Raw genomic sequence first — 72,089 nt, forward strand, 5'->3', positions numbered from 1 at the left:
ACACAGGGGACAGTGGCTTATTAAGCCAGCATCAGGACTGCACGAAGTCTGCGGCTTCTGCACAGTGGGAGACAAAGACTTAGAAATCACAGTAAACTAAGGCATCTGAAAGGCACTAAATTTCCAACATAAGCCTGTATGAATTTCCAGAAAATAATGACCAAGAGAAATCTTGTCATGTCAACAGAATAATAAAAGCTTCCATCAGCGACAGTCATGAGAACAAGAAAAAAGACATAAAATGGAGTAAATGGAAAAGTACTTTATAAAGTTCATGTGTGAGATGTTTCAGAAACTACAAGGCGGATTTTTAAACATGACAGGGGGACCATGGATCATGGTTTTTATGATTTTTAAAATAGACCTATATGAAAAAACAATAAAATAAATGTGTGTGTGGGAACAGAAGAGATTAAATTACAACCTCCAAGGGTCGTGACTGCATCCTCCCAAGGGGACGGCACACAAAAGAGCAGGAGCCGGAGGAGAGCTGCGAACAAAGGACGTTGGCACCAGATCAGCGCTCCAACGACAAGACCTTACAGACCACGCAGCCTGGGTACAGGGTTGACGTTGCCCCCACCGGAAGTGTCCGCCATACCTGCCCGGAAAAGGGAGTAGGAACACACAAAAACAGGAAGCAGAGAGCGGGGCGGAAGGAAATAGAGATGCACACCTCCCAGGGAGGAGCCCCGTGCCGGCTCCTGCCCTCCAGGCCTCGAGCCCGAAAGGAAGAGACACGGCCAAAGTTCCGGTACCATTTTGGGGAAGAAAAGCTGCCATGGAAGAGCCTGCAGCTCCCAAAGAACCCCACGAGGCAGCCGGTGCCTCTACAGGTGCCCAGGCAGCAGGTGAGGGTGCAAGCGGGCCCAGCCGCCCGGTGCGCCCGGTTTCCCGGCAGCCTGCGGCTCCAGGCCCGGCCCACTTCCGCACGTCACGTCTGAGGCCTGCACAGGCCTCAGGGGGAGGGGCCGGGCCCAGCTGGCTGCTGGGCAGCCGGCGCTGCGGCAGCTGGACAAAGCAAGTCGTCTGCAGGTATTATCTGCATGGGCTGTGCAAGGAGGGGGAGAACTGTCGCTACTCCCACGACCTCTCGGGCCAGCAGGTGGCCGGGGAGGGGCGCGGGGCGCCGCCTCGGGCCTCTGCAGAGCTAGGCCCCAGCACGGCTGCGCACAGCGAGCCCCTGCCTCAGGAAGTGGCGGAAGCCCCCCCTGCTGCGTCCTCACGCTCCTCGCCTGTGATTGGCTTGGCTGCTGAAAGGGGTTTCTTTGAAGCCGAGACAGACAATGCGGGCCTTGAAGCGGCGGGAGGAGCGGGGGCAGAAGGCTGGGAAAATGCCATTGAGTTTGTTCCCGGGCAACCCTACCAGGGCCGCAGGGCCCCTTTTGTCCCCGAGGCTTCTCTGCAGAGCCCGGAGACTGAGAGGGAGCACGTGGCTGTGGGCATGGGGGAGCCGCTTTGCCGCGATGCTGCCATGGGCCAGTGCTTCCGTGGGGAGAGCTGTGCGTATCTCCACGGAGAGATATGCGATATGTGTGGGCTGCAGGTCTTGCACCCGGTGGATGCTGCCCAGAGGGCAGACCATATCAAGGCCTGCATGGAAGCACATGAGAAGGACATGGAGCTCTCGTTTGCCGTGCAGCGCAGTCTGGACAAAGTGTGTGGCATCTGCATGGAGGTGGTCTATGAGAAAGCCAACCCCAGCGACCGCCGCTTTGGCATCCTGTCCAACTGCAGCCACGCCTACTGTCTTAAGTGTATCCGCAGGTGGAGGAGTGCCAAGCAGTTTAGGAACAGGCTTATCAAATCCTGCCCGCAGTGCAGGGTCACCTCCACCTTGGTCATTCCCAGTGAGTTCTGGGTAGAGGAGGACAAAGAGAAGGAGAGACTTATTCAGGAGTACAAGGAGGCGATGAGCAACAAGACCTGCAGGTACTTTGCTCAAGGCAGGGGTCGCTGCCCATTTGGAGCGAACTGTTTTTACAAGCATGCAGACCCTGAGGGCCAGGCAGAGGAGCCTCAGAGGCGGGGTTCGGGGGCAGCCAGCGGTCCCTGCGGTGAACATGTGGAGCCCGAGCAGGTGGGAGAGGACCGCATGCACTTTCAGAGCAGTAAAAAGAGCTTGTCACGCTTTGGCTGGCCAATATGTTGTTTCAGTGTTTTCTTTCACTGGGAGAGGATGAGCTCCCCTTCTCAGAGACCCAGTGGGACTTGCTTCATTTGGGGCTGGAAAGCTATTTCAAGTTGTATCCGTCGCATTATGTTGTGGCATGTGGTGTGGTGTGCTGAGGCTCTGTCATCGCTATTGCCTGTTTCTGTGTCTAGACACATCTGTCATGTACAGCAGCTGTCGAAGCCATTTTTATAGATCATTCATCTGTTTTCTTGCCCATCCCCATTTCTTTCCCCAGGATTATGGTGTTTCACAAAAAGTCCGTAAAGTTAATTGTTGCGTGGAATGACTATTACTGTCAGTTTATGGTTTATCTTGTCATCTCTGTTTTCAACAGGATTGACTCAGTTCTAGTCTAGTGTTTACAGGATTGCCACACTCATTTTGAAGTCCCTCAAGAATAAATGTGACAGGGTGAAGGGAGAAGGCTTACAAGGAACTTTTTGCTGCTACAGCCTTTAAGAATGGACCCTCGTGGGGCCTGTGCAGCTGCTCATCTCTGCTGTTTACATGTCTTTTTCTTCCCTGATTCCCCCTCAAGTGCACTTTTTAACTTGTGGTTACCGTGTGGTTTTGTGTTGTACTTGACCAGAACCAGGTGTGTATGTTTACATGCTTTTATCCTGCTTAAGTTGATGTGGAATTGTTGCTATTTGGAAGTATATATTTAAGAATTATATAGAAATACATATGCATATAAATGTGCACAAAAGTTAACGTATTTGAAAACATATATAAAGGCTATATACCGTAATACAGTGTTTATGTAATAAAACGTACAGAGCTGGAAGCTAAAGATCAAAGGCTAACAAAATTCACTGTTGTGTGAGTGTGAGGTTTGTGAGTAATTTTTCTGTACCTTTCATAGGCTTCAGTGATTAGCATCTAATGAAAACAGCTATTCAAGAGGCTCTGGCCAAATACAGCAGACACAGATCTTAAAGGACTTGCTAAATATGACATCGATAATTTCTCTGATGGCCTTCATAGCTCTCTCTGCGATTACAAGTACAGAAAGGTGTGCCTCCATCTCATATTCCTCAGAGCAGCCCAATCCTGGGCTCAGTTCTTTGTATTCAATACTATGTGTTATCTCTAGACATTCCAAACAACGGGCTTTTCACAAAAGTTTTCAACAGACAAGTGACAATGTTATAAAAGAGAAAATAGGATAACAAAGATTTTGAAACCAGTCAGAATACAAGAATGGAAAGATTTTTAAAAAAATGAAATTTAAAAAGGAACAAATCTAAAAAGGAACTAAATACAGTAGTAATGCAGAAGATTTATAACACAAATACACCATAGTTAGATTAGTGAAAATGGTTCAAAAACTAAAAATCTAAAAAAGATTTCCAGACTTGAGTAAATTAAAATGAAACTGATATTTAAGACGCACACCTAAAACATAAGAATGTGGAAACATGCAAAGCAATAAGACGAAAAAAATAGCCACACCGAGGTGCTGTGACTTTTTTATCAAAGTTCACAAGAACTTTGCACCAAGTAGAAGTGCATTACTGTAGATAAATAAGGGTGGTATATGAACATTATAATTTACCAGAAAGATAAAGCTATCAAAATTTTGTATTCATTTAATAACATAGCCTCAGATATACAAGTAAATAATTGAGAAGTATAGAAATATAAAATCTTAGCGAACAATTTTAATACACCTTTCCAGTAACTGAGCAAGCAAAAAAAGAATGAATGTGAGTTGAATGGCAGAATTTTAGCAATTTACCTAGCTGACCTGCATAAAATGTATGCAGCCACAGAAGGACACTCCTCTTGGCTAAAATAACAGAATATGCGGGGGGCCTCCGTCCCAGGAGAGTCAGAATCCCTGCCTGTCCGGTAAAGACTGGGCTTACTTGCTGAGCTGGACATGTACTCAGCACTCTGAAGCATGAGTTTAATTCTCAGAAACCACCTTACGTGGTACTTCCTGTAATTCCCCCATCATCCGGACGAGGTAACTAAGATAGAGAGTTTTAAATTGCTTGCTGATACAGCTGTGACCCACAGGTCTAAATTAGTGGAACAGCGAATTTCCAGATCACTGTGCTGCCTCTTCCCCGACATGTGACAGGAGCAGGTGGAGTAGCTGAATATAGCTACCGGAAATACAGGTGCAAACTTTGTGGATGGTTCAGCCAGGGGGAAGGGGCCGAGATGGGCATCTGTAATCTACAGAATCTGACAGCTTGGGGACTTGAGCTGTAGGCTGCCACACTCAGTATTTCTTAGTCCACTTCTCAGAACGTGCGTCAGCCTCCGTGTTTTTGTACTGCCTCTCCCCTCCTACACGCTTCCTGATCCTAGGGGTAAGTACCTCAGCCTGTTCCACTGGGGTCGTTGCCATATTCCCTCTCTCTTGATTCCACTTATCCAAAGAATTCACTGATCAGGAGGCCCTGGATGCCTGGCTGTTGCTGGCAAGCAGGGTGAGTGATTCTACATGAAATCCAAACACATTCCCACCCCCGGGGCTCCCCCGTCGTGCAGGAGAAAGAAGGCATCGGTGGACCAAACAACCAAAGAATGGGACCAGATGGGGCACTCCCTCAAGCTGTAATGACACCAAAGGCTCAGAAAATGAGCTTCCAGTTTAGTCACTGTCAAAAGGTTTTTGAAGCTGAACCTCGAAGGCTTTGAAAACTTTGTCCTAATATACACCATCTAACATTGTGAAATACCACATTTTTATTTAAATAGTATCGAACCAAACAATCATATGACTTCAGGAGATACAGTAGGACAAGGGTTAGTAGATTAAATGGTGTGGACGACAAACGGGGTAATTAGAATCCTGACTTGCCTTGTTACCAGCCATGCACTCTGGAGCAATTTACTTAAATGTTCTACACCTCAGTTTCTTTATACGAGAAATGGGTACCCCACCACCTATTTTGCATGATGGTTGTGAAGATCAAATATAATTGGACAAGGAGCTTGAAACGGGTGGTATTTTTAAAGTGGCAGTTATAAAAGTGGGGTTTACGTGTGTTTGTGGACCTGAGCAGGTCGTAAACAAGAATTAATCGTCCACCAAGTTTTTTCTTTATGGGAATCTTTGGGACTTCTATCAGAGTAACATTATTATTTTATGATTACTTTCATAGAAAGGGGGCACATTACCTTTATGTCCCTAATTTCAAAAAGACCAAGTAATTTTTGCAGCAAAAGCCATTCGGTTGAAACTAAAAATGTGCTGTTCTATTTCTGAAAATACAGTAAACAACCACAAAGGAAATGTATTTGTGACGGATGCCTACCTGAGGAAAATAAGATGATATTTAAAAATATGAAATATTCTGTCCCTCCTCAGCTCATTCAGAAATAGGTCAAATAACAGGGATGTCCCAGCCACCAAGGCTGGGCGACGCATTCCAGGAGCCTGTCCACGAAGGCACTGGGCTGCCCTGTTGCAGTCGGGAACAAAGGAGCCCTTGACACAAAGGTTTGCTCTGTGAGGGATTCAAAGTGCGTGCCGGACCCCTCCTCCTCGAGGACTGCTGGATTTTGCCTGGGGTCTGGGCAGAAGGTTTTATTCCAACCACATGGAAAATGCCTGGGTGAAGCAAGTCCAATTTGGTTATGCTCCATGTGTGTCTAAATTTGGTGGATGGACAAAGGTGCTGAAACTTTCCCTGGTACTCCTTCCCCTCTAAGATGTGGAAACCATTTTGTCTCCTGTCACTAAATCCATTTACTGAATTTCAGTGACTTAAAGGGAAGCGTTTCCAGTTCATAATTGATGCCCATATGATCTTCCGTTTTGCACGTTTTGTATACCTGTCGGGCCATGGGATCTGTTTCCACAGCACACAATACACGACAGCCACAGTGTGGGGTTGACGGAGGGGTTGTGCATGGAAAAGGGGTGTTTGGAAATGACCAGAACTAGTACAAAAAAGTAAATTAATGGATGTCAGAGGTTTGGCCACGAGAATGTGTTGCATGTCACATTTTCCAGTGTTTGACACTAACAAAAAATGATTGACTGTATTAGATCACAATTAAATTGGGAAACTAATACAGGCAACAATCTCTGATGTTTATACAGTAATCCATTGCTACATGAAATTCTTTTAAACATCTCTCAAAAATCATTTGATGAAAGAAGTCAAAATCATTTAGTAGGATAGAATAGATAATGAAAATTACACATAACGTCACCTGTAAGATAGTCCTGAGTCTGTGCTCAGAGGAAAACTAATTCTAAATACTATTGTAATATCCATTGTCTAGAAAGACCAATTGCATAATTAAATAGGTATTCACATCTAAATTTTAAAGAAACAACATGCACATACACACACATACACACGTAATCAGAAATAAGATGAAAGCAAAATTTAGTGAATTAGGAAATGGAAATAAAAGTTGCTTTGAAGTTATTAAGAGCCTTGTGCATTGACCTATAAATTGTTTAAAATATTAAAAAAAAGAATAAATGTTTCTCAATTTGTTTAAAAAAAGGTTGCTTTGAAAAAAATCAATAAGAGATAAACTATTAATCAAAAATTATCGGAGAAAGTCGACAGTCTGTCAGGAAGAAATCGGTACCATTTTTGGTGGGTTGGGGCAACTGTCCTGAAAGTTCATGCACAGGCAGGGTGGGTGGTGTCTGGAGGCTCCTTCTCTAGAGAGCTGCCTGGAAGTTGATTCTAGGCTCCCACAGACACTCGGGAATGTGAGCAGTCTGGTGTTAGCTGGCCCCAGCTATTAACTGCTCGATTACTCTTGTCTCAACCTCCCACTCGACCAATTGAGAACATCTCAGAATGTTTCTCTTGTCACTCATAACAAAGTTTGTACGCTTTTGTCCCCCTTCATCCATTTCCCCCATCTCCCAATCCCTACTCCCGGAAACCACCATTCTGTGTCTGTGTCTGTGAGTTGGGTGTTTTGATGCCACATGAAAATGAGATCATACAGTATTTGTCTTTCTCACTATTTCACTTAATATAATGCCTCAGGCATCATCTGTGGTTTCACAAATGGAAGGATTTCCCCTCATTTTTTATGCTGAAATAATATATTCTGTTTTATGACATATTGTATGCCAAAGTATAACAAAGGCAGTACACACACACACACACACACACACACAATCAACTTATGAAAAATGCACAAATGTAAAAACAAATGTTAGTAAAAATTAGAATAAAATATTTCAGCATTTTCATCCCTTTTTAATAAGTCAAAGGAAAATAATTGTATCTCATTGAATCAGTCAAAAACAAATAGATCCCTTTTCCCTTTACTGACAGCTAACATTTGCATAATCACAGCATTGCATACAGAACAAAAATGAGACATACACATTTCAAGTAAGGATCTGAACTCATCTCTTATTGTATGTTGAAAATCCAAAACTTATCTGTAAAACTTCAAAAAAAAAATCAGTAAGGTGTAGGGAAATTAATATAATAATATGTTTTATATATAAAACAACAACCATATAAAAAAATCATAAAATGGAGTCCTACTTTTTGGAAACAATAATTGAAAGTGAAACAATAATAAACCTGAAAAGCTACAAAAAACACAAATCTTATTAAAGTATAATTGAGATACGGTATTATATTGGTTTCAAGTATACAAAATCAGGATCTAACATTTGTATACATTGCCCAGTAACCACCACAATAAGTCCAGTTACCCTCTGTCAGCATACAAAGTTAATACGATATCAGCTGTCGTCCCCATGCTGTACATTGCATCCCCATGACTTATTTGCTTTAGAATTGGACGTTTGTACCTCTTGATCTCCTTGTCCCATTTGCTGACCTCCCAACCCTGTTTCCTCCTGGCAACCACCGATCTCTTTTCTGGTTTGGCTTTGTTCATTTGCTGTGTTTTTTAGATTCCACATACAAGTAAAATACAATAGTTGTCTTTCTGTGTCTGGTTTATTTTATTAGCAAAATACACTCAAGTTTCATCCATATTGTCACAAAATGACAAGATTTCATTCTTTTTCATGACTGAGTAGTATTCCATTGTATATTTGTACTGTCTCTTCTTTATCCATTCGTGTATTGGTGGACATTTATGTTGTTTCCATCTTGGTCATTGTAAATAATGCTGCAGTGAACATGGGGGTGCAGGGAGCCCCCTTGAAAAATATGGGGGTTAGAAGTGCCGAAACCCTGTGCAATTGAAAATACATGTATAACTTTTGACTCCCCCAAAACTTCGGTCATCCATAGTCCCTACTGGGGATTGGTTCCAGGACCCCTAGAGGATCCCAAATCCACAGATGCTCAAGTTCCTTATAAAAAATGGTGTAGAACAGTGCATCCAGTCGACACTCCACATCTGTGGACTCCCAACAGCAGATGAAAATACTGTTTTTGATCCATACATGCAAACCCCGGGGATATGGAGGACCAACTGTATATTTACTGAAAAAAATTCATGTATAAGCGGATCTGCACAGTTAAAAGCCATGCTGTTCAAGGGTCAGTTGCATGTTTTTGGGTTAATGTTTTCATTCTCCTCAGGTAGATGCCCAGAAGTGGAATTGTTGGATCATATGATATTTTAACTTTAAGTTTTGTAAGAACCTCCGCACCGATTTTCCATAGCGGCTGCACCAATTTGCAGTCCTACCAGCAGTGCACGAGGGCTCCCTTCTTTCCACATCCTTGCTAGCATTTGTTACTTCTTGTCTTTTTGATAATGGCCATTCCGACAGGTATCTCCTTGTGGTTTTTGATTTGCATCTTCCTGTTTCATTAGTGACATTGAGCATCTTTTTATGTGCCCGTTGGCCATCTGTATGTCTTCTTTGGAGGAATTTTTATTCAGAGCCTCTGCCGGTTTTTTGGATGTTATCTTTATTTTCAATTGAAAAATACAAAGACCAGAAGGAAGGAAACAACTTGATTAGCTTCACACAGTTACATTGGCAGAGGACATTGCTTACTCAGATCACTTTCTACTGTTAGAAAGCCGAATTTAAAGTTCACTATATATTTACATTTGTTCATTTACTCTTTCAACCGAATTCTTTAAGCATTGCTAAGTAAAATATGGCGTCTTAGTAAGTTAGGGCTGCTTTAACAATTTGCTATAGCCTCGGTGGCTTAAATAAGAAATATTTGTTTCTCACAGTTCTGGAGACTGGGAAGTCCAAGATCAAGGTGACAGCAGATGTGGTGTTTAGTGAAGGCCTACTTCCTGGTTTGCAGACAGCCTTCTTCTCATTGTACCCTCATGTGGTGGAAGGCAACGGGTGCTAGCTCTCTTCTTGTAATAACACTAATCCCATCATGAAGGTTCCAACCTCAAGACCTAATTAACTCCCAGAGGCCCCACCTCCAAATACCTTCACATTGGGGTTTTACCATATACATCTGGGAAAACAGAAACATTCATTTCATGTCATATAGTATAAGCAGTGGTGTACCTGTAAATGTTTTAAAACTGACTAAAAAATAAGTAGGTATTATACATGTATATAAGTTTATTTTTAAATTTTACTGATAAAAAGTGTAGCACACAAATATGAGGATAAAATATAAAATACCCTTTATGATAAATTTTGTGTAGTCAATTGATTCTTACAGAATATTAAATTTTATCAAAATTTTATATTCATAGCCAACCTATGGTTTCAGTTGACCCACAAGTATAGTCTAACATGAATGTTGATTGATATTTTCAGACTTCAAGCCACCGACATACTGTCACTTAACATGGAGGTGGGACAAGATGCTCACTAGCACACCGTTACGTAGTATTTCCACCATGCACACAGGGCAGGCATAGAAATCTCAAGAGCAGGGGTAATAGTAAAATGTGGCAAAATAATTAGGAAATGATACGATGATTTCTGAGCATTTGTTTTTGACATAACTTATTACAGGTTTGTGTTATTTATTTATCTATTTATTTATTTATTTTACCAGCTGACAACTTCCCCCATATGCCCGACATGGTTTGCAGATGGCCTTCTTCTAAATTATAGCTTTGATGGGTAGAGTAATCTTGATTGTAGGTCCTTACTTTTCATCACTTTCATATTTCATGCCAGTCTCTTCTAGCCTGCAAAGTTTCTTACTAGGTGTTTTTTGTTGCCTTATCTCCCAAACGCTGATTGATCCTCTGCTTCAATCTACTCTACTGTTGACTCCCTCTTCTATAGTCTTCATTCAGTTATTGTAGTCTTCGTTTCTGACTGGTTCTTTTTATGTTTCTATTTCCATTATTATGATTCCTGTCTATTTCTTTGGTGAAGTTCTTGCTGAGATCATTGAGCATCCTTACAACCAGTGTTTTGAACTTTGCAGCTGCTAGGTTACTTGTTTCCGTTTTTTTTTGTTTTTGTTTTTGTTTTTTTTAAGTTCTTTTTCTGGAGTTTTGTTCTGATCTTTAATTTGGGACATATTTTTTGTGTGTCTTCATTTTGGCTGCCTCCCTGTATTTCTGTTTATTAGGTAGAGCTTCTATGTCTCCTGGTCTTGGTAGAGTGGCCCTACGTAGTAGATGTCCTGTGGGGCCCAGTGGCACAATCCACCTGGTCACCTGAGCTGGGTGCTCCAGGTGTGTCCCTTGTGTGGGTTGTGTGCCCTCCTCTTGTAGTTGATCCTTGGTTGCTGTTTGCACATCAGTGGGAGGAATTGACCCTCAGGCTGCTGGCTGTGAGATCTGGCCGTGACTGCAGTGGAGGAGCCATTGTGCAGGGGCTGAGCTTACAGAGCAGGATTTGCTTTATCTGGGCTCTGGTGTCTGCCCAGTCTGCCCTTTGGGTGTGTCATTTGTGCAGGTAGTTTGATGGTGATCTGGTTTGGTCTGAAGCTGGCCAAGTTGGTTCTGGTGTTTCTCTGGTGCAGGCCAAGTTCAGCCTCTGCCTTTGCCCTGCCCTGGGCTACTTGGTATGAGCTACAAAGTGATCTACAGATGGTGGCCACTTGTGCTGGGCTTGGAGGCCCCTGGGAGAGGCTAAGGTGTGAACTGAGGCAAGCTGCCACCCGCAGCTGCCGCTAGTGTGGGGATTATGGCTGTTTAGCCAGAATACAGGATTCACCGAGGCCAGATGCTGTTTGTTTGGGGTTTGTGAACCTTTGAGAGATTTTAGGAAAGTCCGCAGCATGAGCCAAGACATGACATTTATACAAAAAGCCACTGGAAGAGGCTTGGGTGGGCCTGCCAGTTGGGTAGGGTGGGGTCTCATAGAATCACCAGGGTGGATCTAATGGTGTTAGCCAGGTTGAAAACTCAGATATAGCACTTACCTGTATCTGTGTACTGGGTGGGGAAGGGCTCAACAAAAGAACAGTGAATTCTGCCAGCTCCTCCTTCCAAAAGAAAGCTGCCCCTCCAGCCCTCTTCTTGAAGCCAGACAATTCAGGTCCTGCCCGAGTGTCCCTGGTGCCTTTCAAGCTGCTGCCCCAGTGCTGGAGCTCAGAGTGAGTGAGTTCATCAATGAGTAAATCTGTGTGCGGGCCCTTTAAGAGAAGTGCCTGATACTCTGCAGCCACCCTTGTCTCTCACTCAGCCACCATCTCTGCTGGTTTTCTCAGCCAGAGTTGTGGGGACTTCTCTTCCTGGCACTGTAAGATCCCTAAGCTGGGGACCCCATTGTGGGGCTGGGACCCCTCACCTTAGGTGAGACCTCCACAGCTGAAATATCCCTCCTGATTCTCAACCACCACACATGGGTGTGGGACCAGCCCATTCTATGTCTCCACCCCTCCTGTCAGTCTCAAGGTGGCTTCTTCTGTATGTCTGTAGTTGTAGGACTTCTGTTAAGGTAGACTTCAGGTGGTTCTCAATGATAACTGTAGTTTGGTTGCAATTTTGAGGTGGTCGTAGGAGACAAGCATAGTGTTTGCCTTCTCTGCCATCTTTACCGGAAGCCTTCTCTGCCCATTTTTTTAAATTGAATTGCTTGGTTTTGTGTTGTTGAGTTGTAGAATCTTCATATATTTGGAATTAACCCCTTAGTGTATATATGATTTGCAAATATCTTCTCCCTTTCAGTAGCTTGCCTTTTCATTTTGATGATTTTTATTTGCATTTTTTTTCTTTTTTCTGTGGTATTCTTGTCCAGTTTTGGTATCAGGTAATGTTGGCTCTCTAAAATGAGGTGGGTTTTGTTTGTTTGTTTATTTTGTCTGTCTGTGTGTGTGTGTGTGTTTGTGTGTGTGTGTGTGTTTAGTAGAAATCACCATTGAAGCTGCCTGGTCCTGGACTTTTGGTTGTTGGGAGTTTTTTGATTTCTGATTCAGTCTCCTTACTAATAATCAGTCAATTCATATTTACTATTACTTTATGATTCAGACTTGGAAGTTTATATGTTTCTAGGGATTTATCCATTTCTTCTAGGTTATACAGTTTGTGGACATATAGTTTATAGAAGTCTTATGATTCTTTGTATTTATTTTGTATCTATTGTAACTTCTTTTTAATTTCTAATTTTATTTATTTGAGCTTCTCTCTTTATTCTTTGTGAGTCTAGTTAAAGGCTTGCAATTTTGTTATCATTTCACAAGAACCTTTTTTAGTTTCATTAATGTTTTCTATTGTCTTTTAGTCTCTAGTTCATTTATTTCCCCTCTGATCTTTATTACTTTTTTCTTTCTACTAACTTTAGGCTTTGTTTGTTCTTTTCCTGGTTCCTTTTAGTGTAAAGTTAGATTATTTATTTGAGACGTTTCTTTTTTCTTGACATAGGCCTATATCTATAAATTTTATTCTTGTAACTGATTTTGCTACATCCCATAGATTTTGATATGTTGTATTTCCATTTTTATTTGTCTCAAGTTTTTTTTTTTTAATTTCTCCTTTCATTTCCTCTTTTACCCACTAGTTGTTCAATAGCATGTTGTTTAATATCCACATATTTGTGGACGAGGTTTCCAGTTTTTTCCTTGTAATTGATTGCTAGTGTCACACTACGTGGTTGGAAAATATGCTTGATAAGATTTTAATCTTAAATTTATCGAACTTTTTTTGTGGCCTAACATGTCTATCCTGGGGAATATTCCATGAGCACTTGAGACTAATGTGTATTCTGCTGCTTTTGTATAGAATGTTGTAGATACAGCTATTAAACCTATGTGCTCTAATGTGTCATTTGAGGCCAATGTTTTCATATTGATTTTCTGTGTGGATGATGTATCCATTGATGTAAGTGGTGGTATCAAAGTCCCCTACTATTATTGATTATTGCTGTCAATGTCTTCCTTTACATTTGTTAATAATATCATCTATATTTAGGTGCTCACATGTTGGGTGCTTACATATTTACCAGTGTTGTATCTTATTGCTAGATTGACCCCTTTATTATCATGTAATTCCCAGTTTTGCCTTTTATTATAGCATTTGTTTTAAAGTTTGAAATAAATATAGTGTCCCAAGATTTCTTTTGGTTTCTGTTTGCATGATATATTTCCATTCCTTTGCTTTCAGTCTGTGTGTGTGCTTACATCTGAAATGAGTCTCTTGTAGACAGCATATAGATGGGTCTTATTTTATATCCATTACCTAGTCTGTGTCTTTTGATTAGATAACTTACATTTAAAGTAATTATTGATGCATACGTACTTTTTGCTATTTTGTTAATTGTCTTCTGGCTGTTTTGTAGTTTTCCTTTCTGTTCCTTTCATCTTCTCTTGCTTTTTTCCCTGTGGTTTCATGACTTTCTATAGGGTTATGCTGAGGTTCTGTTCTCATTGTTTGATGTGCATCTACTATAGGTTTTTGCTTTGTGGTTACCATAAAGCTAACATATAAATGTTTTAAGTTGATATTGTGTTAAGTTTGAATGAATCTAAAATTCTGCATTTTTACTCCCCCCCCATGTTTTGTATTTTTGATGTGAGATTTTACATATTTTTATTTTGTGTATCCCTTAACTAATTATTGTAGTTATGATTGTTTTTTTTTACTACTTTGTCCTTTAACCCTCATACTGGCATTATAAGTGATTAATCTACTACCTTTAGCTTTTGTTTGTCTGGAAAGCTCTTCAGCTCTCCAATTCTAAATAGCCATGCCAGATAGAATTTTCTTGTTGGAATATTTTTTTTCCTTTCAGCACTTATCGTGCCACTCCATTCTGGTCTGCAATGTTTCTGCTGAGAAATCTGCTGATAATCTTATGAGGGTTTTCTTGGATATAACAAGTTGTTTTTCTCTTGATGCCCTTCAGATTCTCTAATTTTTGACAGTTTAATTATAGTATGTCTTTGTATGGGTCTCTGATTTATCTTGTTTGGTACTCTCTGGGCTTCCTGGATCTGGATGTCATAGTCCTTCCCCAAGCTAGGGAAATTTTGGCCATTATCTCTTCAAATAATTTTTCTGCTCCTTTCTCTCTTCTCCTAGGACCCCTATAATGCAAATATTATTATGCTTGATGTTGTCCCATCGGCCAACGTCTTCAGTTTTTAAAATTATTTTCTTTTTTTGTTGCTCTTTTTGAGTGAGTTTCACTACCCTGTCTTCCAGATCACTGATCCTTTCTTATTTTTTAATCTAGTCTATTGAAACTTTCTACTGTATTTTTCAGTTTTGTTGCATTTTTCAGCTCTGCGACTTCTGTTGGGTGAATTTTTATACTTCATATCTTTCTTCAAGTTCTTGCTGTAGTTGTCTATTCTTCAACGTAATTCAGCTATCATTTTTATGACTATTGCTTTGAATTCTGTATCAGGTAAACTAATTATATCCCTTTTATTGAGGTTTCTTTCTGCGGTTTTGTCTTGTTTTTTGTTGTTGTTGTTTGGAACATGTTCCATTAGCTCCTCATTTTCTTTGACTCTCTGCGTTTGTTTCTATGTGTTTCTCTTTTATTGTGTCAGACCCATAGGGCTGAGAAGCACAATGCCCTCTAGCCTCCAGAGCCATGTGTTCAAGAGGAGTCCCTTATGTTGGTTGCACATGTGGGGGATGGGCAGGGCACACCCATTGCAGGTTAAAGGGAGAGTGTGAAAATGGTCACTGCCATTGCTGGTGCTAACAAGGTAGGGGGATAGAGCAAAAATGTCACCCGCCAGCATCTCTGTCTCTGGAGTGAGTCACAACAGGCTTCTGCCCCTCTGGTAGACACTTTAAGATAGGCAAGTGAATCTCCTTCACATATAGCTTAGGCCATTTTCAAACTGCTGCTTTTGCTCTGGGTCTTGGGGTGAGTGGGGGTGTGTGTAATCACTTTAAGAGCAGAATCTGCATTCACCACAGCCCTGTGTTCCAGCTGGGTGTAAGCCCCATTGGTTTTGAAAGCCAGACATTTGGGAGCGCCTCTCTCCAGTGCAAGTCCCAGGGTTGGGGTGCCTGATGTTGGGCATGAACCCCTCATTCTCAGGGAGAAGCTTCCTATTTATAAGATCCTTCCTGACTATAAGTTGCAGTGCTGGGGGTGTGGTTTTTGGTGAGACCGTGTCTGTGCCTCTCCATTTTGATGTGTCACTTTTATCCTTTGCTGTGGCATTTTCAGCTAGTTTCCAGGTCTTTTTCAGAGGGAATTGTTCCATATGTGGTTGTAGATTTCTTCCGTCTGTGGTAGGAGGTGAGTTTAGGACCTCCCTGTGCCACCATCCGAATCTTCCACTTCAAATATTCGTTAAGAATTAACACTACTTGAAGAAATGAAAATGTGTACCATGGAGTTTGACAAGAGAACACCACCAGTGTGTCAGTTCTTTAAGTTCATTTGCGTGCTTGGCAAAACCTAATAAATTACTGCTTTGGACTAAATATTTGTGTCCATCCCCCAATTTTATTTTGAAGCCCTAATCCCCAAACAAGCTGGTGTTTGGAGGTGTGGCCTTTGTTGGTCATGAGGGAGGAGCTCTCATAAGTGGGATTGGTGCCCTTATAAGAAAAGGCACAAGAGAGATGATCTGTTGCTCTCTCCTCAATATGAAGACACAACTAGAAAATGGCCATCTGGAAACCAGGGAAAGGGGCCTCACTAAGAAACCAGTCATGTGGGCACCCCTGATCTTGGATTCCCAGCTTCCAGAACTGTGAGAAATCAATGTTTGTTGTTTATGCTCCCAGTCTGTGGCATTCTGCTACAGTAGCCTGAACTGTGTAAGACAGAAATTTGTCCTGAGAAGTGGAGTGCTCCCGTGACAACTACCTAAAGATGTGGAAGTGGTTTTGGAACTGCCCATAGGTAGAGGATGGAAGAGTTTTGGGGTGCATACTAGAAAAATTGATATTGCTGTGAAGAGACTTTTAAAAGGAACTCTGATGAAAGTTCAGAAAGGAAAGAGGAGAGCTGTGGAGAAAGCTTCTATCTTCTGAGATAATAAAAAATCATATACAGAATGTTGGTAGAAATAAGACCATTCTGATGAGGTCTGAGCCAAAAGGAAGGAATATGTTATTGGATATCAGAGAAAATGTGATCCTTGTTTTAAAGTGGCAAATACCTTGGCTGAATTGTGTTCAGTATTAGTATTTTGTGGAAAGTAGAACTCGGGAACAACTAAATGGATATTAACTGAGGATATTTGTAATCATAGTGTTGAAGGAGCAGCTTGGTCCCTCCTGACTGCTTGTAGTAAAATGTGAGAAGAGAGAAATACATGAAGACAGAATTGTTAAGAAATAAGGAACCAGAATATGAAGATTTGGAAAATTCTTTACCTATGTATAATATAAAAAATAAGGAAGTATTTCAGAAAACTAAGGGTGTGGCAGACCCCCGCTGATGAGATTAGTGTGGCATGGATTAGGGACCAAATCAGCCACCCTGGAGGGAACACAGCCAATGGGAGCTTTAGGGAGCAGAGATGAGATGAAAGCACACTCTAGTGACAGCTGGGGATATTGGCATGCTCACATCTTGCTAGTAGATGTGTAATGGGTACACTTTCCATAGAAGAAATTTTGATTACGTCAATCAAATCACAAGCACTAATACATGCTCCTTGACCAAACGTTCTGTTTATTTAAATGTTACCTACAGGTATATTCTACACATAGGAAGTTATTCAAGTTCAGGATGCTAACAGCATTCTTTGTTATAACGGTGAAGGATTGGAAATGACTAAAAAATCCATCAGTAGGCAACTGGTTAAAAAATAGGATAGACATACCATGGAATATAATGAAGTCATATTTAAAAAGTAAATAAACAAAAAGGCATGAAGAAATCTACATGGGCTGACCTGAAAACATATAGTGGTAAGTAGGAATTAAATGTACAGACATTTATAGAATTACTTGTATATAAAGGCAGTTCTAACTATACATAGTATCTTTGCTCTTTTTTTAATTAAAGTTTATTGGGGTGACAATGGTTAGTAAAATTACATAGATTTCAGGTGTACAATTCTGTAATACATCACCTATATATCATATTGTGTGTTCACCATCCAGAGTGAGTTCTCCTTCCATCACCATGTATTTGACCCTGTTTACACTCTTCTACCACCTCCCTCCCCCCTTACCCTCTGGTAACCACTGAACTATTGTCTGTGTCTGTGAGTTTTGTTTCTTTATTTGTTTGTTTTGTTCCTTTGTTGCTTTCAGTTTTATATCCCACTTCTCAGTGAAATCATACGGTTCTTGACTTTTTCTGTTGACTTATTTTGCTTAGAGTAATAATCTCAAGATCTATCCAAGTTGTCGCAGATGGCACTATTTCATCATATTTGATGTCTTTGGCTTATATGTGCACAAAAAGTCTCCTGACAAATAAATCACTTGGATGTGAAAGAATATATGTATTTAAAATACAATATATATGTGTACATGCAGGAGAATATGTATATACATATATAAAATAGAATAAATGCAGAGCTAAAAATTGAATGTCGGTCGTTCATACATTTGGTTCCTTTATGAGTGTGTGTTGTATGAAGAAAAGACGCAAAAACATAATTGATTAGACTCCAGTGAGAAAAATTGTTTAAGTGGTGTCCGCCACATACAGCACATTCTCATTGTAAGGACCCAGCGATGACTCACGGCCGCTGATCACTATGGCAACAGAGCAGGCTTGCAGGGCTCTCACTGGTACAGAGGTTAACCCACAAGGCTTCTTGTAATCTGCCATTAACCCATCTGTAACTCAGATGCACCGGTCTTTGTATGCAATATTCTGTATCCTCCCAAGCCGCTGCAAACAAGATGCTTTTTGAAAAATAATTGAAACAAATTAAAAAGTGGGAAAAGAGAGACTAAAAATAATAAATTTGTAAGAAGACAAGAGAGAAGAGAAAATGAATATAACACAAGCAAGAAAAATAGAAATGAAGCAGCACTATTGGGAATTAAACACAAGTACTCCAAAAGAAAGATTTTCTAGATTTATTTCTGTCAAACAAAGTTGATTTTAAGGCAGAAAGGTTAGCAGAGGAAATTTCAATGAATTAGGAAGTCAAATGCATTTTAAATTTGTATTCATGTAATTACACAGCTTCAGAAAATACAAAAAAAAAAAACAAACAGCGACAAATAGGGGAAATCAGGAACCCACAAGGTAGTAGCTATTTTTAACCAATCATATGCAGTCCCTTATTTTAAAAAGCAGTGAGGATAGACTAGATCTGAATAACCCAGTGCATGTTTTGCTGAATACACCTGTTGCTGCCTTTAGACCCTACCCTGCTCCAGGAAGCCTGCCAGACTGCAGGGTGATATTGTACTATATTTCCCCCACGTGGCAGGTAGAAATGTACATTCGACACCAGATGGCTTTGCCGCCTACAAATACCACCCAGTTAGTTTGTTTGCCCTCACCTGCCTCCCTTGACCTTGTGCTTCCATGGAAATTCCGCATGTGACTTCTGCTGGTAGGGCAGGTCCTCACCCAGATCACCGCCAACACTGTCATGATCTGTTTTACCCCAACGCCACCCTTCCTTACGTGACACTGACAAGGTGCTTCCCAAACACCAGCAATATTTTTATCCAATGGCCTGACAAGGTCACCCACATATTGGGAGTCAAAAATTTCTGGACTTGTCATTTGTCCTTCCAGTCACCTGCACCCCACCTGAAATGCTTACTCTGCTGATAGGTCAAAACTTGTCCAAATCTAAGTAACAGCAACATTGCTGCCCTGGGCTTTTCTTTTGGATGCTCCTCACGGATCACTGGGGAGTAGCCCTTGAGGCCATCTTGATAATTCTGTGCCCTGTCACAAACAGCTCTTGGCCTACAGACCCCTCTAACCTCACCACCAGGATTCACACAGCAGAGGTTGACAAAGAATCGGTACCTGTTCCCAGGTTTCTCACTGGAGGCCCCAGTGAATACTCGATACTGGGAAAGTCTGCCTTTAGATTTTCTTGCAGGCCCGCATTGCATGGCTCCTACCTAGGGCAGTCTTCTCTGCCCAGACCTCTGGTCCATCCCCCAGGCCACATACTGCACTACACCAGGGTCTCCCCATGGGTTACAAACCCCCTGTGTTGCCTACTCTGGCTACCACCAATCCAAAGAGCCACTTTCATTTCTGTCTTGCTGAGAATTACAGGTGTAATAGGACTGATGACTGGATGGGCACGACAGTGCTAGCCACGCAAAATCAGGTCACTGAGGCAAGCGGACAGTTATGGGTCACCTTAGCCCAGTGTAGAAAACTCTATAAAACCCTGTCGTTTGTGCAACAGTCCCGAGTGTCTTGCCCAAACGGTTCTAGACAAGCTCCTGGTCGGTAGGTGCACTGGCCACAGAAGGAGGGGTTCATGTCCTCTCCAGGACCACCTGCTGCACGTGCACCAGCACTAATGACAGGTACCACAACCATATTCCACCATATGGTTCAAGATGTTAAAATATTCTGTAATGTTACCCAAATCTCTAAGCAGATTCCCAGGGCCCTGAGATCACCAAACTATTTTCTCAGCTGGACCCTTCAAGTTTGGGACAATGGCCATGGATTGCATTTCAGATTATCGCCTGTTCTTATTACAGGATTTGGTACCACAGTCCTGTGCCACATAATGGCATTTTGGCCAACAGTAGACTGCATATACGATGGTGGTACACCGTCTAGCTAGGTGTGTGGTGGGCTACAACATCTGAGTTTGTGTACGTGCCCCTGTGATGTTCAGAGAAAGACGAATTCACCCAAGGACACATTTCTCAGAATGTATCCCATTTTAATGTGGCACATGGCTGCATAACTGTAATCTGCAGTACTTTCATGGTTACAATATGCCCTAGCCCTGATTTTTAATGTATTCACTACCTGTGATGTTAATGTCCTCACCATTAATTGATTGATGCCTCAGCTTCAAAGCAGGGGATTGTAGTGTAAGGGCCTGACAATTAGCTTTTTTAATTATAAGGGCCTGACATTAAACTTTTGATGGCCTAGCCATCCATCTCAAAGGCATCCATCTCAAACATATTGGCTGCTACACAACTACCAGGTCGGACAATTACGTTGGTGAACTCATCCTAGAAAAAGTGCTACATACCTCATTGCTGAATATTCCTACGGTCACCTTTGAAGTACTCCCCTTGGGAAGCTATGAACCAATGCCAGTGCCTAGTCCACCCTTCAAAGCAATTTGGGAACTCTTTTCTGGAATGGCCATCAGACCTGTCATCATATTACCCTTGATGTCCTGAATGTCATCCAAATGTCTTCCTTTCAATATTTCCTTTATCTTTGGTAAAGAAAGAAGTCACTGGGGGTCAGATCAGGTGAGTAGGGAGGGTGTTCCAATACAGTGATTTGTTTACTGGCTAAAATCTCCCTCACGAACAGTGCCATGTGAGCTGGTGCATTGTCGTAATGCATGAACTGTTGGCGAAAAGTTCAGGTCATCTAACTTTTTCATGCAGCCTTTTAGCACTTCCGAAGAGTAAACTTGGTTAACTGTTTGTCCAGTTGGTACAGATTCATAATGAATAATCCCTCTGATATCAAAAAAAGGTTACCAACATCGTTTTGACTCTTGATTTGGACTGATGGAACATTTTTGGTCATGGAGAATTGGCTGACTTCTATTGTGCACTTTTGACACTTTGTTTCAGGGTTGTATTGGTACACCCATGTTTCATCACCAGTGATTACATGGCCCAAAACATCGTCTTGCCTCTCCAAAAGGTCTTGGCAAACTTTGATTCTCCTTTACTTTTGTTCATCAGTGAGCAATGGTCTCATCATTTCTGCTTGTTACTGGCTGCCCTGACCTCTCTTCATCAGTGACGTGTTCTCTCCCCTCAGAAAAACATTTAGTCCACTTGTACACTGCCATTTTCTTCATGGAATTTTCCCCCATAAACTTGGATGAACAAGTTCCTGATATCACTTCCACTCTTGCCAAATTTAACAAGAAATTTAATATTTGTTCGTTGCTCTAATTCAAGCTCAGACATTCTTGCGACAGCACACAAAAACACACAACAACAATAATGAACGCCACCTAGCAAGACACTGCCACACGTCAAAATGAACACAGCTGTGAGACGCTGATAGACCAAAGTTATGAAACCTTCCTGAGCTGTTTGTACAGTGCTGCCAATGTAAGCGCATGGTGGCGAATTTGTGAACTTAATTGTCAGACCTTGAGCATACAGACAGACCAAATTAAGAGAGCTAAAAGGGGTCCTATATAGCTCAATAAATAGCGTTCAGGACCTTTGTAAAGCATTGTTTATAACTAATCACAAATTGATTAGAAGAAGGGGTTCAGGGACTTCAGGGGTCCCAGACCACATGTTGATGCCATACATAAAAAATGAGAATTCTTATTTTATGCCAGTCCCTGTACCATGAATTGGGTCCTGTACATTCTTCCCTATCCAGTGAGATCCTTCAGCAATTCTCATCTCTTTCTATATCATTCATGTGTCACTCTTATTCTCATGTGCATATTATCTATCATAAGGAAAAACTCTTATTCATCATTCTCTTACCAGCAATTGCCACATTTCTTTGTTTCTCTTTGAAGCAAAACTCTTCAAAAGAGTTGTCTATGCCCGCTCGCTGCGTCCAATTCAACTCATTCTCCTCTCTCTTAATGCCACTCCACTCCACTTTCACCAAAACTCTTAGTCCTCATCTTAATCTACTACTCAGAGCATGTGACACATCTGATCACATCCTCCTCAGGGATGCATTTCTTCATTTGGCTGTCAGAACCCCACACTCCTTTAATGCCTCTCCCATCTCGCCAGTTACTTCTTCCTCCCTTGTAGATTTCTACTTTTTAATTGACTTCTTAATAAAAGATGCATTCACGGCCTGCTGGTTCTGTAGCGGAGGGCAAGCTATGTTCTCAGTTCATGGGTAGCAGAGGAAAAGGGTCTCCTTTCTACACCAGAGCTGGTTTTCTTTATGAGAATCTGAATCTATGCAAAGGCATAAAAGCCAGCCTCGCTCAGGGCTAATTGGTCTCACAATGCTAAGGGTGCATTCACCCCTTCTGATCCTTTGGTTACTTGTAAAGCCTCCTTACAATATTGACTAGCCAAAATCAATTATCTTTAAGCCCCAGGGTTCTCAGCCAGATAAAAGGAGCTCTAGGAGGGTGGAGAATTGGGGAGGATAGCAAGGTGGATATCATTTCATCTCTCTCAAAAAGTAATCTGATCACACCATTCCCCTGATGAAAATCTTCCTGTTGCTATTAGAATGAATAAAGACCTATTACTATAATGTACAAGATCTTTCATTGTTTTCCTTTTGCTTAATGTTTTCACATTCAGTATTCTCCATTGCCAACCCCTTCACACACACACACACACACACACACACACACACACACACACACACATGCTTGAAGTTTTAGCAACAATGATTTTAAGCATAGAACATTAAGCCCAGCCAGTTCTTTGTAAACAAGATCTAGGGAGCTCAGATATGTGCCACAGACATTTGATATGAATTGAAAATATAGAGGCTTCACTGTTTGAGTCTCATTCAGTTTAACAATGAATGACTACTGCAAAGTTATTCATTTATTCATCTCATATTTACTATAAGTCAGGCCCTGTGATAAATACTGATAAGTCAGTAGTGAGAAAAGAAGACACCACTCTTGCCATCACCGTTTTCAGCCTCATAGGGAAGACAGGTGATTATCATAGAATTCCAGTAACAACTGTGGGGTATCCTAGGTAGCGAGGACCACGTGTCAACGCCCTTCCTGAATCAGAAGGGAATGTCTGTGTGAGTCTTTCTGAACTGAACATGATTGGGTGGTTAGGCTTTCTTATTACACTACCATTCCCCAGGATGTGCAAATAACTCACCCCCTGTCCTAGAATTACTTGCACATTTCCTGAATCTTTTGGACACAAACAAGGAAGTACAGATAAGCATCATCTCAGACTAGATGCTCGATGGCTAAAGGACTGACCTCTTCCTAGAGAGGGTCCCAGAAGTAATAGGAATGATTCGACATTGAGTCAGGAAGCACGTTATAAAAAATATCCATGTTCTAAAAATGCATTCCTTTTTATTGTCTCATCAACCTCAACCCTCACCTCATGTCCCCAAATCAAGTATCAGTCATTCCTTTCTCCCATCAGTAGAGTCTCTCCATCTCCTAAGTCCTCTGTGAGTCATCAAGAACTTAAAACATTTGCTCTATAAACATGCAATTGAATATTTTCATTTTCAGAATTCAAGTTTCATTCTTTGACGTCAGCGTTTTGGTTGCTCCCTCAAAAGTAGGTGACACATTCCCCCATGTGATCTGCCTTCAGAGTTACAAATGGGAGAAATGGAGAGGGAGCCAATGTGAAACACTCAGATAAACACTTCAACATATAATCAAGCCGTATGTCCTTTTTCTGTTCAACATTTAAATGTAAAGAAATTTACTTCTTATCTCAGGCCCTCCATTTTTACCCCTCTTACCCAAAAAAGGCAGGAGCTAGGTAGAATTCTATCCCACATCCATGTTCTCTTGGATACTGCTTCCCACTTGCCTCATGGGAAAATCGTCAGTGTCAGCATCCATAACTCCTGTGGGTCCATGATCGTTGCGTGTTTCCTTCGCCTTTCCAAATTAGAGATTTCCAATGAGAGGTTTTCCTTTTCCTTTCTCTAATTCACTATTTGGTGTTAGGAGAAGATAACTTATCCTTTTAGTTCCCAAATCCATGGCCATGAACAACCACATCAGGACTTTAGTGTCATTGAGAAATCCTGAACTTTGAACTGGACTCAAAATCTAGATGAATTTTGGGTTGTCTACCTTAAGAAAGGTGTGTGCAACATGTGAAAAGAAGAGTGAAGTGAATATTGGATGAACGAAAGGGCTACTTCGGCAGAGAAAATGCAGTGTTTTTATCAGATCCTATTTTCTCGTGGGCTCACAACTGGTCTACATTTCCTATCCACAGTTGTAGTATTATAGTTAGTTGAGGTCATGTAACTGACTTCCAACTAATGGAATGTAGGCAGAAATGAAGTGCTCCACTGCCATATCCGGTGCATAAAGAGCTCCATATCTGGACCATATCTGGTGCATTTTTATGCACCATATGTGGTGCATAAAAAGCTCAGGCAAGAGATGACATAACCCTGCATGCTCTTTGACTTCCTTTAGCAGGTAAGTGGTATAGATTCTGAGAACCAAGTAGAGAGCAGAGTCGTAAGAGGGTAGATGCCAGAGTCCTTGAATAATTACATGGAGCTGAGCTTATGAAACTCCACTCTCGTTGACCCATACTTAAGTTTGCGTAATCAAGAATGATATGATGTGATATATATAATATGATATGCCATGGCATAATATAACATGACAAAATACAACGAAGCCACTGAGACATGGGGGTTTATTTGTCATTATTGCTAGTGTTCATTTCGCTGAGTGACCCAGAAAGGGTGCCCCTCTGAAGTCATAGTATTTGATCTGAAACCACGCATGGTTTTACATAAAAGCTATCCATGAAAATATGTGGGAACCAATCATTCTAGTCAGAGGGAGCAACATATGCAAAGACCAAAGTCTGGGGGCATGTTTACAAAACAGGAACTTGTGAGTCTGGTTTCCAGTGATTGAAGAGAAGAAGGATAAGCAGTGAGGTTGAAGAGGTGGGTGGAGACATTATCGTAAGGGACTCTGAAGGCAATGGTGAACAGCTCACACTCATTCTAATGGGGATGGAACATCATTGAAGGATTTGAAGCAGGGAAAAGACGTGATCTTATTTTGATGTACATGTTTTTAAAAGATAATTTGGGCTACTGTTTGGACAATGGATTATAAGGCTCGAGAGGGGAAGCAGAGAGACCAGTAGGAGATAATGGCAGTCTTCCAGGCAAGAGATGTTAGTGATAATGGCAGTCTTCAAGACAAATGGGCATATTACAGAGTCATTGAATGAATCAAGTCTAGGGAAATCGTATGTATTCTATATGGAATAGGTAATTATATGGAAGACATATAGTACAATGAATACATTAACAAAACATGGATTCTGGATTCTGTGGAATGTTGGGGACGCTTGCCGATAGTCTGAAGCAAGCGCTAGTTTTAGACTTTGTATATTTCTTAGTACGGCTTTGGTGAAGTTCGAGTTCTTCAAAGTAACAGGAATTACAAAAAGCTGCTGGTTTACCCGGTGGCCGCCAGATGGCCCTACTAGAATCTATTTCACAGACCGTGGGATACAGACAGAATGAAGTCAGTGTGGTTTGGTAGAGCCAATGTAGCTCACAGAAGACTCTGCAGTCCCAGAGTCGTCTATTGGGACTTCTATTGGTCGAAGTCCCTCTATTGGGACTTTGTTTAAGTCCCAATAAACAAAGTGTTGTTTAATGGGAATGAAAAATAATCCTCAGCAACGTGGTGCAACATAAATAGGTTGACAGCCCAACAGGGCTATAGGACCCTACAAAACTGGAATTAAATAAGGTCTTCCTGAGCTGGGGATGTACTCATTTTAGGATAAGGAATAATAACATGCATGTGTGGAAAATATGTAGTCTTACTGTCGGGCTTCAGCTAGAAAGATAGACAGACCTCATTGCCTCCTTCTCATGAAAGAGGATAGCTCCTAGATACTCATATTTGGAAACTGTATAGAGAGTGAAGAGTATAATAAAGGAGAAAAGGGTAAAACTAAGGCTTTCTGTGGACTATCTACGAGTGTCTTGAAAATCTATGAACTGTTCTTTTGCCAATTTACTAGTTGGTTTGTTCATTTTTTATTTATTGACTTTTAAGAGTTCTTTATATATTTTATCAGCTATGTGATATACAAATATATTCTCTGAGGCTGTGACTTCTCTTTCATTCCTTCAACATAGAAAAATATTTTTAATAAAATCCAATTTATTGAGTCTTTATTTCATAAATTATATATTTTTTGTATTCAAGAACCCATTAACAAACCCAAAAGCATGTAAGTGTTCTCCTCTAAAAGTTTTATTGTTTTGCATTTTACATTGAATTCTGTGATGTATTTTGAGTTACTTTTTATGTAAGGTGTGAGGTCAGTGTCAAACTTTACTTTTTCCATGTGAACTTCCAATTTTCCCACCATCATTTGTTGAAAAGAGTATTGTTTTCCCATTGATTCTTTGTGAAAAATCAGTTGACTCTATTAATGACAGTCTACGTCTGCATGTTCTGTATTTTTCTGTTGGTCTATGTCAGGGGTGTCCAAACTGCGGCCCGCAATCCATTTTTAATTGGCCCGCAGCAAATTCCAAAAATATATTTAGTTTACTTAAATAGACCAGGTGAGGCAATACGTACTTCACCTCAAGTGAGTGGTCCGGCTGTTTGTGTATTTTACCGCATATGGGCCTTGGTAAAAAACGTTGAAAAAAGTTTGGACACCCCTGGTCAATGTGTCTATATACTTTCACCAATGCCATGCTATTGTGATCTTAGAGGAAAAGCATTCAGTCTCCAACCATTAAGTATGATGTTAGCAGTACATTTTTCACATAAACCCTTTATTAGGTTAAGGAAGACCCCTTCTATTTCTGATTTTTCTAGGATGTCTATGATGAATGGGTGTTGCATTTGGGGGCCCTTTGTACTGATCTTCAGAGAGATTCTGACTTTTGCATCTCTTATTCTGACCCACTGTTATCATTGCTGGAGGTTTGCTAGCCTTGTGGTACAGTGTGGGGGAGGTGGTGTTTTCTAAACTTCTGATTAAGTCTCAGTCTCTGGCGAGGACAGTGTGCTTCAGTCCTGGGGGGCTTCACAAGTGTCTTGGTCCATCCTCCAGGGATGGAGTTTTCCCCTAATCTACTATCTTTCCTGGATATGATGCTCCCAGCCTATTTCCCTGGAGCTCTCCCCTCATTGACAGTAACTTTTTTATTCCTTAGATGACACAGGAAGGTAGGAGTGAGGTTGGAGCAGGTAGACTTCCTTCCCCCCAGATAGGATGAGGTTTCACTATTGTTCTCTGGTGAAGGCTTTTCTCCAGCCTATGGCTTCCAGTAGCTTTTGCCTCACTCAGTCTTCACATCCTGTATCTCCCTGGAGTCACCTTTCCAGATTTCAGGGCGGTTGGTTTGCTTGGCAACCTCAGTATTCCAATGGGTCCAAGAAAACTCATTGATTCTCTGTTAGTCAAGATTTTTCTTCATTTCAGGACAGGAATAACAAAGTCCAAGCTTTTTACATGCCATAGCTCAAACAAATGTAGGCTTCTTTTTATTACCTTGAGGGAGCTGCATAAAAACAGAATTCAAAGTGTATGACATCGGTAGGAAGACTTTTTTTGTGCTTGCATAAGACCTTGATTTCAGACAGTATATCTCACGGCATTGTCTGAAACTATCAGGAACTATCAACTTTATTATGTGATTCTCTCCCTGAATGCAACCTGCTTCCCTTTCATTCCTACAGATTTGCATTCCCTTTATAATTTAGCTCTTTACTCCCCTATTTGTAGATGACACAGTGGTCTACATGCAAAATCCTAAAGAATTGACACATAAACTCCTAGAACTAACATGAGTCCAGCAAGGTTTCAGGCTACAAGATCAACATACAAAATTCAATTGCATTTCTACGTGCTAGCATTGAACAGTGGAAACAAAATTTAAAATGTAATATAATTTACAATAACTCAAAAGAATGAAATACTTAGATGTGCATATAAAAACCATATCCAGGGCTTGTACATTGAAAACTACAAAATGCTGATAAAAGAAAATTTTAAAGTATCCAAATAAATGGAGAGATGTACCATGTTTATGAATTGGAAGACTCAACATATAAAAGTACCGTGTTTTCCCAAAAATAAGACCTAGCCAGACAACCAGCTCTAATGCATCTTTTGGAGCGAAAATTAATATAAGACCCGAACTTATTTTACTATAATATAAGACCGGTTGTTATAATGTAATAATAATGTAATATAATATAATACCAGGTCTTATATTAATTTTTGCTCTAAAAGACGCATTAGAGCTGATTGTCCGGCTAGGTCTTATTTTTGGGGAAACACAGTATCAATTCTGTCCACTTTGATATGCAGGTTTAACTAAATTCCTATAAAAATCCCAGCAGTACCTTTTGTAGCTATAGACAAGCTTAGTTAAAAATTGATATGGAATGTCAAAGGATAGGATAGATCAAAATAGTTTTGAAAGAAAGGGATAATATGGGAAGAATCATACTTCTTTATTTCAAGAGTTATTATATAGCTACAGTAATCAAAATGGTATGGTATGTGGAAGGATAGATACATAAATCGATGAGACAGAGTAGAGAACTCAGAAACAGCCCACACAAGTGGAGCCAACTCATTTTTGATGAAGGTGCAAAAGTATGGCGGGGGGGGGGAACCCTCGGGGGGAAGGGACCCTTTACACTTTATACAAAATAAACGCAAAATGGATCATAGATTTAAATGCAAAATATAAATTATTCAAAGCTATTAAACTTTTAGAGTAAAACATAGAGAAATCTTCAGGACATAGGGTCTGATGGTGAATATTTAGCTATGAAAACAAGAACCTGATCCATCAAAGAAATATATTAAACTTCATCAAAATTTAAAGTGTTTTCTGTGTGAAAGACCCTGTAGAGATGATGAAAAAGCCAAACTACAGGCTGGGGGGAAATACTCGCAAAACACATATCTAATAAGTAAGTGACTCGAATCTAGATTACATAAAGAACTCTCAAAACCCAATATTATAAAACAAGAAAAACTTCATTTAGAAAATAGGCAAAAGAAATGACTGGACAATTCACCAGAGAGGCTACACAAGTGACAAAAAGCAGATGGAAAGATGTCCAACCCCTCTAGGGGAAGGCAAATTCAGACCATGAGCTGTTGCTACTCACCTATTAGGACACCTACTTTTTTTCTAAAGGGACTACAGTGATTCCTGGTGAGAATGCAGAGAACCTGGACCTCTCATATATTGCTGGTGGGAATGTAAAATGTTACAGCCTTTCTGGGAAATAGTTTGGTAGTTTCTTTTTAAAAGTGAATACACGCTTAGCATACAAGCCAGCAATTGACGTCCAGGGGTTTTTATTCTGGATGGATGAAAATGTATGTCCGTATAAAAACCTGTGCTTAGATGTTCATAGCAACTTTGCAGTAGCTCAGAACTGGAAACAACCAAAATGTCCTTCACAGGTAAGTATTTTATCAGCACTGTAGGTGAATGAACTATTGATACACACAACGATTTATGGATATCAAGGGCATTATAGTGAGGAAAAAAAATGCCAGTTTCAAAGCCGTGATTGCATTTATATGACATTCTCAAAATGACACGATTCCAGAGATGAAGAGCAGAGTAGTGATAGAGGTTGGGGATGGTGAGGGAAGAGATACATGTGACTACGTATGAGGTGTTAGCATGAGAGAAATCTCGGCGGGACTGGAATAGTTCTGTGTGTTGATTGCAGGGATGTTTACAGAATCTACATTTGTGATACAGAGTCACTGAACTATCCATCTACATGGTCCCAGAGGATTTAGTGTTGTGCTATAGCTGTATAGGATGTAAGCATTGAGGGAGGCCATGTAAAGGGTGCACGAGGCTGCCGTACACCATCTTTGCAACTTCCAGTGGGTCTATCATTATTTCAAAGTGAAATGTTTTAAAGGATGTCTCGCAGAAGCCAAAAAAGCCCAAACTCAAATTCCGCAGCTTCGTGGCCCCAGCTGAAGACGCTGAGCCTCTATGGAGCACGCTCCAAGAAGTTTGCTGGTCCGGACATGCTTCTGTGGTTCCTGCTGGTTGATTGGATGGCACCAATCTCTCTGTCAACCATGGTCCCCAAGCTGGATTCATCCTGAACAAGTGGCAGCATAGAAACCCAGTCCCACTGGGACACACCCTGGCACCTTGCAGTCATTGGCACCGAGAAGGGCACTTCCCTAAGGCCACCCAGATGAGTCCTGCGGTGCCACCAAGAAAAATAGAGGGAAGCTGATGACGAAGAAGGCTCTACATAGGCTTCAGCCCCTAAACAGAAAGGGGCAGCTATAACTTTCCGAATCGAAAAGGATTAGGAGATTGGACCAATGAGCTAGCAGTGTTCAGATCCCTTCATGGGATTTGCAAAAGAAGTTCCTGGAAGATTTGGAAGAAAGAAATTGCTTGCACTCGGGGAAATGGGGGTTGAGCTCCAAAGGTGAATCCAGTCTTCTCTTCCTTTCCCAGGGATTCTCCCCAGAGAAACCAGACCTGTTATGTTAACCTTTCTTTTCTGTACCCATATGACTTTCTCGGCTGGGGATAAGAGAAAGCAGAAAGGTCTGTGATCTAAATGCCAGGGGCTTCTCTTCAGGACCCGTCCTTGTTGACACACCTGGATTTTCAATACAGAATTCTAGGAGTTCCTGGAACTACCCAGCAGAGGGAACCCTGAACTCGTTTGTAAATCCCTGTGTAGGCTAACCCACCTCTAACCTGCTGCAGCTTAACCCTCAGGATGACGAGTGAGCTGCGTCTAACTCAGGAAAGTAGGAGCCATCAGACGCTTTGAACTGTGTGAAATGTTATGATCTGGGCAACCAACGCAGAGTTTGCGTGAGGGGTGACACACAGTAGAGACCACGTCCCAGGCAGCTGCCACGTGCAGGCAGGAAACAACGGCTGCAGGGAGGCTGGAAGGGAGGCCACTGATCAAACAAGGTGGCCAACATGGCACGACTGGCCAGCTGACCAAATGAGGGAGAAGATGCCCAGCTTTTGGGCTCTGGTACCCAGAGGCAGGAGTGTCAGGAACGATCCCATCTCCTTCCAAGTATTACGGCAGTGGGAGAGCGTGTGCCTATAACTCTGAAGGCAAATTAATAGCACTCGGGCTGGATGCCCACTGGAGACCACAGGGACCCTGGAGAGTGCTCCGTCCATCACAGCCACGATGATTAATTCTTATCTGCTGACAATGTTGCTTTGTGTGTGGCTTTCACTAGCAACTGGCCCTTGTCTTCCTTGCTCTCGGGAAGCGTGGCTTAGAGTAAAATTATTCCAAAACTTCAGATCATCGTTGTTAGGTAAATATCCCAGGATATTAAGTTGCTTGTCACTTAACACCCTACATAACAGGCCACTGGGCTTGCTCTCTTTGAGAAATGTTTTTAATTTCTCTTCCCTAGGAGTCATACAGCTTAGGAAGAAATGGCTTTTCCCGAGCTCATGTTAGGACTTTGATGGGAGTCCGATAGCACCCACCTGTAAAGTTTTCAAGCACAGATTGTCGTGTCTCTGCTCCACGTCACATGTTGTGTTGGAGCAAACTGCACGTCATTTTCTGGCGTGGACTTGGGCCTTTTCAGCAGAAGAGGCCACTCACCTGGACGTATGGTTAGACGGGGGGTGCATACGTGTGTGTTGTAATTAATACCCTCCGCTCGCCTAAGCGGCTCTTTTTGTGAAGTTTCTGTCTCCACTGCAGATTACTTCCATTCAGTATCTTCCCTTGAGGAATTTCTAGGTAAAATAGTATTAATATTTTTAAGCCTCTTGAAGATGAGGTTGGCTGAGTTTATTTCTGGACAAGTTTATACTTTCGTCAGTAGCATATAAGGGTGCCAGTTTCATAACAACTTGATTATATTAGATGTTCTGTGGGCTTTTATTCTACGCCAGTTTAATAAGGGAAAACTAAAATACTGGTTTAATGTTTCTGCCTTTAAATATTAGTGAGGTGGAACAGTTTTCAATGTTGTTTCCCATTTCTTTCTTTTTTCTTTCTTTTTTGTTTGTCACTTGATACGTCTTCCCCATTTAGTTACAGCGTTTCCCTCCCCCATCCATTTTTACAATTAAAATCTTTTTCTTACATTTATCTGTTTTCAAATGAATGGGTTTTGAATGTGTTCCCACTGCTTCTTACCCTATATTTTCATAAATCCCCATAATTTGTTTTCTACCTTCTGCATTCATAACGTCAGCTGTCTCTTCTTAAACTTTTCAGCTAAATATCTGGCTAATTTAGTTTCTTTATTTGTCCTTTAAAAATTCATTATTAGTGTCATTCATCTCACTAGATAATTGAATCCAATGTGGGTTTTAAGCATATGAGATAAGCGAGGTGGAGGAAACGGGAAGTGTGCCTTTCTTCCACGGAGATAGCACCTTACTTACAGCACCAAAGCCAGAAGAGTATGTTGCCACTTTCCAAATTTTGGTGCCCAAAGAGCTCGAGCGCCCCATGAGTAAATGATTTGGAGAAAACGATAGAAACCTTAATAAATGAAGTCTAAACAAACTAGAAAAACGAGACTCATGTGCTGCTTTGCTGGCCCAGCGGAGCCTCGGCTGGGGACAGTTCTGCACTGGGCAGTGACGTGGGCTTCCAGGAGCGTTTGCTGTTGTCAAAATAACTGAGTTTGGGCCCAGGGGCCGGACTCCCCCACCTAAGGTGTTTACAAAATACTCCCTCCGAATTTCTGGAAAGCCTGGTCACTTGGACAACTTGCCACAGATCCCCTGTAGCCAGGCCGGTTCTGGGTTGGGGCCAGTGGTCCTAGAAAGCTCTACTCTGCCTGAGCTGGCAACGGAGTGACCATCTCATGAGTCCGTCTCCTATTACAGAAGCTCAGCTCCTAAGTGCCAGTGGCTTGAACTTGGAGGAGAGGTTTCACGTTGTCCTGTGATAGAAGAGGGGAGAAGGAACGTTTGGGAAAGACGCAGGTAAAATTACGGAAAAAGGTTTGAGGCAAGCGCCATCCACGGCCCCGGAGTTAGTGGTGTGAGGTTTACGCACTGAGCCGCCGCAGGAGCGACAGAACCAGGACATACCACTAGGTGGCAGAAGAAGTCCACTATCACCGCTTACCTCCCACCTGGAACTTCGTCTTTACCCTGAGAAGGGAGGGGGGCAGGTTAGGGTTGGGGTTCGTGATCCTTTTAGGACAGTAGGGGTGGCAGCAGCGCTGATGATGCCCGTCCACACGAAGACAGTAGTAACTTCCGGAAAGTCTTGTGGACACCACGCTAGTGTATGTGCGAACATCTTCCCCAAAACTCTCCGGCCAGTTCGCTCCTCCGCCACCTCCCCTCCCACACCAAGCCCTGCACCCAAAGACGGCTCCGACACTGCCCGCTGACTTCCCCTGCGCGTTAGGATTGATCCCCACCCCCAGGAGCGTCCCCTGGACTTCCGTGTCGCTGCTCGGCGTTCCCCGCCACCCCCACCACCACCTGCAAGCTGCAGGATCCCGAGCTCGTTGAAACCCGTCGTTTCCTTTTACCTATTGTAAGCCTGGGTTATTTGCAGGGAGCATGTTCGCCTCCCAACATCAATGTATTGCTAAAACCCAACGCCTCTCCCCCCAGACCTACTGGACACCCACTGCGGGCCACATGACTGACAAATGCCCCTTTGGCCAATTTGCCCCCCTGGCTAAGGAGCCTGGATACCTGTGGTCCTGCAGGCATGTGCTCCTTCTTCCCACACCACCTTATGAAGATGTTCTGCTTCCAATGACCACCTTGTTGACTTGGCACTCGCACGTGCCATTGAATTAACCTACCTGAGTTTAAGCACTCACCTACAAAACGGAAATAATCAAGCCTACTTTGAAGGATGATTGTGAGGACGAAATCAGAAGAGGTGTACAACCTCTTCTTGATCAGCCTTACTGCCTCGTGAAGTTTCACTCTGGGTTGAATGCAAATCTTACGTTTCCCCACCCGTCAGCTCACTGCTTCGTGATGATGAATGTGGCACCGTCCTTGAAACACAGTTCATCACCATGGTTTCTACTAACACTAGTAGTAGTCTTGATATTCAGGTCTATTCAGAGACTATGGTAAAACTTGGCTCCCACCATCTAGAGTAAAAATTAGAATAAAGACAAACACTTCCATGTTATGCTGAAAGTATATTTATATATATAGATATAGATATTTATTCCTCTGCAGACAGCTTTACTGGTGAGTCATTTTAACGTTCAAAGAACTGCCTATTTCAGTGCTACGTAATCTGCACCAGAATGAGATGGATAGCTTCTCAATTCATTTCACAAAGTTAGCACAACTCTGATACCAAAACATAACAATTATAACACAAAACAGAGAATCACAGATCTCACTTAAAGATACAAATGCCAAAATACCAAATAGAACAGTAGCCAGTTGAAATCAACACCACATGAAAATGTACAAAGCTTTGGCAGATACAAAACCAACTTGAAATCCAGATTTACACATGGAACTGGAACGTAAACACCAGAAACGAAACGTCCCTCCCCCCCCACCCTGTCAGTGGCCTTTGGCCGGAGACACAAAGGAACGAGATATCTGTTAAACCTCATTAGCGGGGAGGGGACCTGCTGGTGGGGCCACCGGCTTTGTCATCGGATCCGGGCTCGTCCTCATCTAAATCTTCAGACTCACACTCTGCCAGCGCCTCAAAGTACTGGAACGGCCAGCACCGGGGATCTCGCTTATGGAGCTTGGCCAGAAACCTCAGGACAAGCATCTTGCTGGTTTCGAGGAATGCCCGGGGGCCCCACAGGAACTCGTATTGTGGAGGCTCAGTATTGGGGACTCGCCTGTACTCTAGGTATTTCTGCCTCACAAACACTTCGGTGATGAGCTTCTTTGTGTCACCGAAGAGACCGTGGGTCTCCCGGACATCCACCCCCAGCTTGTACAGGAAGCTAAAGATCACGTCCTCCCGGACGCAGTTGCCTTTCATAAAGATGAGACTCAGGACCACCATCAGGAGGCCCAACTTGGGCGTGTCTAAGTAGGATGCCACCGGTTCACCCTTAGGACGCCCCAGCTTGTTGATGATAATGTAAGAGTGGTTTTTGGGATCAATTTCCTTCAATTGGTACCCAAAGACACACTCCAGCTTATTGTTGGCACGGTTGATGATGTCTAGACACTCATCTTTATATTCACGGATGATGAACTTCACCATCTCCGAGCGCTTGATGGGCACCTTGGCTCGGTCCTTAACCAGAAGGAACTGCACCAATGCATTTGCTCTCTCATCCAAGGGAGACAGAGGCTGAGTCTCCAATTTGGCCTCATCCTGGGTGGTACCGAATCCCTGAGAGAGACTGGGGATCTCAGAGATGAGCAAAGGCTGAGGGCTACCTGGGCTTTCCCAGAGACCCAGGGCCCTGGAGGTGCTGGGACCCTCCCAGGCACTCAGGGCCCAGGAGGTGCTGGGGCCCTCCCAGCCACTCAGGATTCTGGAGGTACTGGGGCCCTCCCAGCCACTCAGGCTGCGGAAGGGGTTTGGGCCCTCCCACTCACCCAGGACCTGCATGGGGGTTGGAACCTCCCAGTCATTCAAGTTCAGATTTTCCCAGGGCCTGGGCGCCTGCCAGTCACGCAGGGCCAGCACTTGGCCCCTGCGGTCCTCTTCGGTGTTCAGGTGCTTCTTCTTCCGGGTGGCTTTGCCTGAGCGCCGCGGAGGGTCATCGGAGGTCTTCGAGGCCTCGTGAGTGGTGGCCATGGCCTGGGGGGCAGCTGCCGAAGCCATCAGGATGGTGGGCGCTGCCTTGGACACCTTCGAGGCATTCACATTGGGCTGTGAAACCCAGGGGACTGCAGGCAGGGCCTCCACACAGGAAAAGGGATCCTGCAGAGCGAGTGGCAGTGACTTCGGGGTGTCTGAGGAGGCAGAGGGGCCCCTGAAGGCATTGGAAGAGGCAGGCTGGAACTGGGAGGTAGCTGGGAAGACCCTGGAGGTGGCAGTGAAGGTCTCCGGTGTGGCAGGCAGGCTTCTCCAGGCAGGCGGCAGGTGTGCTCGGGGAGCTGACACCGCCTTGGGGGCACAGAAAGTGGCGGCGAAGATCATGCGGTCCTTGGAAGGGGCCCTGCGCTCCTTCGACGAGGTCCGGCGCTCCTTCGACGAGGTCCTACGGTCTATGGAGGAGGCCCTGGATTCTCCTGAGGGAGTCATCAGTGATTTAGCAGAGCCCACGGGAAAATTTGCCACCGCTAAGGGGGCTCCGGGCTGGCCCTGCAAGGCTGCAGGGGGGCCCTGCCAGGAGGGCTGGAGTTGCAAGGTGGGCAGCTCTGCTTGCGGGCCCGAGGGCTGGGCCTGCTGGGTGGGTAGCTGGATTTGCAGGGCCTTTTGGGAGGCCGGGACCCCCTGAAAGGGCTGCTCCAGCTGAACCAGTGGTGGGCCCTGCCTCTGGGCCTCCTGAGCAGGCAGCGGCTGCCAGAAGTGCCCGGGCGCCTTCGGAGCCTGCCAGGCCAGCGCCTGGGCCTGCTGCACCTCCTGGAACTCCATCGACGTCGGCAGCTCGTGTGGCACAGGGGCTTGGCCCTTGGGGGCCTGCCAGATGATAGGTGGGCAGTGCACAGCCTGTGGCGCAGACAGAGAGGCCGGCAGCGCAGCCTGGGGCACCTGCGGACCAGCGGGAGGCGCCGCGGGCACCTGCGCTGCTGGAAGGACCGTGGGCACCTGTGGGGTCACCCGCACCTGGGGGGCCGCCCGCATCTGGGGTGCCGCCCGCACCTGGGGGGCCGCCCGCATCTGGGGGGCCGCCCGCACCTGCGGGGTGGGCAGCCGAGCCTGTGGTGCCTGCCGCAGAGGCGGTGGGGGCGGTAGGGCCTGCCAGAGTGGAGGTGGAGTGGTCAGAACCTGGGGGGCAGGCCGGATAGGCGGCGGTGCCTGACGGATCAGCGGCGGTGCCTGGCGGATCGGGGGTGGCGCCTGGCGCACCGGCGGGGGGCCCGGTCGGATGGGCGGCGGGCCTGGGCGGATGGGTGGTGGACCCTGGCGCACGTGTGGCTGCGCCTGCCAGGCAATCGTCGGAGCCTGCCAGGTCACCTGTGTGGCCTGCCACGCCAAGGGTGAGGACTGCCAGCCCTGTGGAGGGCCCTGCCAGCCCGGAGAGGTGGCCTGCCAGCCCGGGGGTGTGGCCAGCTGTGCTGGTGGGGCCTGAGGGCCTTGGGGAACCTGCGGAGGAGCCCTTATAACCTGCGACTGGATTTGCAGAATCAGAGGCTGAGCCTGTGGGGCCCAAGAAGCCAGGGGCTGTGCAGGTGGTGCTGCCGGCTGCGCCATCGGGGCTCCTGAAGCTGCAGGTTGATTGATTGGAGCTCTCGAACCCGATGGATGGATCATCAGGACTCCAGGACCTGGAGGCTTGGCCAGCGGGGCTCCCGGAGGTGGAGGCTGGGCCATCAATGCTCCCGGGGGTGGAGGCTGGGCCATTGGGGCTCCTGGAGCTGGAGGCTGGACCATCAGGACTCCTGGGGTCAGAGGCTGGGCCATCAGGACTCCCGGAGCTGGAGGCTGGGCCATCGGTGTCCCCGGAGGGGGAGGATGGGCCATCGGTGTCCCCGGAGGGGGAGGATGAGCCATCGGTGTCCCCGGAGGGGGAGGATGAGCCATCGGTGTCCCCGGAGGGGGAGGATGCACCATCGGGGTCCCCGGAGGGGGAGGATGGGCCATCGGGGTCCCCGGAGGAGGAGGATGTGCCATCGGGGTCCCCGGAGGGGGAGGATGGGCCATTGGGGTCCCCGGAGGGGGAGGATGGGCCATGGGGGCTCCGGGAGCCGAAGGATGCATCATCAGGACTCCGGGAGTTGGAGGCCGGGCCATCGGGGCTCCCGGAGGGGGAGGATGGATCATCAGGACCCCAGGAGTCGGAGGCTTGCCCATCGGGCCTCCCAGAGGGGGAGCCTGGACCATCGGGCCCCCTAGGGCCGGAGGCTGGGCCATCGCAGCCACTGGGGCAGGCGGCTGGCCCTGCGGGCCCTCCCAGGCAGGCTGAGGTGCCTGCCAAGCGGCCAGTGAAGCCTGCAAATCAATCGGAGGTGGATCCCAGGGGACTGGCGGAGCCCGGGAGGAGGCGGGCGGGGCCCGCATCAGAACCGTAGGGCGGCTATAGACCGGAGGCTTCGGAGCCTCCGCCGGGGGACTGGAATCACCCAGATTCTTACTTAGCTGCGACATGTCCGTTCGCTCTGACAGCTGATGGGCCTTCTCCTCCGACAGCTGCGGGGCCTTTTCCTCCAGAGAGAAGAGAATGCCTACGTGGCTGATCAGACCAGGCGATCCCTCCCTGCTGACTGGTGAATAGGAAGTGAGTGCCCTGAGCTCCGCAGCTTTCCGCAGTAAGGAGGAGGGGGGAAGGGGGCTCAATCCCGCCCCTTCCCCGCCCCCGACCACCACAAGTGGATGGTGAATAGGGGCGGCTACCAGGAACCCGGACTGACACAAGATACCTCCTCACTCTGTCCCGTCCCCAAACCAGCCCGCTCAGATTGTCCATGGATGGGTTTTCACAGGGGAGTGACAGGAGCAGGACCTAGGCTTCAGAAATCACCGTACTGCAGTATAGAGTGGGAACAGAGCACCGGGGACATGGAAGGCATCCATGAGGGGAGAGGTGTGTTCTGAGCTCACATACAGCGAACCGGGGCGGAGGATGAAAGAAGTCCACACATACACATACATGCATATGACTCGGGAGCCTTCCCGGGCAGCTCTTTCCATTCAGTGTAAGAGTAAGAGAGATGGAGAAGGCATGGGAGACTGTCCTGGGAGAGTGGGCACTGGCGAGTGCAGGAAGAGCGATGGATGGGCACTGATTGGAACATGGGACATTACGGCGCCAGGGAGAGATACCCCGTAGACACTCCTGTATGATTGCTTGGGGTGCCGGAGAAAACTGGGGTAGGGGTAAGGTACTCCTCAAGAAGACACAGCCCTGGCAGTGAACAGGGTTTCAGAAAAAGAGCGTTTACAGAGAAACTCATGAGATCCATCTTGAAGAATACAGGCATTTTGATACACAGGCAGAGAAAGGGGATGACAGAGAGTAGAGAGAGAAGGAAAGAAATTGTGGAAATTAAGATGTCCCAGACATCAGTGGAAGGTAGCATTTTTAGTGTGGGGAGGTGCGTTCCTCTTGAATGCCTGGGATGAAAGAACAGGCTTGGTTTCTGATCATATTCGTCAGTTGCCAAACAGGGAAGAAACTGAAAAATGAAAACCCCCAAATACACTAGAAAATGTTATAATAAAGTGGGTGAATAAAGAGATTCACTGTTAATATGTTGAAAGTAACATACAAAATTTGGGGGAAATCTCATGGACAAAATCAGTTTAAAACTTAGATGATGTGTTAAAAGATAAAGCAGAAGACATAAAAAATTATTTGGCAACACTGTGCTACCTCATGCTGAAAGGCAATGACAATCTCAGTTCTAGTTGGAGAGTTTTCTGGAAATCCACCAGATACTAAATATTAACGCTCTTCAGAAGAGGCTGTTTGCAGCGTAGGGGCAGGAGTCCAGAGTAACAAGAAACCATGAGAGATACCACAAGGGGGCATACGAGAATAGCGAAGGCTATACCCCCCTCCTGAGGTACTCTTAGCCAGTGTTTCGCAAATTTGGTAGTTTCTGAATCCCAGTGAAAGCATATATACTACACTCCCAAGGTTATCACTGCCTTGAATAATGAGAGACTAATTTCGGAGTGAGGTGCCAGCGGTTTTTCTGACAATTGAAGGGATGAGAAACCAGAATTGTTATCCCCAGGAGCATTGTTCTTTTCAAAGGCAGGCAGGTCTTTCATGGTGTCTGATGACATGTCACCCCCGTATGTACCCAGAAAGCTGCATCTACTAAAAGGATCCCCCCTGCTTCATGGCTTCCAGATCCTTCTTGTGACTTAATAATCAGTCCATATAAGACATCTCAATTTGAACCACGTCAGAGGGGCCAACTTTAGACACATAACACTTATGTTCCCCTGTCACCAACTCTGCCTCACGACACTTACTGGCTGTCGGTAGTTTGGGGGGAAGTCAGTTCATTTATCAGCCTATGACATTTCTACTCTCACGTAAGCACTCTTTTCCCTCCTCCAGTTCAAATGCATAAATTCCTCAGAGAATAAGTTCTTCCACTAACCATCTCTTTTTCAGGGTCATGGCCAATTTACCTTTCAGTCCACCGTGCGGTGGGTCTTCTCACAACAATAAATGGCTATGAGTCAGGCCCCATTGTTCTCTCGGATGTTGGAGCTCAATGAATAGCACACTGTGCAGTGTCAACCCCCCAAGTCCATTCTGTGAAAGGAGCCCCAGCTGATGCCCTACAGGCAATGCAGGAGCCAAAAAGGAAGTGTCAGGAATTACGGAGGGAAAAAATAAACACCTAGTAGGTATCCTTAGGAATGGAAGGCAGTCAAACCTCACTTGGTAACATTTTTGAACTGGTGGAGCACACTCCAGGCACACTCCAGGCACAACTATTCAGTGACTCTGGAGGGGCCAGTAACTGTGGGTGAATGGGGTTTACTCTTCCCCAGCAAGTACGTCTTGCTAATTTAGACAATCAGTGCTCTCAGGCCCAGCTACTCACAAATCACCTTCTCCCAACATCAAACACGCCTGTGGAATCAAGTGACATATAGTCCCTTTGTGAAGACCACTTTCATACCTACAGAAGTCAGTACTATACAGAATGCAGTGGGGAATTTGGACTACAAGTTTTAAAGAGGGCTCCCAACGCCATTCTCCTTGTGTAATCTTGTCTCAGAAGCCCCCCACCACTCTTCTGTGTATCTGCTCTTCCATCTGCACACCTCTGAACCAAATGTCACAATTTCCTTTCCCTGTTTCTCCACGAAACAGCTTTTTAAGGTTTTCTGCTCCAAGGTGAGCACAAAACAAAAGGCAAATGCATACAAAACATCCCATATGAAATGTACGTGTCTGTCTATCTTCTGATTGGAAAAGGCTTTTGGTATTTGCATAAGTATATAAGAAAAGGTAACACAGGGAATCAAAAAAAATGGAGGGAAGAAGAATTGGGATAGACAAATGGGAAAGTCATTGAGTAGGTATATGAAGAATTGCGTATTTATTTATTATTTGTGCTTATATCAGCACAAGCATTGAGCCTCCATGAAGACTGCAGCCTTGTTTTGTTCCCTTTTGTGTCCCCAGCTCATTCTGAGTGGTCAGTACAATCTGTTGATTGAAAGTGTAAGATTAGCGCAGAAGTGCCAGCTTTTCATCTCTTTATGGCTGTTCGACTTGGTGCAACTATTTATAAATCAGTAAAATAATCAGTTACGATTTTCACAAAGTCCAAAATTATTTATTTAGAAAATGCCTTTTATTAAGGATTTGGTGCTTGTTCAGGGCTATACATAAGAGAAAAATCTGACAGCAGATCTTACAGACACTTAAAGATAGCAATATCGTATTTTTAGTGCAATCAAATGTTTGCATTGTTTAAAACTCATATTGGTCACAGTTGATGCAAATAACTGAATACTCCTTTCTGCTTTGAGTTGATGCAAATAACTGAATACTCCTTTCTGCTTTGAGCGTGGCGGGTGTGATGTGGCTGTAGCAAAGAAAACACGAATGTGGAGATTCGTGCGTGCGCGTTCTCCAAACAGACTGAGCACTAAAAGAAAGAAAAAAAGCCTCGCATGTATGGGAAGTACAATGCATTTGAAAGAACACTTGCCAGGAGTTCATTAAAATAGTGTAACAGTTATTTACTGAATGGTTATCATTTAATCAAATACTGTCCTAAAAGCTTTACATACACTGTATATGCCTCGCAAAATCCACAAGTGTTTGACCGCATTTTTCACAATGAGAAATTGAGGCTGAGGATGGTAATTAAGTTGTCACAGATCTGGCAATCTGCGGCACAGTCTGGAATTAAAGCCTCATCTACTGCTTGCCAAGAGCCAGCATTCTGAGCCATTACACCAGTGCTGCCAAAAAGCGTTTCTTCTAATTGTGGATATAATTAACACAACAAAATGCATAAATCTACATTATTCTGTTTAATGAGCTTGGTCACCAAGTCTCCATCTCTCAAAATTAAATAAGGGACATTTTCTTTATCAAGTAAAGGCATCGTGTGCCCTTTTCCAGGCAATTGACATTTGGGATATTTACAATTTGAGACGGGTGTGAAAAAAAGACTGCTCTGCAAATTCTTCTGAAAGTCTTTTGGTGAGCGTACCTTTTCACAAGTATATATACTTGTATATATATTTCTTTAAGAATTCATCCATTGATGGACACTTAGGTTGTTTCCATGGCTTGGCAACTGTAAATAACACAATAAACTTGGGGGTGCTGATATATTTTTAAGATAGCGATTTTTGTTTCCTTAGGATAAAGACCCAGAAGTGGAATTGCTGGATCATAAGGTAGTTCTATTTTTGTTTTTTGAGGACCCTCCATACTGTTTTCCGTAGTGGCTGCACCAATTTACATTCCCACCCACAGTGCATGGGGGTTCCCTTTTCTCCACATCCTTGCCTGCACTTATTGCTTGTCTTTTTGATAATACCCATTTTAATAGGTATAAAGTTATATCTCATTGTGGTTTTTATTTGCATTTCCCTGATGATTAGTGACGTTGAAAAACTTTTCCTGTACCTGTTGCCATTTGTGTGCTTTCTTTGGAAAAATGTTTCTTAATTTGAAATGTTTGGGAGGTTTTTTGCTATTGAGTTGTATGAGTTCTTGACATAGTTTGTATATTAGCGCCTTATTAGATACATGATTTGCAAATATTTTTCCCATTTCGTAGGTTGCCTTTTTATTTTGTTGGTGGTTTCCTTTGTTGTGCAGAAACTTTATTTAATGTAGTCCCACTTGTTTATTTCTGCTTCTGTTGCCTTTGCTTTTGGTGTCAAATCCAAAAAAGTGTGGGTTTTTTGTTTTTTTGTGAGTCCCTGAAATTTCTGGGTTTTTTTATTATTATTATTAAAGTTTATTGGAATGGTTAGTAAAGCTACATAGGTTTCAGGTGTACAATGCTGTAATCCGTCATCTATATATCACATTGTGTGTTCACCGCCCAGAGTCAGTTCTCTTTCCATCACCGTATATCTGACCCCCTTTACCCTCAACTACCACCCTCTGCCCCCTTACCCTTAAAAAAAGAAAGCATTGAAAATACAAATGTCAAGGAGCTTTGCCCATATGTCTTCTTCTAACAATTTTATGGTTTCAAGTCTTTAATCCATTTTGAATTGATTTTTGTGTATGATATAAGATAGGGGTCCAGCTTAATTTTTTTTGTATGTGTCTGTCCACTGTTCCCAACACTATTTATGGAAGAGACTGTCTGTTCCCCATTGTATATTCTTGGCTCTCCTCTTCATTCTTTTTTATTTTATATTTGTATTAAAAATATAGCTAACATACAATATTATATTAGTTTCAGGGGTACACCATAGTTATTCAACATTTATGTACCTAAAGAAGTGATCACCATGATAAGTCCAGCAACCATCTGACACTGTACCAGCTGTCACAATATTACCGACTACATTCTCCGTGCTGTACGTTACATCCCTGTGACTTATTTGTTTTATACCTGAAAATTTGGACCTCTTATTCTCCTTCACATTCACCCCCCCTTTTAACTTTTCAATTGCAGTTAACATTCAATATTATTTTATAATAATTTCAGGTGTACAACATAGTGGTTAGGCATTTACATAATTTAAAAAGGGATCCCTCTGACTGGGCACTATGCATATTGATTATATTGCCTATGCTTTATTTTACATCCCCATAACTACCAATTTGTACTTCTTAATTCCTTCACCTTTTTCACCCTGCCCCCAACCCCTCCCATCTATCACCCCAACAAATCTGGTACCCATCTAGCACCATACATAGTTATTACAATATTATGGACTATATTCCTTATGTTATACTCTACATCCCTATAACTACTTTATAACAACCAATTTGTACTTTTTAATCCCTTCCCCCTTTTTCACTCACACCCTCAACACCCCTCCCATCTGACAACCATCAAAATGTTTTTTGTACCTAAGATTTTGTGTCTGTTTTTTGTTTGTTTGTTTATTTTTTTTCTTTAGAGTCCATATATAAGAGAAATCACATTACATGTCTTTCTCTGTCTGACACTCCACTCAACACAGTATCTTCTAGGTCCATCCATGCCACCACAGATGGCAAGAACCCATTCCCTTCCATGGCCAAGCAATATTCCACTGTATATATGTACCACCTCCTCTTTATCCATTCATCCATTGATGGACACCCAGGATGCCTCCACATCTTGGCCATTGTAAACAATGCTGCAATGAACATATGGATGCACATGTCCCCTTGAAATAGCGTTTTGGGTTTCTTTGGGTGAATACCCAGATTACGTTCTTTTTTCTTTTTGCTGTTCTGATTGGGTGTTTTGTTTTTTTATTAGTTTCAGGTGTACTGAACAATGTAATAGGTAGACATTTACACCTCTCACAAAGTGATAACCCCAGTCTACTTCCCCTCTGATATCTTGTATAGCTGTTACAATTCCATTGACTCTATTCCCTATGCTGTACTCCACATCCCATGACTGTGTGTGTGTGTGTGTGTGTGTGTGTGTGTGTGTGTGTGTATTTATAGTTGACATTCAATATTATTCAACTTCAGCTTCAGGTGTACACTGCAGTGGTCAGGCATCTACACCGTCCATGAAGTGGTCTCCCTAATAAGACAAGTGCCCATCTGACCCCTACAAAATCTATAGAACATTATTGATAATAGTCCCCAACCTGTCTTTCATATCCCCATGGCAATATTGTGACTATTAATTTGCACAACTAGTAGTCACAAACTAGTACAAATTAAAAGGTACTGATTGGCTATTTTCTGCTACTTTGTCTTCCAAATCACTGATTCACTCTGCTTCATCTAGTCTAGTGCATTATTCATTCTAGTGCATTCTTCATTTCAGTTATTGTGTTCTTCACTTCTGACTGGTTCTTTTTTATGGTTTCTAAGTCCTTTTCTATGCTTGCTATCTCGTTGAAGTTCTCACTAAGTTCCTTGAGCATCCTTATAACCAGTGTTTTGAACTCTGTCTCTGGTAGGTTGCTTGCCTCCATTTTGTTTAGTTCTTTTTCTGCAGTTTTCTCCTGTTCTTTTATTTGGGACGTATTTCTTTGTTTCTGGATTTTGGCTGTCTCTCTGTGTTTATTTCTATGTATTAGGTAGATCTGCTATGTCTCCCAATGTTGGCTGGGTGGCCTTATGTAATAGCTGTCCTGTGGACCCCTGGCACAGTCTCCCTGGTCACCTGCTCCAGGTGCTCCAGGAGTGTCCCTTGTGTGGGTTGGCTGTATGTCATGCGGGGTATCATGTGGGGTCTCTGGTCCCACTCCCTGCATAAGAATGCAGGATATGGTGAGGCCAAAAAGGAACACACACGGAGACATAGATAGGGGAGTCATACCACTATATTCTCGCTGGCGGCTGGGTTGGAAACACAGGAAGCAGGAGATCTGCAACCTGCCGTTTGCTTCCTGCCAACCAACCAACCCCACTTGCTAGCTGCAATCTGCCGTGCTACCTGCAATCCGCGCTTACTAGTCCAGCCATCATCTTCTTGCTAGCCCTCATTTTGCTGCTAGCATAGCCATGGCAATTATATTAGTGGCCAATGGCTCACTGCTTACAGCTGACGGCCAACTAACCACAGCTGATGGCCATCCAATCTCAGTTGATGGCCATTTACTACCTGAGTCAGCATCTTTCCACATGAGGCCGAGAGCCTGGAAACTGCACTCCTGGCTCTGTCCCCACAGTGTACCCATATGTTATAGTTGAGCCTTAATTGCTATGGCACATCATTGGGTGGAATTGGCCTTCAGGCTGATTGGCTGTGGGGTTTGGCTATGTCCACAGCTTATAGGCTGCTGTGGGGAGGGCTTACCCCACTGAGTGGGATTCACCCCAGTGGGCGCTGGTGCCTGTTGAGATCACCCTTTTTGTGTGCTGCTTATGGGGCTAATTGGGTGGTGCTCTGCGGTGGTCTGAAGCCAACCTCCACATATGTTGGTGTCATGCAGGGACTCATCAGGCGGGATCTCTGATCCCGCTCCCCACATAAGAACACAGGACATGATGAGGCCAAAAAGGAACACCCACGGAGCCATAGATAGGGGAGTCATACCACTATAGTCTTGCTGGTGGCTGGGTTGGAGACACAAGAAGCAGGAGCCACACTATCTGCAACCTGCCGTCCACTTCTCCGCAATCCGCTACCCGCCGTGCTAACTGCAGTCCGCGCTTATCAGCCACCATCTTCTTGCTAGTCCCCATTTTTGCTAGCGTAGCCAAAGCAGTTTTATTAGTGGCCAATGGCTCACTGGTTACAGCTGACGGCCAACTAGCCACAGCTGATGGCCATCTAATGACAGTGATGGCCATTTATTACCTGAGCCAGCACCTTTCCACATGAAGCTGAGAGCCTGGAAACTGCTCTCCTGGCTCTGTCTCCACAGTTGGTCCTGGGGCCTCTTGGGCCCAGTGCAGGTCTAGGTCACTCACTGCCTATGACCTGCCAGGGAGAATCTGGTAGGACTACAAATTGATCTTCGGTTGTTGGGTTCCTGTGCTAAAGTTGAGGCATGTGGGAGAGGCCACGCTGCAAACCAAGGTTGGCTGCCACCAGTACCACCCCGAGGTAGCTCCACAAAAAGCCAGGACACCCTGAGACCTGCTGTCACCTGCCAGCTCCCTTAAGATTCAGCCACTGATAACGCCTTGAGCCATATGCCAATTAGGAGTCAGGGAGTGCCAAAGGGAGGCAGGGAGTCACCAGAGTGGGAAGAGTTATGGTCACCAGGTTAATGTAAATTCTGGTTTAGTGCCAGTGCTGAGCCTGGAGCGACTCAGCAAAAGCCTCGGAGACCATCGAGGCCAGTCGCAACCTGCCTGGGGCCCACGGGCTTCCATAGTTTTCCAAGAAAAAGTGCAATGCTGGCGGGGCTGGCTGCTCATGGAGAAAGTCCCTCCAGTGATCAACAAGCTGAGTGGGGCGGGGTCCCAGCGGAGTCAGCAGGCGGAGCCGCGGAGCTCACCAGACCAATCAGATTCCGACTTGGCTGTGCGATGTAAGCGTGGGGGCGGGATCAGCACTGGGAAGCTGGCGCTCTCCTGCTGGCTGCTCGGAGGGACGTCTCCTCACGGGAGAAGACGACTGTCCTCCAGCCCTCCCTCCAAAGCCACACACCTCCATCTGCCTCTGACACCCTGAGTCACCGTCCCTCCGCCAGAACCCAAGGTAAGCCTGTGACAAAGTCTGTGCGTGGGCCGTGTAAGAGGACACCTGGGTTTCCCGCCGCCTTCCGACCCACCACGATGCTCGCGATCCCTACTGTTTTCACAGCCACATGTTGTGGGGGCTCCTTCTCCTGGCACCAGCACTCTGGGCTGGGGAGCCTGGAGTGGGACTGGCACCCCTCGTTCCTCTGGGGGAAACTGTGGCCAAGGTATCCTTCCTGGTTCTCAACTGCCACTCGGAGGTTTGGGGCAGTTTCGCGTCTCCCCCTACCTGTCTCCACACGTCTTAATATTTTTAGTTATAGGACTTCTGTTTGATTAGACTTCGGTTGGTTCTTCAGGTTGATTGTTTTATAATTTAGTTGTAATTTTAATGTGTTCATGGAAGGAAGCAGGCACCGTGTTTACTTACTCTGCCGTCTCGGATCTCCCCCACCTTCATTCTTGAAATATATTTTTGGTGGATAGAAAATTATAGATGACCAATTTTATCTTTCCTTTCATCACTGTAAAGATGTTAATCCATTGAATTTTGGAAATAAGGCATAATTCTTACTGTTGTTCTCCTGTATGTAATGTTCTTCACCACTTAGCTACTTTTAAGGTTTTATCTTTTGTTTTTAACAGTTTGAGGATAATCGACAGAGCTGTGGATTTCTTTTATTTATCCTTATTCAGATTCACTGAGCTTGTTGGATACAGAGGTTCATACATTTCACTACTTTTACAAATTTCTCAGCCATTATCTCTTCAAATAATTTTTCTGTATTATTCTCTCTCCTGTCATTCCAATGATCTCCAATTACACGTACGTTGAAATTATTTTCATGTTGCCCTGTGGGTCTTGAATGCTCTTTCAATTTTTCAGTTTCAATGCATTTCACTAACCTAGCTTCATGTCTGCCGACCCTTTCTTCTGCTGTTGGATTCAGTCTGCTATTAAGTCCATTGGATGAATTATTCATTTTGATATTGTATTTTTCTCTTACAACATTTCCACTCGTTCTTTTTAGAGTTCTCTGTCTTTTTTGATGAAATCTCTCATTTGTTCCTGTATGTTATCCCCCTTTTTACTACATGCCTTAATATATTTATCGTGGTTACTTACAGGTTTTCATTGCCACTTTAAACATCTGGATAATCTCTGAGTCTTCTTCTAGTATGTCTGTTTCCTTTCTTGTCTATGGGCACATTTTTCTGCTTCTCCCCATGTTTCTTAATTTTTTTTTTATTGTCTGTGAAACAATGTGTGTAAAAAATTAAAGGCTGAAGCATGTAATAGTCACTCCCAGAAAAAAAGTTATAATCTTCCTCTGTCAGACCACCAATATATGGGATTTAAAGGCTTAAATAATCTAATATGCAGTTAAGTTGGATCTGGCACTATTTTACAACTAAAGTTAGATCACTTCCCCCATGATGGCTTCATATACATCTATTTTGAGGGCAAAATAAAGACATTCTTTTCTTTTGTCAGAGACTCAAATCTAAGACTAGTGAGATCTCTCTCTCTCTCTCTCTCTCTCTCTCTCTCTCTCTCTCTCTCTCTCTCCTCCTTCACTCTTTCTCCCCTCTAACTCACCCTCTTCTTTTCATTTGCTTTCCTTTAAACCCAGCTGACAGCTATTTTGTTCACTGACGAGTTTACTTTCCAGCTCTGCTCCGCATCTTCAAGCCACAGGAGGTCTTTCTTGTTTCTGAATCTCTGCCTCTCGTTTTCATCGGGCCGCTCACTGTACTATAGTGAGAGAAGACTGTGTGCATCTTGGGAGGGATGACTGCCAGTTCTCTTTCTCCACTCACAGCCTCCTGCAGGTTGCTGCCTTGCACTCAGGGAAGGGTCTGGGCACCTCAGGGGCTTAACTCTTAGCTTTCCTGTCTCACAAAGCCTGCTCCTAGTCACCGTCAGCACTCAGGGAAGGGTTCATAGTGGTCTCACCTTCCCTCCCTGCTCTCGTCCATGGGCGTGCTGTTCACACACAGCCAGCAGGAGCCTTGGAGGGAGATTTGGCAGGTGGATTTAGACCTCTTTTAGACTGCTCAGAATTTGATGCTGTCACACCAGACAATATTATGCAGGCAGTAAGCGTTTGTTGATAAGTTGAGTAGTTTCTCATCACAACCAACCGTGGGAGTTTGTTCCTACTTCTGTATTAGCCCCAGAGATTAAAACAGCAATGGAACTATTTTCTCCTTCGAAGGGCTTGCCATTTCTGGAGTTTAATTCATTTAGGTTTCTCTGTCTCTTGAGCTCGCGGATGTGTTTTGTACTTTATCCATATTGTTCTCATGACTAGGGTGGAACTTTTTGCTTCTGACATGGAATTGGAGGTCCTTTCCAAACCCTTTACTCAAAGAATCTCCAAAAACCATGGAAGGTTTGTCATTGTGTGCTAGAACTCAAGATACTGCTATAATGGCCCCGCTTGAAACTGAATTTTTTTTTTATTTCATGATTTGTATTAGAAATTTCCCCCAAAGTATGCATTAACCTTCATAATGAGACAGGACCAAAGAACAAAGGTGACAGTGACTTGACCAAGAGTCATTAAGGTTCTACGTTTGTTTTAATTTAAAGTGACGCATTGGATAACTGTAGCACTCTTTGCAACCAGCCCTGGAATTGCGTATTTGCGCCCTAAGTTGTGAAGCAATGAGCACAGCACAGAACAGGGAGTGTGTGATAAATGGCACAGCCATTACTGCAATACGAAGCAGTACTAAGTGTATGCAGGACATACACGTACAAAGCAAAGAGGGAGACTGAAAGCACAGCAGGGTGAGCTGAAGGAAGATTGCGGTCTCAGAGGAGGTGAGATGTGTGCGGGCAGGATTGTATTTGTAAATCATCGAAAGCAGAAGAAGCTTTCAATGATGGATGTAAGGGTGGATGTAAGCAGCCGTCCTGAGCAGTGCAAGGGCCCAGCACTGAAGGAGCTCCTGAATGACAGCCTATGCTTCCTCCCAAACTAGAGGGCGGGAGTGGGCTTGCGGAGAGGGAGGGGAGGTGACAGACAGTGTGTCCTTGTTAAGGAGGGAGGGTCCATGGATGGGCAGCTGCATGTCCTAACAGGAGACCATGCATGTGCTTACTGGTGCTTGAACATGTGTCATAGAGAAGAGACAACAGTGCAGTTCCAAGGACGGATGGCAGGGGACACCTGCCGTTTAACCACTTCCTTCTTCTTCTCCACACCTAAGCTTGGCTCTTGGCTCTCTCTACCTCTCATGCACATGAAAGACACATGACCCCCCAGGCCTTTTCCTCCCAGTCCACCCTCCATCTCATTGCCAAGTGTGCCCTTCAGTCTGGGATCAGCTCGGTGTTGAGAAGTCCTCTGGGGCTTCTCCTCCCCGTGTTCTTTGATCCTGTCAAGAGCCTCTCCTGAAAATGACATTATGATTCAAAGAGCTTCTAGAGAAGCATCCCTCTGATGGGAAGGGAGGAACGGAATCAGTCACAAGGTGGCAGAAGAGTTCAGCCACACCCTTTCCTGGGAGTCTTGACAGGCCCCCATTTCTTCTTGACTTGGTGGGGAGGGTCTGGTGGTTGAAGTGCCATTTGATCTACTGGGACTTCTGAAAATGGGGGATCAGGATGGACAGCGCCCCACTGACCTCCCTCCGGGCCAGGCTCAGTGAAGCCTCAGCTGAGGTGCCTATAGGACATACCTTCCAAACACAATGAAGGGAATTTTTCCAGTGAAAGGTAGAAAGGGATGGACAGAGCAATATCAACTGCACATTGGCTTCTGTCTGGATTAACAAACACTACATTCCTTAATACAAATGACAAACAAGCAAGGGGAGGAAAAATGAGATAATTTCTGAAGGAGCTGTGTGATCTGGGCATCAGGACACGATCCTGGCCGGCTCTCTGCCACATTCAATCTTCCCGCCCAGTTCAACCCGCACAGACCTCCTCGTAGACGTAGGAGCCAGTCCCAATACCCACGCCACTGTAGGTACAGAGCCCTCTGCCAAGAATGTTCTCCTTCACCAAGAAATTCCCATGGCTCCCTCGCTCACCGCTTTCACACACCTGCCAAGAGTCATCTCCTCACAGAGCGCTTCCCTGACCATCTTAATCCCTTGTTCTACCTCAGGACTTGTCACCTGAAATTGTCTTACCCTTTTTCATTTGTGTCACCTGTCTCCCCGCATTAGACTAGGTATCTAGTAGGCGGGGGCACTGTTGGCATCGTTCAGTGCATCATACACGTTCAGTCGATATTTTATTTATCGATGGATCAGTAAATGAGTGGAAGGAACATATCAAGACAATGCATCAAAATTCTGAGAGTGCCTATTCTCACCTATTGTAACTGTGTTCTCTTTACCATTCAGTATTTTATTTTATACATTTCTCCATATTTTGCATAGATTCTAGGGCCAGACCATGTTGGGTGGAAATTCCAGTGAGGACATTTACTCGGTCTGTGATCGAGGGTGTGTGAGTTAATATCCATGTGTCTCTTTCCTCACCTGTAAAATGGTTAAAATATACTCTCGTAAGAATTCTGCATTAAGTGCCTGCTGAGTATCAGCTTTGTTGCTGGCATCACATCATCATCACTATTCTATGACGTCATGTGCCCTTTGATGATTTTACAGCCTCACAGAAGTGTCACCCTTTATCCTTTTATCCTTTAGTCCACTTTTTTGGGAAATGCTGAAATTCAGTTTTCTCATATTGCTCAGTTTTCTTTTGGGCACACTGGGTGGTCAAAAGTATGAATGTCACACTTTTCTTTAAAAAAAAAAGGTTCTAAAAAGTGTTTTATCTCTTATACCAGTATTAGCATTCATTTATTTTAACTTTCTATTTTGAAGGGATTTTAGACTTACATAGAAGTTGCAAAAATAGTACAGAGAATTCCCCTGTCGCCTTCACCCATCTTCCCCCAATGATAGCAACTTACCAAAGTACAATAGTCAAAACAAAGAAATTAACATTGGGACAATCTTATGAAATAAGCTACAAACATTATTAAGATTTCACCACTTCTGAAATGCATTCATTTTTTTGAGGGAGTGTATAATTCTACAAAATTTTATTACAAGTGCAGACTTGTGTAGCCATCAGCATAATCAGGATATAGAATTGTTCCATCTCCACATAGAAATTTTCTGATGCTACCCCTTTATAGTCCTACCTTCCCACTAACCCTGGTGACCACTTATCTGTTCTCCATCACTATTAGTCTGTCACTTCTAGAATGCTGGAGTCATGCAGTATATAACCTTTTGAAATTGGCTTTTTGCACTTCGTAAAACTCCCTTAGGATCCATCCAAGTTGCTGTGTGTAATAATATCGAGTTCCTTTTCTCTGCTGTGTAATATTCATATATGTGTGTATATATTCATATATGTGTGTGTGTGTATATATATATATATATATACACACACACACATATACATATCCCACCATTTACCCACTCACTAGTTGAAGGACACGTGGGTTCTTTCCAGCTGTGGACTATTGCAAACGAAAGCTGCTATCAGCATTAGCACACCAGTTTTTATGCATATACGTATGCCTTCATTTCTGCAGAGTAAACACCCAAGGGTGGGAAAAGTAGGTCTTACAGTAAATGTATGTTTAACTTTGTAAGAAATTGCTAAACCATTTGCAGAGGAGCTGTACCAATTTCCATTTCCACTAGCAATGTGTGAGCGTTCCATTTGCTCCTCATCGTCTCCTGCATCTTGACAGTACTTTCTTTCAGCCACCCTGATATGTATGTAGATGGATCTCACTGTGGCTTTAATTTGCATTTCCATGATGGCTAAGGGTATTGACCATCTTTTAATGTGCTAATTTGCCATCCATATATCCAGTTTGGTTATGTGTCTGTTCCAATATTGGACCATTTTCTAATTGGATGAGTTGTTTTCATAATGAGTTTAGTGGGTTCTTTATATATCTGGACACAAGTCTTTTTGTAGGTATGTGGTCCACAAATATTTTCCCCGAGTCTGTGGCTTTTTTTCATTCAATGTCTCAAAGGACAATAGTTTTTAATTTTGACGAGATTCAATTGATCACTTCTTTCTTTTGTGGACTGCTCCTTTGGTGTCTTTATCTAACATTAGGTCGTGAAGTTTCACACCTGTTTTCTTCTGAAAGTTTTAGAGATTTACATTTTACATTTAGATCTATAATTAATTTTAAATTTTTGTATAACGTGTGAGGTGTATGTTGAGTTTCTTGGAGTTTTGTTTGTTTTTCATATGGATGTTTAATTGCTCCAGCATCATTGGTTGAAAAGATTACCTTTCTGTATATAGTCAATACTATTGTAATAATTATATATATTGTCAGATGGGTACTAGATTAATCAGGGTGATCACCTTGTAAGTTATATAAGTGTCTAATCACTATGTTGTACACCTAAAACTAACATGATATGTCAAATGTAATTGAAAAAAATTGTAATTATTTGAAGGAAAAAAGAGATTACCCTTCTTCCGTTGAATTGCTTTTGCACCTTATCAGAATTCAGGTGGCTGTGTGGTGGAGAGTCTGTTTCTGAGTCCTATGTTCTGCTCCAGTGACCTACGCCTCATCTATCCCTCTGCCAAATCCCACACTGACTACGCAATTCTTCAGTAAGTCTTAAAATTGGGTACAGCAATTTCTTCCCCTTTATTCATCTTTTACAAAATGGTTTTAGCTATTCTAGTTCCTTTTCTTCTCAATATAAATTTTAGAATCAGCTTGTCTACATATAGGGTGAATGACCTTGTAGAGAGTCAACCCAGGGCTTAGCAATGCCATACAAAGTCAGTTATGATTATAATACATATATTATAATGTATTAATACTTTACGTAGCATATGAAAAGTAGGGGCTTATTGGAAATCGTGTATTATTCTGTTCATGTACTTTTATGTTACATAAATGATATTTATAAACAAAACAAATAGGACTAATTAACAGTGTCCATTAGTAATTAATAGTTGGACTAATAAACAAGTACTATGTGTGGGAAAATATAACAAGACTTTCTGTTCCCTGACACAGCAGTTTAACTATTGATTGCATATTTAAATATTGTAGGCTATATTTTAGTTATTCTTAAGATGAATAAATCTACGAATTTCAGGAGAATGTAAATTCAAAAAGATATAAGATATTAATATACTTAATTTAAAAATAATGACATAATTCTTTCTGTCCCATGATACATGGGACATTTTTCTCCTTCTATTTCTTTTCCCAATAATACTTCTCTACAATGCCTATAGCTTTCTTGATATACACCATTACATCTATGTAGTAATAAACTGAGTATAGTCAAACATATAATTCACTTTGACTTCCAGCTCTGCTCTTATCAAATCCACACGACACTGAGTCCAATCTGATGACCTCAAGCTAAGTGTGTTCTCAAGAAAAGCTTTACGTCATAGAAAACTTAGGATCTTACTTGCAGCAACAGTAGTTTTTTAGGTTTGTAGGAATTAGTTTCCAGCTTTCAAACAAAAATCCACAAGTATAAAGTACTCTGAACCTACAGACTTGTTTTGATAGGATAGCTGTTTGTCAATAAAATCCTTTGCATTTATAAATTCATCACACAGGCTATAGGCATCTAAAATGTCTGTGATTTATAAACACTCCTAAGTGCCATGATGATTCAACCCTCTTATTCAGGGTCATTGGTTTCAAGGCACACAGGTAATTTACATTTGTTAAATCAAAGTTTGATTCTAAATGAGTTAAATTAAAAAATAATAAATTGAGAAAGTTCTGTTGAACTTGGCTGTCCTTTACTGATGACTTATTTTTAAGTTCTGAAATAGTCCTATCTGCTGCCTCCCCACCCCCGCCCCAATAGTGTTTTTGGATTTTTTTCTTTTTTTTAACAACCAAAACATAGCATCAGGTAAGTCAGGGGCAGTCAGTTCATTTTTCTCTAGGCTCTTTACAGCCTCTTCAAAGATCATCAACAATTTGGAGAAACAATCATAAATTGTTTTATTGTTCCCCTTTTCTTTATTCCTCAATGTATTTCCACACCATACAATGACATTCTTTTTCTACCACACTTTGAAAATGTGCTATAAAGGCAGCCCGACATTTTGATATATTTTCATTTTTTATTATTTATTTTTTTCAGTTACAGTTGACATTCACTATTATTTTATATTAGTTTCTGGCATACAGCATAGTGGTCACACATCCACATAATTTATGAAATGATCCCCTGGCTAGTCTAGTACCCACCTGGCACTATACATAATTATTAGAATGTTATTGACTATGTTGTCTATGCTGTACTTTACATCCCCATGACTGTTTTATAACTACCAGTTTGTACTTCTTAATCCCATTCACCTTTTTCACCCAGCCCTCCAACCTCCTCCCATCTGGCAACCATCAGTTTGTTCTCTGTATTTATGAGTCTGTTGCTGTTTTGTTTGTTCATTTATTTTGTTCTTTAGATTCCACATATAAGTGAAATCATATGGTATTTGTCTTTCTCTGTTTGACTTATTTCACTTAGCATAATACCCTCTAGGTCCATCCATGTTGTCACAAATGATAAGATTTCGTTCTTTTTTATGGCCAAGTAATACTCCATTGTATATATGTATCATCTTATCCATTCATCTATTGATGGGCACTTAGGTTGCTTCCATGTTTTGGCTGTTGTAAATAATGCTGCAGTGAAAACAGGGGTGCATATATCTTTCCAAATTAGTGTTTTGGATTTTTTTGGGTAAATACCCAGAAATGGAATTGCTGGGTCATAAGGTAGTTCTATTTTTAATTTTTTGAGGAACCTCCATACTGTTTTCCATAGTGGCTGCACCAATTTTCAATCCCACCAACAGGGCATGAGGGTTCCCTTTTCTCCACATCCTTGCTAACATTTGTTGTTTTCTGATTTATTGATGATGGCTATTCTGACAGGTGTAAGGTGGTATCTCCTTGTGGTTTTAATTTGCATTATTCTGATGATTTGTGATGTTGAGCATCTTTTCACTTGTCTATTGGCCATCTAGATGTCCTCTTTGGAGAAATGTCTATTCAGGTCTTCTGCCCATTTTTAAATCGGATTGTTAGTTTTTTTGCTGTTGAGTTGTGTGAGTTATTTATAAATTTTGTATATTAACTCCTTATCACAGTATAATTGGCAAATATCTTCTCCTGTTCAGTAGGTGGTCATTTCATTTTGTTGATGGTTTCCTTTGCTGTGCAAAACCTTTTCAGTTTAATGTAGTCCTATTTGTTTATTTTTTCTTTTGTTTCCCTTGCCTTGGAAAGAGTCTCAGGTAGGAAGGGCGTTTGAGGCGGGGTTCCAGGGAGTCACCAGGGTGGGGCAAGTTGTGTTTCCAGGTTAATGCAGATTCAGATTTGGCAGCAGTGCTGATCCTGGGGTCACTCAGCAAGAGGCACAGAGCACACTGAGGCCAGCTCTTGCCTGAGTTGGGCCCACAGAGCCAAGCGTTCTTCACAAAAGACTATAGCATCGGCTGGGGCTAGCTGCCTGCCACTGAATGTGCCTCAGGTGGCTCAAGAGTCAAGGCCAGCCCTTTGCTGCTGAAAGAGCCACCTGCAGTGCGCAGGGCAGGGCTATCGCCTGCCTTTGAAAAGAGCTTCCTACAGTGTGCAAGTTGGGTGGGGCAGGGTCCCAGGGAGTCTCCAGTGTGGAGCGAGCAGAACTCACCAGGCCAGTGCAGATTCAGATTTGACCTATGAGGGTGGGCTCAACACAGGAAAGATGGTGCCAGTCCTTAATTAACTCTGGCAGGGGATGAGGGCTAAACAAAGGGACAATGGTGGCTGTCCCTTCCACCCTCACCCTGCAGCCACACAGCTCAGTCACTGCCTGTATGTCTCTGACGTCTCCCAAGTCTCCATCTCTCCACTGGAGGCCAGGGTGAGTGCCTGTGAGCGAGTGAGTCTGGGTGTGGGCCCTTTAAGAGGATGTCTGTGTTTCTCACAGCCTTCCATCTCCCCTGGATGGACAGAATCACCATTGATTTTCACAGCCAGATGTTGTGGGGGCTCCTCTTTCTGGCGCTGGTGCTCTGGGTTGGGGACCCTGGTGTGGGGCTGGGATGCCTCACTTTTCTGGGGGCTACCTCTGCAGCTGAGATATCCTTCCCAATCCTAAACCGCCACACGTGGGTATAGGACCAGCCCATTCCACATCTCTGCCTTCCTACCAGTCTGATGTGGCTTCTTCTGTTTGTCCTTAGTGATAGGACTTCTGTTCCACTAGTCATCAGATGGTTCTCCACGTTGGTTGTTCTGCAATTTAGTTGTAATTTTAACGTGGTCGGGGAGGAGGCGTGTACAGTGTTTACCTACTCCACCATCTTTCCTGTAACTACCAAATCTAGCATGATTTCTTAATCAAATGACTTAACACATTATATATATATATATATATATATATATATATATATATATATATATATATATATATATATATATATATATAAAATTTGACCAAAAACTATAGTCTTATGCCTGTGGAAATTGTCAAGATCTCAGTGAAATTCTGACCTCCATGTTCTCATTTTCTAGGCCTGAATTAAGTTCTCATGCCTGATCTAAGCACTGTAAGGAGATAGGATTACACTGCTTCTCATAACCTAATAATCCTCCACACATGGTCCCCCACCCATGGTCAGTATTACTCAAAATGAGTACCAGACACTCAGTAGGGCATGAGGGGGAAATGTTTGGAGATTTATACCAGTTAGGAATACTTTGAGCTATATGAAACAAAGCAAAACAACAACAACAACAACAAAATAACCCACAGAACTGCAAGACAGTAGCTTTGAAAATAGGAGTTTACGCTACAGTCCAAGAAATATAGTTGTCTTAAAAAAATTAAAAATAGAATTACCAGATGGTCCAGCAGTCCCACTTCTGGGTATTTATCCAAAGGAAATGAAAACAGGAATTCGAAGAGATATTTGCACCCCCCTGTTCTTACAGCATCATTCACAGTAGCAAAGACATGGAAGCAACCCAAGTGTTTTTAACAGATGAATGGATGAAGAAGATGTAATGAAGAAGATGTATATTTATATATGTCTTCTCAGCCATGAGAAAGAAGGAAATCCTGCCATTTGCAACAATATGGATGCACCTTGAGGACATTATACTAAGTAAAACATGTCAGACAAAGACATACTATATAATAGGACTTATACGTGGAATCTTAACAAAGCTGAACTCAAAGAAACAGAGAGTAGGGTGGTAGTTACCAGGAGCCTGGATGGGGTCAGGGATGACAGAGAGATGTCGGTCAAAGTGTGCAAACTTCCAATTACAAGATGAATAAATTCAGAAATGTAATATACAGCATGGTGGTTATGCTGTATTATGTACCTGAAAGTTTCTAAGAGAGTAGATCCCAAATGTTCTCACTACACACAAAAATATATATGATTATGTGACATAAGGGAGGTGTTAACTAATGTTATGGTGGGAATCATTTTGCAAAATATGTGCATCAAGTCAACATATTGTACACCTTATACAGTCTATGACAATTATATCTTGGTAAAGCTGTGGAAAAAATGCAGAGAAAAGTAGGTGGCTGTTGATATTTCTTCTGTGGTTTAAGATGTCAGACTCAACATCTCGTGATTCTTTTGGCTCTTTTTATACTCGTCATCACAGGAACTGCAATGGCTCTTGACATTCCTTTTGTGTTCTTGTAAATACTTTCTGTTCTATGTAAAAGGATGCAGGGAGGGATAGTGTAAGTAGACTTTTCCTTACTTCTCTTGACTGGAACATGGCTGAAAGGCTGATAAATCCAATATTTCACTTGTGCTTCTCCAATTATGGAGACAGACCAGAAAAGAGTGTTGGATGTTGCATGTTGGTCAGCTCATCTATAAGGCTAGTAAAGTCAACCACAAATCCACTTAATTAACTCTGGCCTTCATATAGGCTTTTTTTTTTGCCTGGAATCATGTTACCTCTGTTCTTTGCCAAATCTCTCCTAATCCTTTAAAGTATCAGCTTAAATTTCACATTTTCAGAGAACTCTTTCCTGAGCATGTTACCTTAGCTAATTACTTCCACCGTTCTTTATCACTCTCACCAAGTCATTTCTTTCATTATCATATTCAAATGTGTAACTTGCATTTAAAGGACCCTTTGTTTCTCTTTTCCTATGCTTTGACTTTATCAGTGAACTCCACAGGCGAAGCCATTTCTGTCTAATTTACTAAGATGTCCCCAGTACCCAGAACAACATGGCCATATGGTCCAAGTTCAATTTGTCTGTATGACATAAACAAAGAAGCAAATACATTTATACATCAAATTACAAAAGTTGTAAGATTTTCTAATATGTCATATAGGTTGTTGATAAGCAGACACATGAAGCTCTTTAGACGCAGGAAAATGTGTTGCATGATAGAATTAAGGGGCTCCAAACGAGTTAGTAGCTGAAACAAAGAATAATGTGGCAAATTAAGAGACAAGGAGAGATGTTTCAGACCCCTGATGAGCAATCAGAAAAGAAAAGAAAGAACGTGCTAACTCAAAAGAAGGCTGTCTTGCAGCATAGCTCCTTCTAAACACTATGGATTTTAATTCCTATGATTAAAATCACTCTCATCTCTGAGGACACGGACTCTATCTTCGGCATGATGTTTCTCTTCTCTTTTACGATGTTCCAGAGTCTAGCCCATTCTAACATACATTTCCCACCTCCTTTTTAGGTGTCCCATGCCCAAGCGTATGTTCACACAGGAGTCCCCTATGCACACAGAACCCTCTTCCCTTGTTTGTGCTTCCCACCACTTTCATGCTGCTAACGCCTTCTCATCCATTAGATGTAAATGTATATGTCGCTTCCCTGGGAAAGTCTGGCTTGGCTGCACCTGTTGGGGCCCCGTTAGCCTCTGTGCTTCTAGAGAGGCAGTCACTGCGTGAAGTGTGATTCTTCTTACGTGTCTGCTTCTTTCAATGCACTGAGTGCTCTGTGAGCAAAGGACAACATCTAGTCTCTTCACTGTGGCATCCCCGAGGCCTAGCACTGCATTTGGGTCATAGTAGGTGCTCAACGTGCATTCCCAACTAAGGCATAAAATAAGAAAGCATGTAGCTCTTTATACAACTATAGCAGGGTACAAGAACACTGCTTTCTATTCACTTTTGCTAGTACAGGATATTAGGTTTGATTATATCTTTGATCAGTGGGCATATAAAAAGTATTTGGATTTAATAATAAGTACAACTGGATTGTTTTTTTGGTCATTTTTTCACTTGCTCTTTGTGTTACCTTAGGGCTCGGCCTGTTTGTGGCCTTGGCTCATTTACTTAGTAAGGAGATATTTATTTGCACTACTTCTGCCTTTAGAAAAATGATCTCACACCCTGTTAGAATGGCCATTATTTTAAAAATCCAAGAATTAATAAGCATTGCTGAGGATGTGGAGAAAGGAGAACCCTTGCACACTGTTGGTGGGAATGTGAATTGGTGCAGCTGCTATGGAAAACATGGAAATTCCTCAAAAAAGTTAAAAATAATACTACCATATTATCCAGCAATTCCACTTCTGGGCATTTATCCAAAAGAAACAAAGTCACTGTCTCAAAAAGATATCTGCACACCCATGTTTATTGTAGCATTATTTACAATAGCCAAGACCTGGAAACAACCTAAATATCAATCAATGGATGAATGGAAGAAGAAAACATGGTCCTGCATATATATGTATATACAGTGGAATATTATTCAGCCATAAAAAAGAAGGAAATCCTGCCATTTGCAACAGCATGGATGAAACTTGAGGGTTCATACTAATTGAAGTAAGTCAGAGAACAACAGCTACTTTTTACTTATAAGTGGGATTTTAAAAAACAAACTCATAGATACAGAGAACAGATTGTTGGGTGCTAGAGGCAGGGGTTGGGGGGTGGGCAAAAATGGGTGAAGGAGAGCAAAAGGTACAAACTTCTAGTTACAAGATAAATAAACTCTGGAGATGTAATGTACAGCATGGTGACTATAGTTAACAATATCGTATATTTGAAAGTTGTTATGAGAGTAGATCTTAACAATTCTCAGCACAAGAAAAAAATTGTAACTGCCTGGTGATAAATGTTAATTACACTTACTGTGGTGATCATTTCATAATATATACTTATCATTACGTTGTACCCCTGAAACATACAATATTATACGTGAATGAAAATAAAATACATGCATAAAAACCTGCCCACCTTCTTGGTATATTCAAAGAACTGACTTCAAAAAAATTCTTGTTTACACTATTTTTCTGTATGACGTTTTCTTTCACTAATTTCAACTTGCCTGTGTTTCCTCTGTTTTAGAGTGGTTGATCATTATTTGCTGTATTTGACTTTGTTTTTGCCGTGTGGTTAAGTTTTTTGTAGCATTTGAGTTTCTTAGCTCATATAACAAATACTTATCAAGCATACTTATGCCAGTCCCTAAGTTAAACATCAAGGCAATTACGAAAATGACAGATACGCTTTTTACGTGTAAGCATCTAATAATTCAGGAAGAGAGAGGCAAACGAAACCTATTTACAAACAGCATGGGTGTGGGGGGCCAACACGAGGCGGACACAGCTGCGCTGTGAGGCCGGGACAGCACTCCCACCGGAAGTGGTGTTGAGGAGTCGGTCACGGAAAGGTCGAGGAGAAGGGGCCACGGAAGGGGACGTACTCAGCGATGTAAGAAGCACATTTAACACGTCTGTCCTATTTAATAGTGCTGCTGCTACAAGAGTCATCCATAGTCCGTCCTCTCAGAATAGCTTTCATCGGGTGGCATTTTTATTTTATAGGAGGTCTGCAAAGGTCCCTTTTGCCCTCTGTGACTTTAATAAAATGAAGGCAATTACAGTGCCCTATGGGTATGGGTGTGTGTAAAGAAGTGAGGTTCCAGCTGGCAGGACAGAGGGGTGAAAGGTCACGTGTTTATGGGGATTTCAGATCGGTCCCTCAGCCACAGCGGTCTGGGCGTCATCAGTGTTATCAGGACTGCGACATGGACAATCTGCAGGCCCCTCCTGACGGATCTCTCCCAGCACCTCGTAGGTGAACCTTTTGGAAAATCTTTGACAAACCGTCCAACCTTTCCATTGAGCCGAGAGTGGAAATCTAAGATAGGTTTTAGATTTAGACTGTCCCGTCCCTGTGCCCCACGCTGCTGTCTTTACAGAGCCAGGCGTCATGAATTCACTGTTCCACCTCTGGGAAGTCTCTTCCTCTGGGCCTGGCTGCTCCAAGACAGCAGAGGAGATGAGCCGCCCAGGGTCAGCGCCTCATTTGTCATGGCCCTGACCTTCTCTGGAGGTCCAGTCCTCTCCAGCAGGGCTGATGTGCTGTGTCCCTGCACTTGGGGCAGCTTTGGAGTTGTTCTCCCTGCCTCTCAGCAGAGAGGAACGTGAATACTAACCCAGAGAGCCAAGTGGGGGTGCGGGTGAGGGGACTGCCTTCCCAGTGACTTCTGGGTTTGGCTGAAAGTAGTGCACCGGAGGTATGGCTGCTGCAAGGAGCCAGCCCTGCCGGGAGGGAAGTATTAGGGCGCTAGAGAGAATGACCAGCACCCGCGGTGGCAGGAGTGACAGCTGTGACCCTGCTCCAGAAATGGAACCTCCTGGAGAGCTCTGTAGTTTTAAATTTAAAGGAGCAAATTTGTTTTGATTCTGCCGAATTTTTTTTCTAGGGGGAGTTGAGGGGAAAGTAATTATTTTAAGAATTCTAAAATTTCTAAACCGTCACCTTGGCTCTGGGTAAGAGGTTGCATCAAAGCCCCGCCATCCCTATCAGAGTGATTGCAGAAGTGTCCCCCTCCCCCATGGGAGACTTCACAGGAAGTCCGCTGAACTGGGGATTCTGTCTCAGCATTTTTAGCAACTGCACCCACCTGTTAAGTGTGGCCAGTACGTGTTGGGAATCCTAGCTCCCAGTGCAGATTGCAATCCCCTCACCCAGACATATCTTCTTCATACTGTACTCCTCTTAGGGGTGATGTGCTGTCTTCCTCTCATTATGCATATTCCCCAAATCAGGCTTTGAGCAAATGGTCTTTTCCAACCTTCTTAAGTCTGAAGGATTCCTGGTTTGATGAAAGACCCACCTCCCTTTCTCCCCCATGTAAGACGGAAGCCTTCATGATGAGATTTATCTCTGGTCATAGCCCTCGCCCCCTCCCTCACCCCTTTCCGCCCGCTGAGGGATTCCCAAGTGACCCATTGCAATTCAAGAACTGCTGGGTCACAGGTGCCTCAGCAGGCAACCTTCCCACCCCAGCCCCACGTCCCTCACCCAGGGGTCCCATGTGTGTGCCTCTGACACCACTGATCAGAGAAGGCTCCATCTCAGTCCTTCAAGGCAGGACCACGTTTCCAATCTCAGCTTCACTGCCACCCAGGATTATGACTTGGTTAGGTCCACTGATCTCTCTGAAATGAAGATTCTTAATTTGTACAATCAGAGTGATTGCTTTCTCTAAAAGATTAAAGTGAGGATTAATTAGAAAAGTGGAATCCATAGGCTTGTGTGTGTGTGCATTGGGGGTAGGGAGCTAAGAGACTGTAACACAAAATTTAAAAAAGAAATAAAGTAAGGCAGGAGGTGGGGCAGCGGTCACAGGCAGGTGAGGAAAAGGAGAGGCTCTGGACCCACTCTGTCTGGGTTCAAATCCCAGCTCCTCCTCTTACTAAGCTTTCGGATCCAGGGAAAGTTAGTTCCCGACTTTGCTCGGGGCAGATGTAATGAAAGCCTGTCTCATAAGGCCGTCGTGAGGATTCAATCAAAGGAGCAAATGCACGGGAAGGGTTTAGTACAATGCCTCCCTCTTTAAGTGCCCACAAAACACAGCTATTAATTTTAATAAAATGTACAAAATTCAAGAGAGGACGTTAACAGTGGTTTTTACGTGGTGTGATTATGAGCATGTTTGCTTTCTTTTTCTTGTTTTTCTACTTTTCTGTAGTTGTCGAAGTTTTGACGTGAACCTGTGAGTTACATTTAAACAATAAAACTGTAGCGTTCACACTTTTAGGAGTAACGATGAGTCGTGACTGTCCCACCTTAGTAGACGAAAAAGTTATGGTATTTGTACATTTTGAAAAACGTCTCACTCCCAACTTACATTGTGAAAGAGATAAAGTACACTTTTCCAAAAATGATTGTATCACAAGAATCTTTAATGTTGCAAGTTTACTCATGGTGGGGTTGTACTTGTGTTTAGTAAACTGTGCCAAGTGCCCACATTGAGACCATGTGAGACCACACCGGCGCACTCCGCACGGGTGTTTCCTGTGCCCCGCGAGGTCATTAACTGAGGGGACCTTGACTTTTCTCTTGGTCAGGCCAGCTTTACTGGGGAGTTCTTCCTGCCTCCCCGGGGCAGTCTACCCGAGACACACATCATCCGTTCCATAGAAAAGAATAAGATGGAAAACTTCTCAATGTATTTCATAAGTTTAGCACATCTCTGGTACAAAAATTCAAGAAAGGTAGCACAAAAGCGAAAGCACCGACCGAGCTTACTTATAAACAAACATGCAGAAGTCCTACCCACTACCTAATAGTACTGAAATGAATACAACATTGCATTAAAAGGTATAAAAGCACTGTACTGAAAACTTAAAAGTTACACGTGAAATACTGCACTGGAAATCCTGAATACGCTACCGCCCACCCACCCCCGCCCCGCCACCCTGGTGAGGGTCAGACACCAGGAATCTGCCTCCAGACCTTGCTAGTCCTCGGAGACACTGCTGCGGGGGCAGTGGGCAGTGGGCTCGGCCTCCCGCAGCGCCCTGGCCTCCTCCAGAGCCTCTCTGTATCGGGAAGGCCAGGCCTGGGGGTCTTTCTTAAAGACCCTGGCCAGAAACTCCATGATTTGCATCTTGGTGATCTCCCGGCTGGCGCGGGCGCCCCAGAAGAACTCGTATTCAGGTGGCTCCACGTGGGGTACGCGCTGGTACTTCAGGTAGTTCTGCTGCACGAACTCCTCGGTGATGAGCTTCCTCACGTCGCCAAAGGTGGAGTGCTTCTTCCAGGGCCGCAGCCCGAGGATGCGCAGCACGTTCCAGACCGCGCTCTCCCGGGCGCCGCGGCCCTTCACATAGATGAGGCTCAGGATCATGAGCAGGAGGCCTGTCATGGGCATGCGGTTGCTCAGCGCCACCCTGTCCAGCTCCTCGGGCTCGAGCGCTTTGACCAGCGAGAACTCCATGGTGTGCAGGCTGCTCAGCCTCAGGTGCAGCCCGAACACTCGGGCGAGGATGAGGCTGGTGCGCCTCAGGATGCTGCGGCACCACTTCTTGTAGCTGCCGATGACATCTTTCACCATGTCTGGGAACCAGATGATCATCCTCTTCTGGTCCTTCACCAGCACGTACCACATGAGCTCGTGCGCCTTCTGCACCAGCTGGGCCGGGGCGGGCGGCGCGGGGCCGGGCTGGGCCGCGCTCGGGGCCTGCTGGGCGCGGCCTTCCTCCGCGGCCTGCTGCAGGGCCTTCGGGTCGGCCTCGTCGCTCGGGGCCTGGGGCGGCGGCGAGGCGACAGGGGCGTCGCTCGGGCCTGCGGCGGGGCTGTCCGGCCCTGCGAGGGTCGCGGCCTGAGACGCGGGCGCCGAGGGCCCCCCGGGAACCCCGCTGCCGCCGTGCACCTCGCAGGTGGCGGCCTGGGCTGCAAAGCCGGGGTCGCACTCATCCTTACTTTGTTCCGACATGTCGGCTCTGTGTGACCAGGGCAGGGCCTCTGCGTCCAGGAGCTCTTCGAGCTTGCGCTCCCTCCGCGGACTCCTGGAGAGGAAGTGCGCGTTGCTGCGCGCGGCGCCTTCCGCAGAGGCCAGGAGGGGCGGGGCGGCGGCGGGCGGCCACTGCGCCTGCGCGTCCGCCACCGCGGGCCCGGCTGCCGGGGGTGGGGCGGGGAGCCCGACGGGGCGGGTGTCCCCCGAGCCCCCTGAGAGGGTGAGGGCAGCTGGGATAAGGGCAGCAGTGACCCCCGGGTGGCCTGTGGGCGCCAAGCACGTCTGGGGACGGAGAAGGGTGAGCACTGGAGAAGGAGCAAACTGAAGCAGAAAGATGAGAACTTAACTTCTGAGATGCTGAGGTTGAGTTTCTTAGAAAACGTTTAACAAGGTACATCCAGAAGCAGATTAGATACAAGCGCCCCAGAGAAAGGCGTCGGCTGTTGTGTAAAGGTGGGTTTCCTGACAAATATATATACACACACATATTAAGAAAGGAAAAGCACTGTATTAAAATTGTAGTACTCAATATAGGCTGATAACGAAAGATGAATACAAGTCATGTGTATACATGTTTTTGGCACCTTGGGTATGTAACATGTATAGAAGCACTTATGAAAATGTTCATAAAAGCACGACAATTACAACCGTTTAAGATGTCCTGCTCGGGAGCTCTCAGAGCTCAGGCCAGACAGCAGCCTCCTGGGATTCAGTTGCTGCCGGAGCTGGACTGCGCCTCATTCTGGTGAGGCTGCCCCTGGCCAACAGTGGAGCCTCGTGTCTACCACAGCTCCGTCACAGCTCACGGCTGGCAGGAGGGCCGGCTAGGACTGTGTCAGGGTGTGTAGTTTGTGCTCGGAGGGTTTAGAGTATTGGAACCGAATCCCAAGTTTGGAATCAAGTACAGGGTAGACCCTTAGCGATGCTCACGCTTGCAGCCCAACTGGACGCCTCTTCAGATGACGAGGATGAGGTCTGCTGAAGAGGCTCCATTGCCCACCAACAAGAAAGTTCCTGTAAAGGGACGTGGAAATATGTAAAGCTTGGGACCACCTTTAAGTAGAGAAAATGCACTGGCACGTGTGTCACGGGAGGGGTCAGTAGCTTGATGGCTTCCTAAGAAGGTGCCTACCCATAAGCCAGAGATGCAGACTTTCGTGACCATAAGGAAGGGGACAGATGACACCACGGGAGGGGAAGAAGAGGAAGCCAGTACTCATGAGGCTTCTACAACTCCTTTAATTCAAGGTCAAGGATTGGGGATGAGATCCAGTGTTGCCCTGAGAATTCTGAGGATTCATCAGGCTTGCTGGGTTTCCCCAGGTTGGCCCTATTTGATAAGGGCAATGAGTCCTTCCCCGCCAGCATCTTAGAAGCAAATGCTCAAAGTTTACAAAAAAGCTCCCCAAGCAAACTCGTGAAGGGCTGCCTTTAAAATCTAGATTCTGTAAATCTAGTTTCATGGATGCAGGAAGTCTATGGAGAAGTTACCACTTAAAATCTTCTGGTGCAGACAGTTTTGCTGGTGGCTTCCTTCAAACTCTATAATGTGGAACCGATTACACAGCTGTGGGATAGGCTGTTCTTGGCAGACTCGGGGAACGGGAGGAGAGGCCTGTCCTGCCACTGGTTTCCATAGTGAACAGAGGAAGGGGGGTCACCCTGGAGCCTCCGGGGGAGAGCACGCATGCTCACAGCACAGAGGCCCAGAGGCCCCGCGTGAAATGTGACTCTTTCTGGCCCCATCCTGTCCACACAGGCAGCACACTCAACCTTGAGTCCCGCACGGGCCCCACATGCAGGCTGAAGGACTGAGGAAGATAACTCGCATGAACGTGCTCAGCAATTATTGAGCAACGTCTGTTATGTGCCTGAGAGTTTCATTTTAGAAAAGTAGCTCGTTCTCGGGGGGTGGAAAACAACCCATCGGGACTGTTTGCAGCCTGGCCACTTTTTCTTAGAAAAGAATAAGATGTGAGACCAGGCAGGGCTGTTTTTTACAGTTGGGAGGTGAAGGGAGGGGACTCGAGCCTGGCCCCTCAGCCACTCCAGTGTCCCTAGAGTGACACTGCATGCCTGTCCAACTGAGGCCCAAGGACACTCACTGAAATGTGAGAGCTTCTCGTCCCGCCCAGACCCACAGGGACCCACAGGGACTGACACTCAGGCACGGACAGGGTCGGTGTCTTCAGAAAGGTCAACTGGAATCAGAGTGAAGCCTGGATGGAGGCTGGGGGCAGGTGGAGAAGGAGAGGTAGAGAGACCGCCTTGGAGACCTTCCACGGGACTCCACTTGGAAAGGAGGGTGCAACTATTTACTACACCCTACATTTCGGGCATTGTGCCTGAGTATAGAACGAGAAGAGACCTGGTCTCTGCAGTGTATCGTGAGGGGAAATGGTGGAGGGGGAGGGCCCCGAGCAAAGAAACAAATGAGTAATTAAATAATCATGGTGTGATGCGTACCACGAAGGAGCCATGATATTGAGGCAGAGCAGAGAATAAAGGGAACCAGTGTCGAGCAGGGATGGCAGAGAAGATATAGATAATAAGGAGATGCGAGGGGAGACTGAGTGCCGGGGACGACCAGACTCTGTCTCGGGGTGGCCGGGATCGACCAGTGCCACGCGGCTAGGATATGGAGGCACTGTTTCCTGAGACTACTCGGAGAAGAGAGTGGACACGCCCTGCAGATATCTGGATATATAGGTCTCAGGAAAGAGGCCTGGGCTGAAAAGTGAGGTTTGGGAGGTAAGACGGTAAATAATGTCACCCTGAGAGCATCTAGAGCAGAATTCTTCAAGGGGACCGCTCGTGGTGCGAGGGTGGGGTAATTTTTCATTGTGTGAAAATGTAACACACACCACAGAGATTGACACCTTGGTCCCCGTAAACACACATGTAAACGTCTTTCTGACATGGACAGAACAGAAAGTGTAAGAAGAGAAAAAAGATGCCCTCCCCCTACAGTGCCAAAAGCCCTTTTATGGGCCGTACCTTTTCTTGTTGAGAATCATTGAAAATAACAAGTGAGAAGGAAGAAAGACAGAGCTGAACCAACAGGCCTCTTTCCAGACATATAGGATTTCCTCACTGTATCTGTTTCTGGGACATTTCTTCTTGATGATAAATCCTGTCAAATAAACAGACCTGCGTTCAAGTTTGTGTTGCGTAATTCTTTTTACATATTGCTGATTCAATCTGCTGGTATTTTGTTGAGGATTCTTGTGTGTGTGTTCTTCTGGGATATTGGTCTGTAGTGATCTCTTTTTGTGCTGTCTTTATCCGTTGTTTTTTACATTAAAGTATAGTTGGCATACAATTTTAGATTAGTTTCAGGTGTACAACATAGTGATTTGACATTTATATACGTTACAATATGATCACCACTCTAAGTCTCGTACCCATCTGTCACCGTTATTGACAATATTGACTATATCACACTGTTATTGACGATATTTCCCTTCACCTTTGTGACAAATCCTATCACCCACCCACCCCCATCAGTTTATTTTTTGTTTTTGTGAGTCTAGTTTTGTTTTGTTTGTTCGTTTGCTTTGATTTTTTAAACTTCCATATATAAGTAAAATCATGTGATTTTTGTCTGTCTCTAACTGACTTCTTTCACTTACATAATACACTCTAGGTCCATCCATGTTCTCGCAAATAGCAGGATTTCATGCTTTTTTATTGCTGAATAATTTTTCATTACACACACGTGTGTGCACGTGTGTACACACACACACACACACACACACACATCTCATCTTCTTTCTCCATTTATCTATCAATGGACACCTAAGCTGCTTCCACGTCTTGGCTATTGTAAGTAATGCTGCAGTGAACATAGTGGTGCAGATATGTTTACAAATTAGTGTTTTCATTTTCTTTGGATAAATGCCCAGAAGTGGAATTGCTGGGTCATATGGTAGTTCTATTTTCAGATTTTTGAGGAACCTCCATACTGTTTTCCATCGTGGCTGCACCAATTTACATTCCCATCAATAGTGCACAAAGGTTCCCTTTTCTCCACATCCTCACCAACACTTGTTTGTTGACTTTTCAATAATAGCCATTCTGACAGGTGTGAGGTGACATCTCATGGTAGTTTTGATTTACATTTCCCTGATGATTAGTGAAATTGAGTATCCTTTCACATGTCTGTTGGCCATCTGTATGTCCTCTTTGGAGAAATGTCTATTCAGGTATTCTGCCCATTTTTTGATTGGATGTTTATTTTTTGTTATTGAGTTGTATGAGTTCCTTAATATATTTTAGATATCAACCCCTTATCAGATATATCATTTGTGAATATCTTCTCCCAATCAGTAGGTTGTCTTTTTGTTTTATTGATGGTTTCCATCACTTTTTAGTTTGATATAGTCTCATATGTTTATTTTTTCTTTTGTTTCCCTTATCTAAGGAGACATATCCAAAAAGATATTGCTAAGAGAGATGTCAAAGTGTTTACTACCTATGTTTTCTTCTGGGAGTTTTATGGTTTCTGATCTTACATTAAGTACTGAATCCATTTTGAGTTTACTCTTGGATATGGTATAAGAGAGTGGGTGGTCCAGTTTCTATTTTTTTCCTTTTTGCATGCATCTGTCTATTTTTCCCAACATTACTGTTGAAGAGACTGCCATTTCCCCATTGTATATTCTTTCCGCCTTTTTCATATATTAATTGACCATATAAGTGAGGGTTTCTTTCTCGGCTCTCTATTTTGTTCCATTATCTATGTGTCTGTTTTTCTGCCAGTACCATACTATTTTGATTATTATAGCTTTGTAATATAGTTTGCTATCAGGAAGCATGACACCTCCAATTTTGTTTTTCTTTCTCAACATTACTTTGGCTATTCATAGTGTTTCCTGATTCCCTATAGATTTTTGGATTGTTTATTCTAATTCTGACAAGAATGACATTGGTATTTTGATTAGGGATTGTATTGAATTTGTAGATTGCTTTGAGTAGTATGGACATTTTAATGATATTAATCCTTCTACTCCATGAGCACAGTATATCCTTCCATTTGTGTCCTCTTCAATTTCTTTCTTAAATGTTTTATAGTTTTCAGAGTACAGGTCTTCTTCCTTGGTTAAATTTATTCCCAAGTATTTTATTCTGTTTGATGCAATTGTAAATGGGATTGTTTTTTTAATTTCTCCTGATCATTCATTATTAGTGTATAGAAATGTGAGGTTTCTGTATATTAATTTTGTATCCTGCTACTTTGCTAAATTCATTTATTAATTTTTTATGGAGTCTTTAGTGTTTCCTATATGCAGTATCATGTCATCTATAAATAGTGACAGTTTTACTTCTTCCTTTCCCATTTGGATGTCTTTTATTTATTTTTCTTGTCTGATTGCTGTGGCTACAATTTTCAATACTGTGTTCAATAATAGTGGTGAGAGTGGGCATCCTTGTCTTGTTCCTGATCCTATAGAAAAATCTTTCAGCTTTTCATTGATTCTGACATGAGTTGTAGGCTTTGCATATGTAGCCTTTATCATTTTGGGATAAGTCCTTTTTATACTTACTTTGTGGAGAATTTTCAACATAATAGCATGTTGAGTTTTGTCAAATGCTTTTTCTGCATCTAGTGAGATGATCATATGATTTTTATCCTCGGTTTTGGTGATGTGGGATATCACATTGTTTTGTGAACTCTGAACCCTCCTGCATCCCTGTTATAAATCAGACTTAATAATGGTATGTAGTTGTTTAAATTAAAATTTATTGGGGTGACAATTGTTAGTAAAATTACATA

The 72,089-nt window shown here is 43.7% G+C and overlaps 3 protein-coding genes across 3 annotated transcripts; 1 reads left to right on the forward strand and 2 right to left on the reverse strand.

Annotated features, from left to right (window-relative positions):
• The first annotated feature begins 699 nt into the window (after positions 1-699).
• MKRN3 (makorin ring finger protein 3) lies at positions 700-2,952 on the forward strand. Its single transcript, XM_033100271.1, is given in 2 exon segments — positions 700-2,111; positions 2,114-2,952. Coding segments are annotated over 2 exon segments (1,506 nt in total). The 5' UTR covers positions 700-781; the 3' UTR covers positions 2,290-2,952.
• Positions 2,953-34,395: 31,443 nt separating this feature from the next.
• On the reverse strand, positions 34,396-38,587 carry MAGEL2 (MAGE family member L2). The gene has a single exon (XM_033099912.1). The coding sequence runs from the start codon at positions 38,443-38,445 to the stop codon at positions 34,831-34,833; it is 3,615 nt and encodes a 1,204-aa protein (XP_032955803.1). The 5' UTR covers positions 38,446-38,587; the 3' UTR covers positions 34,396-34,830.
• Positions 38,588-64,736: 26,149 nt separating this feature from the next.
• On the reverse strand, positions 64,737-66,419 carry NDN (necdin, MAGE family member). Its single transcript, XM_033099919.1, has one exon. It carries the CDS (start codon positions 66,290-66,292, stop codon positions 65,315-65,317), a length of 978 nt encoding a protein of 325 aa, XP_032955810.1. The 5' UTR covers positions 66,293-66,419; the 3' UTR covers positions 64,737-65,314.
• Between the last annotated feature and the right edge of the window lie 5,670 nt (positions 66,420-72,089).

The sequence above is a fragment of the Rhinolophus ferrumequinum genome, chromosome 28 (genome assembly GCF_004115265.2).
Source record: "Rhinolophus ferrumequinum isolate MPI-CBG mRhiFer1 chromosome 28, mRhiFer1_v1.p, whole genome shotgun sequence".
NCBI classification, from domain to species: Eukaryota; Metazoa; Chordata; class Mammalia; order Chiroptera; family Rhinolophidae; genus Rhinolophus; species Rhinolophus ferrumequinum.

Excerpts from the sequence above, each read along its gene's own strand:
- NDN (XM_033099919.1), bottom strand. The coding sequence starts at position 66,292 with ATGTCGGAACAAAGTAAGGATGAGTGCGACCCCGGCTTTGCAGCCCAG.
- MAGEL2 (XM_033099912.1), bottom strand. The coding sequence starts at position 38,445 with ATGTCGCAGCTAAGTAAGAATCTGGGTGATTCCAGTCCCCCGGCGGAG.